The sequence below is a fragment of the Malania oleifera genome, chromosome 9 (assembly GCF_029873635.1).
Source record: "Malania oleifera isolate guangnan ecotype guangnan chromosome 9, ASM2987363v1, whole genome shotgun sequence".
NCBI lineage: Eukaryota > Viridiplantae > Streptophyta > Magnoliopsida > Santalales > Ximeniaceae > Malania > Malania oleifera.
In genome coordinates, this window is record NC_080425.1 from 1,019,769 (window position 1) to 1,090,000 (window position 70,232).

Genomic DNA, 70,232 nt, shown 5'->3' on the forward strand with positions numbered 1-70,232 from the left:
ATGAAAAAGGATCAGGTAGTGAATTTTGAGGACGAAATTCTTTTAAGGAGGGGAGAATGTAGTAACTGGGAAAAAAATATTAATTATTTATTAATAATTAATTAATTAATTAGTATTAAATTAATTAATAAATAAACAAATAAAAGGAATAGTGTGGAAAAAAATTGAAATAAAGATATGTATATTAAGTTATATATGTAAGGTTAGTATATAATATAAGTTAAAGTATTATATATATATATAATATTAATATAATAATAGTAGTGGATATTTAGATCTATATAAATATATATATAATGTTGATATGTTAAAGCTTAGACATTAAGCTTTCAGGAATTGTCTTCCGAAGAAACAGACAGAGACCCGCCCCCCACGCTTTTTATGTTTCCAATTCTCTTCTCCGTTTTTCTTTTCTTTTTCCTCAATTTCTTGGCGGATATGCGGCTGATCGGGAAACAAAAGGTACCGTTAGATTCCTAATTCTACCACCGTCATTTCTACCAGAGCTAATTTGTTGTGGGAGCGGCGTAGGCATCATTCATAGGGTAAGATAATTTTTTTTTTCTATTTTCTCAATTTCTCCTTAAATCTGCCGCTAAATCGACGATCGGGCACCACCATAGGGTCCTAGTCGCAATCGTCGTCATTTTAGTTGGAGTAAATTTTTAATTTGGGTTTCTTAGGCACCACTCCAAAATGAGAGTGAGATTTGGGAAATTAAGTAAATTGGTTATATTTGGAAGTTTAAATGTTTATTGGGAATTTATGATCTTAGGAAATGTTAAAATAGTATTTTATTTAGGATTGATTTGATTAAATTATGGTTATTGAATTCAGGGTTCAGGTGAGCGCCGCGGGTATAATTTTAGGATCCCTGCAGGCGTAGTTCAGGAAACCAAGTAAGGGTGTTAATTGGGTATTTTTAGATTGATTATTAATTTATTGAAGGTATAAGCTTAGATATGAATGTATTTCTCAAGTTAAATTGAGAAATTGAGATTTTATACAATTCAGGGTTGGTATATACACGGCAAGCAGACTAGGTTTTTAGTGGGTGTTCCCATAAATTCAGGTAAGATAATGAATAGTTTATAATTCAGGAAATGTGAGTATGAGATTATTCTAGGAATTCAGTTATTTGACAGGTATATATATATATATATATATATATATATATATATATATATATGTGTGTGTGTGTGTGTGTGTGTGTGTGTGTGTGTGTGTGTGTGTGTGATATTTTCAGGGAAATTGAAATATGAAAGTCAAGGGCGTGAGTTAGAATCGGTAGACTAGTTCAGTTAGCCAATGTAAGGGAAATATGTTATGCTAGGAATTTCAGAAATTTCATCAGTAGTATATATGTGTTTTGGGGTGAATTTTACAGAGTATAAATTATTTTTATTATCAGAAAATATAGATTTTATTACAGAAATTTCATCATTAGTATATATGTATTTTGGGGTGAATTTTACAGGGTATAAATTATTTTTATTATCAGAAAATATAGATTTTATTATAGCAATTTTTGTTTATTTAATTGTGTGGCATGAGTTAATATTAGATTAGTTTAGGATTTATACAGTTTTTCAGAATATCATGAATTACAGTGTTTTTGCATAGAAACATATTTTACTAGATTTTACAGAATTATGAATTACAGTGTATATATAGATAGATATTATACAGACATATATTGTACAAACAGATATTTATCAAACATATATTTTATAGATATTATACAAACAGATGTTTTACAGTATTTATAGAATGCTATGATTTCCAAAACCATAACACTTAGACATTACATATTATTCAGCCAGATATTACAGTCAGATATTACAATTATTTTAGTCATATAATTCAGTATTTCAAATGAGATTTATAGTGTTATGATTATTTTGGAATTATGATGAAACAACAAGATAATTATATATATTAGTATTATATAGTATCATATTCCTAATGAATTATTTTAGACAGATTCAGTCACCAGAGCACGGTACCATTACTATTTTCATATCAAAGTACAACCACATATTTCAGATAGTGTGTGGATTCCGTCAACCGTGCCTATGGAGAGATTGCAGTTTCCTCAGTATTCTGGGTTAAGGAGGCCAATTCAACGAGGTAGATACCAGTACCGTGCCTTTGGAGAGATTGCAGTAAAGGCCAGACTGAGGATTGGTAGAGTATTCAGGTGGCTAATCTTGGTAGGCCAACCAGAGTTAAGTCCAGCCTACGGGCCGCGTAACCTTGTCATAAGGGGTTAAATCATGACATATAGATTTCTAGGGATATTTCTCAGTTATTTATATACATATAGATTTACAGAGGAACAACAAATATATTATATTCTTATCAGTATGGATAAATAGAAAACTCAGATAATATAATTGTATTTTAAGTCATGTAGGTGTGAGTTGCACAATATTTACATGATATCTTAGTTCAGTTATTTATCAGTAAATTATTTATATAGACTCAATTACCAAACACTAGTAATAGCATATTTCTTATTATTGAGCGTTGTCTAATCCCAGTAAATTAATACTTTTTAGGTGATCCAACTAGACGAGCGAATCGGGCTCCTAGTTAGAGAGGTCGTCTATACTACCCTGTCTGAAGGGTAAGTGTTATTAGGGGATTGTATTTTTAGTAGTATTCAAGAGTGTTGGGTAGAAGGTACTGGAATGATGTATAATTATGTATGTATGCTTTGGGTTAATACTGGATTCTGGTATTGTACTTATGGATGTATGACTTTAAGCTTTCTGTTGCATAGGTGATTTCAGGGGTATTAGAGTAAAATAATTATCAGTATATTTTATATACTATTTGGGAAAAAAATTATATATTACTTATAAAAAAATGGAATGAAATTTGAGGTTGTTACACATACCACCCCTGGTATCTGAACATTTCTAGCACATTATTGAAGTAGGTCTACATAAACTGAATGTCCAGAACCTTACCTAGTATAGGCTCCTTGAGCCGGAAGACCTTCTCATACTTAATCTGTCTTTCAGGCGTACAGAACCATTGTTCAAGAGCAATGCCTGACTCCGCACGTCTTTGATCTCTGGACATGATTAGGAGAGGATTTTTCTAAGAAAGACTTGGCTAGGAATGAAAATGGGAAGGCTGGAAGAGAAAAATTCTGAAGAGGCTCTCAACAACAGAGAAAAAATGAGGTTATTCACACAGGTAAAAATATATATAGACCATGGTTCGGTGGCCTAAGCAAGCCTTCGGTTGACTGAACCGTAATAATTGTCCCAAGGCTCTGAGTTTGTTCAGTTGAGCAAACATAGGGTCAGTTGGTTAAATTTCAACAGTCTTCTTGTGTTCCAACGCTCGGTAGCCCAAACCAAAATAGGTCATTTCGGTTCGATTGGTTAAATCAAGATTCGGTTGCCCGAATATTAGTTTGGTTACCCAATCCATATTTGGGTGCCCAAACAGGTTTTCAACTGAAACGTTCAACCGCTCGAATGTGGTCAACATGCCGGTCAAACTTCAAGTTCGATCGCCCGAATGGTCTAAGCTAAAATGGTTCAGTCGACCGAACCAAGTTAACTTTCCTTCCTTGGACTTTTTCTTATATAAAATGACCTCCTATGATTTAAGCTAATGACCTAAGGATTATGGAGTCCCCCTATTCTAATCTATTGATACTTGGAACATTTTTAGGGACGAAGAGCGATGAATTAGGTCAAGGAGAGATAGATTCGGGATTTTCTTTCACTCTCCACACCTGTTTCATTTTGACCACTTTCCGTTTGAATGGATAATCAAACTTGGTGTGTCCCTTCTTTTTACATGAAGCACAATAGGTATGAGTATAAGGACTAGAGGAGGTATTGACATAATGAACGAACTCTCTCACAAAGTACCCCAAGTACCGATATTTCCTCTTTCTATTTCTAACTCCATTATATCCTATATCTCCTTTGTCTAAGGTCATCTTTTGTGAACCTAACAACTTATTAAAGTTGTCCTTACCTCTAGTGAAGGTATAGATGATCTTAGCTTGATCTTCTACTTTCTTTTCCAAATCTTGCATTTTTAATTTCTTAAGACCTTTGCAAACATCTTGTAATTTAACAAACTCTTTAGTCATGTTGTTTGCTTTACATTCAAGTTCTGCAATAAGATGATCTTTATTATTGTCATTTGAAGATTAAGATCTTACTGCATTCAATTCTTTTTCTAATTTTTCATTCTTGTTTACTAACTGTTTGATTTTTAAATCATTTTCCCTTTCAAGAAGAACTTTTGATTCACATTTTTTCACATATGCCTCAAACTTGTTTTTCAAAGCATTATGTCTTTTATTAGCTTTAATAAGTGACTTATGAATTCTAACATATTCAATTTACAATTCTTCATAAGTAGGCATGCTCTCACTGTTAGAATTATCACATGATTCAGTATTAGATGCATCATTCAAATCATCACATGAATCATTACCAGGGTTATCGAATAAAGTAGGAGGAGACGAGTTTACCTCATCTTCGCTTAGAACTATGAAGCACTGTTTACCTCCTTCAAGATCTGTAGAGCTTATGTCATAAGGAGTGATCACCTTTTCGTGCATAGTTGCTCCATATCTCCTTTCAAGTTCCTCCCATATCTCCTTAGCACTGTTACATGCCATAACCTCACAGAGAACATTAGAATCTAAAGCATGCAGTAAGGTGTTCATGACATCAAAATTTATTTGCATTAAGTTCCTATCATTATCATTCAGCTCAAATTCAGATGTAGGAACATCAACACAATCAATTACTTTCATAGGTATATTATCTCCCTAGGCAATGACTTTCCAAAACCTCCAATTTAAGGTTTTTACAAATATAGTCATTCTAAATTTCCATACGGCGAAATTTTCACCGCAAAACACTGGAGGGTTCATAACTAACCTTCCCTCACATGAAGGGGATGCACCAACACGAGCCATCATGATCTTTTTACTAACTAACTATTAAATCTAAGTAATAGGGCTCTGATACCACTCATTAGCTTTGGTGCAATCCCAAGAGGGGGGTGAATTGGATATGTTAGATTTGGTGCAACCCCTACAGGGGGGTGAATTGGGTATTTAAAATTTAACGCCTAGGTTAACTAGTTTTGTAAATAGTACAATCCAACCTAGGATTAGTCTACACAATCAACAAATAAACATACACGTGCAATAAAGATAAAGTGCGGAAATGTAAAGAACATGCACGATATGTTATTGGGGTTTGGCTAACTGTGCCTACGTCCCCGCCTTGGCCACACCAGCACGAGGATTACCATTATAATACTCACTTAAATGGGTGGAGCAGCACCTAATACAATCAGGTCAATTCAAGGGGTTGACCTTAACCGACACGCCTTAATAGGATGGCGCACCTAACTTTCCTAACCGTGTCTAAGCCAATCCGGGACTATTCCACAGGGCTAGTCTCTCTCTTCAGGCCCGTGCCTGGAATACAACCAATGTGTATAAAATGTGTACATGAAAATTTACTTTTAGGCAAACAGATGTGTGCACCAATATAGCTCAATCAATAATGCAAGAACGAATGATATGTACATATGCTCAGTGCTCTAATGTGTGCTAAACACTCAATCACGTATAGATTTTCAGTTCAAATCTAGAGTGTATATTTACGCAATATTTGAAACACGCTATGTGAATAATACAATATCAGATTATGGTTTCAAAATATGCTAAGCATGTTCAAACAAACAAACTCAAGAATGTATTCTAATATTCAAGGCACGGTGGAGTTGTTTGAAGTACTAGCTTGTGGAAAGGATTTTTGCACACAAAATCTTGGTTTTGGTAACTTGCAACAACAATGCAAGAACCACAACCCTAAAAGTTTTTCCACTCTATATTTATCAAATGAGATCGGTGGAAGAACTTTAATGCTAAACTCTCTCAGAAAAAATCGATCAAACAATAATGTAAATGAGAGTTCTAGCAATTATGATTAAACACACTTAGCCTTAGAAAATACTCACAATGCTTGGAGAAATCAAGAATGAGGAGTATGTGAGTGTTTGGAAGTATTGTTTGGCTAATATAGGGTTTTGAAAGTTGAAAGAATTTTGCCCTAATTAAGTTTTCTAATCATTGCTAATTAAGACAAGTGAATAAGTATATATAGACAAGGAGGAATTTTTGACCGTTGGGGACATAGTGGGTATAATTAAATTTTTTTAAAAGATCATTAAGAATATTAACCCTTTTTACCCCATTTAAAACTTTGGTAAAAAACATTTTAACCCTCGAGGTTCGAGTGCCTAGCCAGAAGTTCGGGTGCCCAAACAGACATAGTCAAAAATTCATCTTTTGGAGGTTCGGGTGCCTAAAGGGTGAGTCAGTCGACTGAAGCAAAGTCAGTAGCAATTTGTTCGATAGTTTGGGTGCCCTTATCACAGTTCGGTTAACCGAACTAGGCAATTCAGTCGCCCGACCCCTTTTTTAAACCTAAACAGTCGGTCTCCTGAGTAGTTGAAAAGTGATCTGGCAAGCTTTCGGGGTGCCCGAGGAAGATACGTTCAAAATAGGTTCGGGTGCCTAAAGACCAAGTCAACATGTTGACTTGTTCGGTTGCCTGAGCCGCTTTACACAGCATAGGTTCTGTCGCCCGAACCCTCTCATCTTTTCCCATTAAGTTCATTTAAGCCTTATTTTGATTCCCCTGATTATGATAAGTGATGTAGGGGACTTGTGTTTTTAGTTTAGGTACCTAAGGTCCAACTATGGTCGTTTTGAGCATAACTACCTATCATGCATGATGTAAATTATTACAAGCCACACAAGTGCACAGTTCATAATAAATTATATCCCAGAATGAAGAAATAGGCAAATGAATACAAAATACAACACATAGATCTTCATTCTTTGACACGAACACCGCACGCCTTCATGATATGTCTTTTAGTCCTGAAACGCAGTCAAGGTAAACCTGCATGCAATTCTCAATACAACCATTAGTACCAAGAGTATTTATCATAATCAAAACTGGGTGTGACCTATAAGGTCAACAAGATATTTAAAATTCTTTCCTAGGTCAAACAGTCTAACAACAGTATACCGCAACCTAGGGTCTGTCTATGTAATTATAAATCCAATCATTCAAAATAAAGCATACAAGTGCGATAAATAAATTGCAGAAAAAAGTAAATTGCATACATGATATGTTATCGAGGTTCGGCCAAAGTGCCTACATTCTCACCTTGGCTCACCAGCACAAGGATTCCACTATAAGCTCACTTCATGGGTGGAGCAGCACCGTATATAACCAGGTCAATTAACGGGGCTGACCTCAACCTACAATTACACCTTATTAGGATGGTGCACCTAACTTTCCTAATCGGGTCTAAGTCAATCTGAGACTATTCAACAGGGCTAGTTTCCCTCTTCAGGCCCACGTCTAGAATATAACAAATGTTCAATATAAATTTTGCGTACACAGAAATATGCTTCTCAGCAAGTAGAAATGTGCCACAATACAGTTCATATAATACTACAAGCACAGATGATAGTAAATATGCTCAGTGCTTAATAATGTGTGTTAAACACTCAATCTAATGTAAATATACAGTCAAGATCTAGAGTGTATTTCTGAGCAAACTTTGTAACAGATAATTAAAGTAAATCAATCACCACAAGTTTCAAAGTATTTCAATAAGAATATTCAAAATATTTCAAACAAAAATTTTCTCAAAATAATAGCTCAAGAGATATTTGAAAAATATAAGCTTTTGAAAAATATTTTTGCAAGTCAAAAACACACAAGCTTGATGAGTCTTGCAACCAAGATGCAAAGACTCACTAGCTACAAGGATTTTCCCACACAAAGATTTAATGATTAAATCGGGGGAAAAATCCTAGTAAAAACTTTTTATAAAAATACTCAATCAATCTAGAATAATGAGAGTTTAAGCAACAAGAACCACTCTAGAACACTTTTAGGAAGTTGGATTTATCAAAGGAATGACAAACAGAGAGTGTATGGGCTTAGTAGTATGAAAAATATGATCTTGAAAATATAGAGGATTTTTGGCTTATTTATATGCTAATCTCTCTTAATTTTTGCAAATGAACCCATATATATAGAGAGAGAGTAAAAATTATGAATGTTAGGGACACATAGAAAATTATTAAAAATGTTTTAAATGAGTTAAAGAAATTAACCTTGATTTGCCCTAATTAACTGAGGTAAAAATAAAACAACCCGATAGTTTCGGGTGCATGTCCCTTGGTTCGATCACCCGAACAGACACAATAGAAAAAGTGATTTTTGAAGTTCGGGTGCCTGAATTTAGGCTTGGTTTGCTTACCAAAGGCGATTTCCATTCTGTTCGAGGTTCGGTCATCTGAACCATAAGTCAGCTTATCGAACTGCCAAGTTCGGTTGCCCGAGGGTAAAATGAACTGTAAGTTCAGGTGTTCGGGGACGATGGAAAAGTACAAGGTACAAGTTCGGTCAACCGTGGACACTCAAGTCATTTTGAGCTCGGTTGCCCGAATCTTGGTCAACTTTTTGACCGATCCATGGTTCGGTCGATTGAGGCAATTTGACTTGCCAGGTTCGGTCGCCCGAAGCCTCATGATTTTAACTTAATGTCCATTCTTTGATTTTAATTTGACCCTTGATAACATATAAAGTATAGTGGGGCTTTGTACACTAAGTATGGGAACCTAAGGTCTATCTAAGGCCATTCTGAGCATATTTTCCTACCATGCATGATGCAAATTATTACAGGTCATATAGTGTTACAATCCATAATTAATAACAACCCAAAATGAAGAATATAAAAAATACAATTACAAATAAGATACAATATTCTTCAGTCTTCTGTAATATCACCATATGCCATCATGATATATCATTATTTTCAATTCCATGGGTAGAGTGAACCTACATACAAGCCTTAGCGCAAACATCAGTACTAAGTGTATTTGTCATTATCAAAACGGGATATGACCAACTAGGTCAACAGTAATTGCAGACACGCTCTCAGTAAACGAGTAAGGGAATAGGTTATGTCATGTATTTTTTTTTTGGAATATTATATAAATGCTTTTTTGATTATCTAAGCATGTGGGAAATGATATTTTTGAAAAATCTATATTTTCTTGGCTGGATATATTATTATAATTTATCAAACAAAAATTGTGTGGCATGAGGATAATGTTTTTAAGGATTGAATAAATATGATGATTTTACCAGTTACAATATGATGGCAATAATGCCATTTATGATATGTAATTTATACTGAAACTGAGAATGATAATTTTATACCGAAATGCGTTTTAACGGATTATTGATTTATACTGAAATTGAGAATGGTGGTTTAATACTAAGATATGTTTTACTGGTTGCTGATTTATATTGGAATTGAGAATGATGAATTTTATACAAGATGACTGTTTATTGATTTATGAAAAATGGGATTTTGATACTATTGTTGTGAAAACCATAATGTAACGTTGGCAGGATATGAGGAGTTCATTATATTGTTGGGTATGAAAATGGCAATATAACATTGGCAGGGAATAAGGAGTTTGTTATATTGTTTGATTTTGTGAATATTATGGAAAACTACAATATAACGTTGGCAGGATATGAGGAATTCGTTATATTGTATGTTTATGATTTTTATGGGAACCACAAATATAACGTTGGCAGGATATGAGGAGTTCTTTATATTGTTGGTTGAATATAACGTTAGTAGGATATGAGGAGTTCGTTATATTCATCGTTATATATATACCAATATAACGTTGGCAGGATATGAAGAGTTCGTTATATTAATATTATATAACACTGTGTAAATGGCAACATATATGAATTAAGAATCCCTGGTGGACGATTGATGTGAGGAGCATGGTATCGTAGCTATAGTATTAAAGGAGTGAACCACACTAACCTGGGATGGTAGTGTAGGTGTTGACAGTCGATTGGGTCAGCGTAGAGTTGTTGACCGCCCTAGGTTCGAACCAATTGCAGTGGGCCAATCGTACTACAGACATATATGGAAGTTGACTTAACCTGGTAGTGGTCATCCTCGATTAAGTCCAGCCTTCAGGCTGCACAACCCTGTCATAGGGGGAAGCATGACGTTAGCCAGTGATACCCTACGGGGAAGATTTTTAATGGAGTATGTGTTGTTTATTTACATGGAGACATTTTTTGAACTTGTACATGTTTTGAGAAAAGACTATTTTATTAATTATATATATATATATGAGTACAGTATCAGTTGAATTATCGATTAAATAAATGCATTTATTATATTAAAACTCATGTTGCCACACACTGATAATAACCTATCTCATCTTACTGAGAGGTGTCTCACCCCGATATTTATTCTAACATTTCAAGACCTCGGGAGGATCGTGCCTAGTGCTCCAAGGTGGGGCATAGATAGTTTTGAAAGTAAGTACTGGTGAGGGTTATTTTTGTAGGTAGAGATGTTCTATACACCTCAATTTGTAGTAATATTTTGGACAACGAATTATGTATATATGGTAGCACTATAACTCTAGTATTGTATTTCGGCTTGGATGTTATGTTTCTGCTGCATATGTGTATTATATGATTGTGAGGTTCTGGTATATAAAAAAAATGATAGAAATATGGGGGCGTTACAAAAGCCCACTATAATCCAAAATAACCCATCACTTTTAAATAGAGTCTTTCCTTATTAGACAGTCCACAACACATAATTGTTTCATATATATGCCCATAATTGAATTTTGATCCAACAATCTCCCACTTCGGCTATATGTGTAACCTCATAAATTTGTATTGCAAAATAACCAAATGATCTCAACTTTGCTACCGTACCGAAATGTATCTATAACCAATCCGGTCCATCAATTATACTAACATAGGATCAAAGCAACCTTTATTACAATATAACTGAATGACATAGATTATGATGTGGATGTGTAGCATGGAAATTTCATGCAATGTGATCTTAACATGCCTATTTCCAATTGGCCCACCTTAAACCTTAGTGAGATCAAACTATAACATAAATCAGAGCGTGAAAACCAAACTTTATTCCTGCAGAAAATAACCTCAAAATAATCCATAAGCTGGAATAACTAAAAAACATGTCTATATCGAAAAAAACATCCATAAATTACGAACTCCCACTAAAACTGAACATCATCTAGAAATATGACACCCATCTGAGTAGTGTCCTCATGAAACTGTCTGGGTGGCACTCCCTTAGTAAGCAGATCCGCAACTAGGGAGTTTGTACCAATGTGCTCTATAGACAACTGACCACTCTGAACTCTTTCTTTAACAACTAGGAACTTGATGTCTATATGCTTCGACTTCATCGAGTTCCTATTTTTGTTGGAATATAAAATTGCAGATTTATTGTTATAAAATAAATTAAGTGGTCTATCAATACTATCCACTATGCGTAGCCCTATGACAAAATTCCGCAGCCATACTCTGTGATTAGACGCCTCATAACACGCTACATACTCTGCTGCCATGGTGGAAGAGACTATAAGAGACTGCTTAGCACTCTTCTAGGAGATGACACCTCCAGCAAGCAGAAAAATATAGCCCGATGTAGATCTCATACTATCTCGGCATCCCGCAAAATTAGAGTCAGTATACCCAATGATCTCAAGCTGATCTGACTTTCGATACGTGAGCATGCATTCTTTTGTTCTCTATAAGTGCCATAAGACCCGTTTAGCTGCTTTCCAATGGTCTACTCCTAGATCACTTAAATACCTGCCCAACATCCCAGTAATGTACGCAATATCCGGACGCGTACAAACCTGAGCATACATTAGACTATCTATAGCCGAAGCATAGGGAATATTTTGCATTTCCTTTACCTCAAAATCATTCTTAGGGCACTAGTTGAAACTAAATTTGTCTCCTTTAGCCACAGGGGTATCACCTGGTTTACAATCTTGCATGCCATATCTTTTAAGAACCTTTTCAATATAGCTCTTTTGTGATAGTCCTAAAGTACCCTGAGAACGATCCCGGTGTATTTGTATACCTAACACAAAAGAGGCTTCACCAAGATCTTTCATCTCAAAATTCTTAGCTAAAAATCTTTTGGTTTCGTGCAATAAGCCTATATTGTTGCTGTCAAGCAAGACGTCATCAATGTACAAAACCAGAAAAAATATCCTTGCTCCCACTGACTTATGATATACACAGTCATCAACTGAATTCATCTCAAAACCAAATAAGATAATTACTTGATGAAACTTAATATACCATTGCTGAGATGCCTATTTGAGTCCGTAGATGGATTTCTTTAGTTTCTAAACTATATTCTTTGAGTCTCCTGACACAAATTTTTCTAGCTGCACCATATAGATTGTCTCATCAATGTTACCATTGAGAAATGCTATCTTTACATCCATTTGATGTAACTCAAGATTGAAATGTGCCACTAATGCCATTATAATCCTAAAAGAATCTTTCAAAGAAACCGGAGAGAAAGTATCGTTATAATCAATGCATCCTTTCTGTGTAAAGCCCTTCACAACAAGAAGAGCCTTGTACCTTTCCACATTGCCTTTTGAATGCCTTTTAGTCTTAAATATCCATTTAGAACCAATGGGTTTCGTACCTTCTGGCAATGGGACAAGATCCCACATGTCATTGTCCTTTATGGACTTAATCTGCTCATTCATGGCATCAATCCACTTCTGAAAATTAGAACTTTCCATGGCTTGACAGAAGTTAACAGGATCATCTACCATCACTCCAATGTCTACCTCATGTTCTTGTAGAAATACAATGTAATCATCTGGCACTACACTTCTTCTCTCTCTAGTGGATCTTCTTAATGGCATAGGTTTTTGAGGTGTAAGAGTTTGTTCTCCTGGAATAATTTCTTGGGTGGGAGGTTCTACGATATTGTCTTGAATTAATGTGTCTTGAACAGGGTTAGGAATAAAATCCTGATCAATGCCAACAACACCTGTGGGAATATCTATATATTCCTCTTCAAAGACAAAGTCCCTAATTGTATCCCCCCCGTAAACTCGACATCCTCAAAAACCGACTTAGTTATGAGATCATAAAATTTGTACCCCCTGGATCTTTTAGAGTACCCAATAAAATAACAAATCCCTATCATTGAATCCAGTTTCTTTTCATTAGACCTATAAGGTCTTGCCTCAACTGGACATCCCCAAATATGAAAGTGGTTTAGACTACGTTTTTTACCCGTCCAAAGTTCATAAGGGGTTTTGGCAGTCGCTTTAGTTGGGACTCTGTTAAGTATATATGCTGCAGTCTTAAGTGCTTCTCCCTAGAGTGATTCTGGCAAGGTGGAATGACTAATCATACTCCTCACCATATCCTTAAGCGTCCTATTTCGTCTCTCAGCAACCCCACTCATAGTGGGTGAACCCGACATAGTGTACTGAGGGACAATACCGCATTCCTCTAGGAATTTAGCAAACAGCCTTGGATGTTGTTCACCTAAACCATCATATCTACCATAGTATTCACCACCACGGTCAGATCTGATGGCTTTCATCCTTTTGTTGAGTTGATTTTCAATTTTAGTTTTAAAATTTTTGAACACTTCTAGTGACTGTGACTTTTCATGAATGAGATATATATAGCTATATCTGGTAAAATCATTTATTAACGTTATAAAATATTGTTGACCATTCTAAGCAACCGTAGGGAATGGCCCACAAATATCTGTATGTATAAGTTTGAAGACGCCCAAGGTCCTATTGGCTTCAAATCTCCTTTTATTGGTTTGTTTTCTCTTAATACAATTTACACAAACATTAAAATCTGTGCAATCTAAGGGGTCTAGAATTTCGTATGACACAAGTCTCTCTATTCTCTGTTTGGAGATATGACCTAATCTCTTGTGTCATAACGTTGTTGAATTCTCACCGGTTAATTTTCTCTTGGTACTATGTGTACTTAATTGTAGGGATTCATTAAATAAAGCAATTGTATTTATCATATAAAGATTATCATAACCATATAAAGAACCAGAACCAACCAATTTTGAATCATGAAACAAACTAAATTTTCCATTCCCAAATGAACAACAATAACCAGACTTGTCCAGAGCAGAAATAGAAATCAAGTTCCGTCTAAAAGACGGTACAATAAATGTTTCAACAAGATCCAAATAAAATCCAGTTTTTAACAATAATCTAAATAGTCCTATTGCCTCAACTTGAACTGTCTTGCCATATCCCACATAGATGTATCTTTCAACATCATTTGGCTTTCCGCAATTCAGGCAACCCTGCATAGACACACTGATGTGAGTGGTTGCACCCGAATCTATCCACCAAGTGTGTTCACGTACTGAAATTGAATTAGCCTCAAAACAAACCAAATTAAGGAGCATACCTTTCTTAGCACGCCAGGCATGATAGTTGATGCATTGCTTCTTCCTATGCCCTTCAGCTTCACAGAAGAAACAACTTGTACCGTCCTGTTCGGTAGGTTTCTTTTGCTATTTCTTTTGAGGTGTTATATCTGCAGAAGTCTTATCCTTCTTCCTCTTCTTCCCTTTTTCCTTGAAGGTCGAGGCTAGGCGAGCACACTCTGCCTTATCTTGCTTAAGTCTTTCCTTTTCCTGTACAAAGTGTAAGATGAGCTCATTCAGAGACCAGGTCTCTTTCTGACAATTATAGCTCACCTTAAACTGGCTAAACTGTGCCGGAAGGGATAATAATACCAAATACACTAACAAGTCCTCAGAGAGTTCAAGCTTAAGTGTTTTCAACTTAGAAACAAGATGAGATAGCTCTAAATGTACTTCCTAATGTTACCCTTGTAATACTCCAACCCCGAGGGGATTGGGATATTAACTTTTTACTACTGATTTACAGCGAAAGCCAATAAACTCAATTTTTATTACACCAGAGCGCTAATTATCCATATTACAATCATTTATTTCAAAAGAAGAAAAATTACACAAGCATAAATATCTGACATCATACTAATATTTCTAAAAAAATCTTTATTTTTCTATCCCCACCTGCATGCTTGCTAAGCCTGATTTCCAACATACTCTTCAGAGTTATCTGAAATAAAAATATGATTGGAGTGAGACGACGCTCAGTAAGTAAATAAGATTATTATTAATATGTGGCCAAAATGAGTTTTTTAAAAATTTCGTAAAACAATATTTAATACTATAACTTCAAATTTTCTTTTAGAATAAATATAAATTTAAAAATTTCTATATAAAACTTTTGTCATCAATTACAACAGTAAAATTTTATAATTATATACTATAATTGTTGAATTAAACTTTTAACTTTAAAACTGTAAAAATATTTAATGATAAATATACATATACTTTTTCTTATACGATTTCCTAAGATCATCATTTAAGCATCAAAATGATCATTTTCACGTAAACTTACATTTTTCCTTCAAATCATCAGTAACTTTGTACACGTAATTAAATATGTATAAATACATATTATAAAAACCACCCTTAGACCTGTTTGCCGTAAGTCATGTTTATCCCCATGACTGGGTTGTGCGGTCCGAAGACTGGACTTAGCTGGCTGGCCGACCAAACTAAATCAACGTACGTAAACTTTAAGTGAGATTTTCCTTATTAAGTCCTGGTCCGGAACCAGGTGTGCACTCAGGAGAAATTTACTAACATAAATAACCACTCTGTAAACAGTGTGTGTGCACTCTGATCCGTGTAAACTTTAAGCTGCGGTACCGAACATCAGTAACTTTAAACTTTCGTTGTCATAAGGGGTTTTAAAATCATCTTATTATAATTTATGCAATTTAAAACAATATCGTAAAAATCTCATCTTTACTCATATTTTCATAAAAAATGCAACGTAAAAATAAACTCATGCCACACAATTTTTGTATTAAAAATATATATAATTTTATTTTTGAATAGAAAGAAATGCTGAAAATTTACTCGAGGGGATTAGAACATTTCTTAATCCAAAAATAGATGCAAGTATATTAAAGATAGAACTGGTATAATTAAATATGCGTAAAAATAAACTCATGGAAATTTTGTGGAACTAAATAACATAATTGAAATTTACTTATAAAATAAATTCCAGTATAAATTTTAAATAAAAAAAAAACTAACATAATCAAAATTTACTTACCTTCTTCTTTTACCGTGTGCCACGAATACAATAACTATATTTAAGAAATGAGATCGGAAAGAGTGGGTGAGTGAGAACTTACTAAAAATTCTATCTCCACTACAAATTCTTTCACTCACTAATCCTTCTCTTCCTTGGAAAATTGTTGTGAAAAATGAAGGTTGAGAGCTCCCTATTTATAGGAAAATTATGGGGAAGAAATGAAATTTATAAAAGTGTAGGGAGATGGGTAAAATTATAATTTTTTTTAAAATTAAAGAATGGGCAAGGTATGGGTTGAGTATGAGATGGGGATGGAGGCCATGTGGGAGTGCTTGCCACCATTCCCATTAAATAAATTTTTAATTAACTACTTACCTAAATAATTAATCAATTAGTTAATTAATTATTTTATTATTTTATTATTTTTCTTAATCATTATTATCATTATTATTATCATTGTTATTACTTTTAAACTATTTTTAGTATTTATTTATTTTATTATTTATTTTTGAACAAGAATTAAATTTAAATTTTGAAAACTCATGTGGGCCCCACATGGTCTTGTGAGTCCCACACAATTTCGAGACCCGAATGGATCTTACGTAACTTAAATAACTCTTATACGATTTTATGCATCCTACATAGTTTTGAAACTTGTGTAAACCTCCATACGGCTTCGGGACTCATGTGGGCCCCACACAGTCTTGCGGGCCCTGCATAGGATACCTATATTATTATTATTTTATCATATATTTCTACAAATTATATCAGTCAAAATATTATTTTATATACTTATTTACGTATATAAACAGTGTCTTATGGCTCCGGGACTCATGTGGACCCCACATAGTCTTGTGGGTCCCACATATGATACCTATATTATTATCATCTTATTATGTATTTCTACAAATTATGTCTGTCAAAATACTATTTTATGTATATATACTTATTTACGTGTACAAAGAGTGTCTATCCTATTTATCCTATGAAATTCTATTTTGACCAGGCCGACCTCCAAGGAGCGACTGAGCCGAAATGGTCTCTGAGCGCTCGCTTAGACAAAGTCTTTCTTAGGCATCAAACATGGAATCAATGATCCTACAGAAAAACACTTCTGTGTTGATATTAACTCAATGACTATTTTTATTATTTTATTATTATCGTGCTTTAATCATATATATATATATTTTTTTTTGGGTCATCACAACCCTTACCCTTATACCTCATTGAAATTAGGCTTGTCAAGAGTGCACTAATTTCAGACTTTTCATTTTTGACAAACCTCTTTTCAATATTGGCAAGGAAATCCTTAGCTGTAGTTATTTTATCTGACATAGTGCCCCTAAATGCTTCTGGAATGGCTCTCTTCATGATCATTTTACACATGCGATTTGATTTCTCCCACCTGTCAAAGTCCTTTTTCTCATTAGAGGTAGTTTTGTCCGTAATAAGAGGGGAAGAATCAACTCTTAACGCAAGGTCGAGATCCATGACTTCGAGAACAATTAAAAGGTTCTTTTCCCATGACTTAAAGTTCAAGCCATTTAGCATAGGAATATAATTGATATTGGATGTAATATTAGTAGGAGTCATAACTGAATAGAGAATAACAAACAACCATAAAAATTAAAACAAACTTACATAAATCCTGAACCAAAATTAAATTAGAAAAACAGGTAATTCCCATCTCAAGATATCATCTACTCCGTTAATATTTTATCTTTGGACAAATATATTAATTTGTAAGTGATATCTTGGTGCAGTAATAAAATGCCGATAATAAGAATATGTCGAATAATAAATCTTCTTTTGAGCTGAATTATTATTCACATGTTAAATAGATAGAAAAATTATCATGCATTTATTACCACAGGTGCGCGTGCAATTCTGTCAAAAATTTATCTTCTTTTGGGTTGATCAATTTTTACATATGTTAAAATTGATTGTCACAAGAGTAGTCATTTTGGCGTCTGCTGTTTTAATCAACTTCGTTTCAAAACATATATATATGTCCTTAAAAATACCCATATTTGAATTTATTTTATAACTTCTTAACCATCCTCCCTTTAAAAAATTGTTGGGCCACAATTTTAAATTGATTCGAATTTACTAAAAAATAAAATAAAAATTCAAACCAAATCTTTATCTCAAAAAATATCATAACTAAATTTAAACTGCAACTAAATATCTCACGGTCCCCGCAAAGAATAAAATTTCCCAAAATGTTATTATTATTATTATTATTATTATTGGATCCGAATTTTTAGATTAAAAAGAACAAAGATTTATTCAAATCAACCCAAAATTGAGAAATTATTTCCCAATGATTCAACATGAAACCGCTCTGATACCACTTGTAAGAACTTAAAGAGTATTTTTTTAATTGATGAGAACCATCGTCATGCCAGAATCAATCATATCAAATCATCAAGAACATTAAACTGAATCCATAGCGTTCCAAGATGTGTCGATCCGTGTGAATGACCTTTCAGATCAACACGTAATGTCCTGAGATTTCTTTTTACGTTCTCTGTATTCTCTTTGGGCGATGGGATGACAAAAGAGAAATTATAAAACTGTCCGTATGATCCGAGAACCATAACCACTATATATATAACCGTTGGCTATATATGTGTATTTCTATTTTCGCTCATCATAATAAATGGAAATAACAATTAAAGTATCTACACATTAAAGAACCACAACCATTTCGAATACATTAAAGACCATTATAATCCAAAATAACCGATTACTTTTAAATAGAGTCTTTCCTTATTAGACAGTCCACAACACATAATTGTTTCATATATATGCCCATAATTGAATTTTGATCCAACAAATGAACCCAACATAATATGAAGATAAATATTTAAAAGTCCGACAACTTTATAAATTTAAAATACTCATAACATAAGGTCTAAAAATTGAGCTAAATAGAAAAATAAAGCAAAATGGGTTGACAAAGGACTTGCTTCACTGATTGCTAAAATGCCTAGAAAGGCTTCACACATGAAGACCAAGTCATCGACACCATAATCAACTTGGCAAAATCAAAGTACACCCATTGGGGTTGGTATAGTCTTTCCAACAATTTAGAAAGGAAAATAAAAGAAGAGGGAAGAAAAGTTATTTCTTTCGCTCAAGGCAAAAAGTTTACCTCAACCTTAAAGTTGGGCTCATTTTGAGGTAAAATATTTTCTTCATTTATCTCATGACATTCAAAATTATGATATAGTAGGTAGGGTTGTTCATATCCGAACTGAAATTTCAATTAATTGATTTCTTCGATTCAGTTTGATTTTGTTATTTTTTAATTCTCAATTATTGATTTAGTTTCGATTTTTGTGCTCATGATCTGATAGTTACCCAAACCGAACCTATATATACGTTATTACAATATGTATAAATTATATATTATGTATATGATATATCTTAAAGTTACAAAATAGAAAGTGCAAATATTATTTGGGTGATTAATTTATATAAATAAAGTAATCAAGTAAAATATCTCATTTTTCTTTTAAAAAATGTATAATAATTTGAAAATCTGTTCGGATCAAATAACCAAACCAAACCATTACTTAACCGGACTATCAGTTAATCGAAAGGTTCTAATTAGTTTCAGTTCATAAAAATATTGAACTGAAACTTTAGGAGCCATTTAGTGTCACTGTCAAAAATTAGAAAAATAAAATTAGAAACAAAAGCTAAAAATTAGAAACAAAAAATTAAAAACTATAAACCACAAATTTGTTTTGTTAACATTTATAGAACTAATACAAATTAAAAACCTTATTAAAAAATTCTCATTTTCATATTTAAATCAAAATATCATAAAAATATGATTAAAATAATAAAATTACAAATAATACATATTTAAAGATCACTATAATAAAAATAAAATTTATTATAATTATTTTACTTAAGTGTTCTACTTTCAAATTTTACTTTACAATAAAAATTTTATTGGACACAACAATTAAAAAATAGTAAAATTATTTTGCAATTGGCTCTACTATTTTTTTTTTTAATTTATGTATATTTTTATTTTAATTATATTTGAATTCAACTGATCATTTAATTTTGATTTAATTTAAAAGTGTATAAAATGAAAACTTTAATCCAAAAAACTATTTTTTAATGTTAAAATTTCTAACATCAAGTTATCAAAACAACTGAAAATCATAAAATTTAGATTTTAGTTTTTAGTTTTTAGTAAATAGCTAAAAACTGGCAATAGAATGAGAAAACTAACAATAAAAACAAATGTGTTTTCATGATCTATTTTCTCACTGTGGAGAAATAGAAACAAAAAATAGAAAACAACAATAATATTAAATAAGCCCTTATGTTCTTCTAGTTCATAGATGTTTGGTTTAGATGATAGAACCCTAAGCATTTGAATGATTGAAAACCATTAAATTTGATTTTCAATTTTTTTTTTATAGATAATCAAAATTGACAACAAAAATAAAAAGTAAATAATTATCTAATTAAACAAATGCAAATTCAACCAATCAAAGTGGACCTTAAAAATTATAAAAAATAAGTAAATAAATAAACATTCAAGGTTCTAAAGTTGACTCATACTAATTATGTAATCATTAAAGTTAGAAGTTTTAATATTCAGAATATTCAAAGTCCTCGTGATTTTATATTGAATTTTTTTTTATACAAAATCGATTTTTCTAAATAATAAAATCAAATTTACTAAATTCATTTTTATTGTAATAAAATAGTAAGATTATTTACACAAATAGAGGCATAACAAAAATTCAATTTCATGTTAGTATTATATTTTAATAAATATTATAAAAATATGATAAAATGATTCTTCTTGATAAAAGTATAATATTTTGATAAAACTCCTCAATGAAACTCCAATACCATAGAATAGAAAAAAATAACATACCCCCGCAGGCATGACGCGGTAGAAAGGTATCAGCAAGTAAGAAGGAGTATTAGGGTTCAATTCTAGGTAAATACACTCACGGAACCAGTGGTACCTGTGGATGGTAAGAGTTTAATCTGTGAGTTAGCGAGGACCATGGATTAGGGGTGTACAAAAATTATTGAAAAATCGAAAATCGGACTGAAACCATAAATGGTTCGATTTTTCAATTTTCGGTTTCAATTGCGGTTTTCAAAAATAAAAAGTTTGGTTTCGGTTTCGATTTCGGTTTTATGTTGAAACCGAACCGAAAAAAACCGAAAAACCGATTTATATAAGATATATATATATATATATATAATATGGCTAGTAAAAATATAGCATGCAATATAGTCATATAGCCACTATAGAAAAAAAAAAATCTTTTATAAATTTTTAAGAACTTTATGAAAAATAAAGGTTATTTTTGTTAAAAGTGTCCAACATATTTTATTTTGTTAAAATTATGAGTCCCTATAAATAATTAAAATGCTCAATAAATTTTCAACAACTTTATGAAAAATAAAGGTTTTTTTTGTAAAAAAAAACCGAAAAACTGCAACCAAATCGCCAAATTTTCGGTTTTCAATTAAAGCACAATTTCGGTTCGGAAATCTCAAAACTGAAAATTTTGATTCGATTTTTGGTTATGGCCAAAACCGAACCGAACCGAACCATGTACACTCTTACCATGGATGGTGAGAGTTCTCAATGAGCCAGCGGGGATTGTTGATGGTAATGAAGATGTGTCTTGAGAGTCAGGTTGACCGAACGTCCAACTGATGCATAGAAGTTGTGTCCGCATTCTAGACTTTACCTTGATCAACGAGACTTGGGGGCAGAGGATACTGATCTGTAAGTTTGGTGCCGCACCAGGGGATCCGAAGGGTTCGTTGATGGCGAAGTTTCTATGTAATAAAAAAAAAAAAAGGGGAAAAAGAGAAAAAATAACACACTACTAATAAATTTTAAGGAAAACACTAACTATATACACTCCATGAAAGTGCACCTAAAGAAATTTTCTTCTTCTTCTTCTCGCCGCCCCACGGCGGTTCTCTCCGCTGCTGCTTCCAGCTTGCCCTTCCGTTCTCTCAGTTGTCTCTATTCTACAGTTTTGACATCACTTCGTATGTATTTTATTATATTTTATTTTCATTCATCTGCAGTTGCGCAGAATCAGGTAGCAAACTACACATAATTTCTACAGATGGAGGTGGAGGCGGGCGAGGAACTGAATTTGTAGGTGGCACTGACGACACCCATTCCTGGGTATGTCTCGCTTATGGGTTCGAGCGCTTTCAGCCGGAAGGAGGCGTTCTGATTTTGTCTTTGCCCTTCCTGGCGGGTGTACTCCTCCGCCCTACCACAATCTCAGTTACCCAATTCCAAATTTCTCTAGTCTGAGAATCTCCTTGAATTCCCTTTTATGCTCTTCTGCCCCGGGTGATGTTTTGCTCTATCTCCTCTCTACTTTCAGAACTACTTATTTGAATTCCACGGGATTATGACATATGTTGTTCCTCAGGTTCTTTGTCCAACAGCGCCACCTTCACAAGTGGCGTCGAGAGAGCACCGACTGGATTAAAGTATCACCTGTTAGTGTCATGCTTGCGTCCTCCATCCATTTGTCAAGGCAGCGGTGGGTTTTGCACAGTAGCCAGATCAACAGAAGATATATTATCGGACTCCGCTCAATGCAATCATGAAATTGTTAATTTGCGAAATTCGGACGCTGATTGTGCTAGGGATAGGGCTGTTGATGGGCTGAAGAGGAAGGATAAGCATCCAAAAGGTGTGGACTTCACCAAAATTGATGCTAACCTACTTCCAACTGTGATTCTTGTGGGGCGCCCAAATGTGGGCAAGTCGGCTTTGTTTAACCGGTAAATCTGACAGTTCGTGCAAAAAAAAAAAAAAAAAGGAGTTTCTTCTTCCTCTTCTTAATTCCCAGTGCAGGTTATGTTGGTGGCTTGGTGTTTCAGATGTCTTGCCTGCTTTATTTTCCTTTGTTTTGTTTTGCGCTGTAGCTTGATTCGGAGGAGGGAGGCTCTGGTGTATAATACTCCTGACGATCATGTTACTCGGGACATACGAGAAGGCATTGCCAAATTGGGAGACTTGCGATTTAGGATATTGGACTCCGCTGGCTTAGAAATGGCAGCATCTTCGGGTTCTATTCTTGACCGAACTGCAGAAATGACTGCAAATGTCATCGCGAGGTCTCAATTTGCCGTCTTTCTGATAGATGTGAGGTTAGTTTTGTTGGTGAGATTGGGTTGTATTGTGGACTTTATTATGTTCAATACATATTGTAACACACTTGAAAGATTGTGGTTGGAAGAAACAGTTAGTGTTGGAACGGCAAAACATGACTGTATGTTGCTCTAGTGGGTGTGCATTTGAAACAATTTGTGAGACTTGCACAGGATACCGTCCACTATTGGGTGTTTGTAATCTGTCATTTTATGTAATTTCTCTTTGTTTAGAATTCCTGTGAAAGGCTGATAACGGATTTCCCATGGTTGTGGGTGTGTTAGAATAAGGACTGTCTTGTTAATTGGGAGAAGGTTTTTAAGCCTTAGAACATTGGTGTTTGAGAGGCTTGGAGTCTCAAAACATTTCTTTGGTGGGTAACTAGTCAGAATTTGAGTCCTTTGGGAATAAAGTGATCCAAAGTAAACATGGTGCTCCTTCAAATGGTTGGGATGATTTAATTGGGGTTAATGCAACTTACACGAGTCCCTCCTTCAAAAAATATTTCTTAGGTTAACTATTTTTTCATTCCTTGGCTAAATCTGAATCTAGGTGATTGGAGGAGATTTTAGTTGTGGAAGGATCATTGATTAAGTAGTGCTTTGTTTTCCAATTTGTTTCCTCACTCATATTGTCTTTTCAATTGCCACAATGCTTTTGTGTATAACGTACTTTGTTGGTTTTGATGGGAGGCGTTGGAATTTCTTCTTCAAGAGAAACTGGAATGAGGGAGAGAGAGAGAGAATTGATTTTATTCAATTGTTGAATGTTCCAGACTCTGTTTTTTCTCAAGAATATGGATAGTTGGGTTTGCACCTTGGCTTTGAGTGCTCTTTCTTGTGAATCCCCTTTTTGTTCACTTAACCATGAATTTGGTGTTGTTCCTTTCTATTTTGTGCTTCTTTATTTTTAAAACTAAGATCCCTTGGAAAAGCAGGGCCTTTACTTGGTCTTTGATTCTTAATCGGATTAATGCTAGTGATTTGTTGCAGCTAAGAAGACCTAAATAAAGTCTGGAGTTTGTGTCCTATGCTTTCAAATTGGACACATGCCCCCAAATACACATAATCCTAAACTAAACACACAGTTATCTACTAACTAAAAACCAGGTTCTATTGCTGCATTTGGTGAATTTTCAAGGTCAATTTGTTTCATTTCAACATGATACTCTAGATTTTAGGTGAATTGAAGATAGTTCTTGAACATTGGGAGTCTAGTTTATGGTTTTGCATGATTAGATTGAGTATTTTGGGAATGTGTAATATATAGTTGTAGTGTGTGTGTGTGTGTGACACAGTGTGTGTGTGTGTGTGTCTATATATATAAATCCAACAATATGGAGACAAATTATTGGAAAAATGAATGCCATTTATCATGCCTTGGGCAGATTTTCAAGCTTTTCTACTCCTTTCTCAAGTGTGGAGGTCTGGAGGACATGTTTGCAAAATTATCATTGATGGACAATGCCCTGTAAATATGGTTTCTACAAATGGGGTCACTTGTATGCAACTTCATCCATAACCTCATCCAGGGCCTTATGAGATGTCTTGGATTGATAACACTACCTTACATGTTTATGAAGATGTTTGGTTCCTATCCAAATGGGTGCTTACTTTGATAATATTTGGTGTAATATGATACCTATGAAGATTGACCATGTACTCCTTGGTTGGATGATTTGGATGTGACTCAAGGACATGACAACACATGTCTTCCACCATAATGGGAAGAAAATCATTTTGAAGTCCGTTCTACCAATCAACCAAGAGAAAGAATTAGTCACAATTACTCAACTTGAAGACAATATAAGGATGGAAATGAATGTGCTTGAAGTCGCCCAAAGTCCTTGAAACATTCCAATTGTTGAGTTTGTCATTCCTGATGTGCTTATTGATGCTAACTCTCAATTCAAGTTTGTGATGCTGCCAAAGGATCGTGGTTTCTTGTATCACTCAAGCATTGGCTTTCAAAGAATCCAAGTTTGCTTCTTATCTTGATCCTCCAACATTTCAAAATTTGAGGCCAAATTTTTTCTAACTAGGAGAGAGTTGATGTAGGACAAGAAGTAAGACTTTGAGAAGATCCATGTTGGATAATAAGAATTGGGACAAAGGATTGTTGTGTTCGGTTACTAGCTAATGCGCTTAGTTAAGGGTTATGTGTATTTGAGGGTGTGTTTGTAATATTTCAGTATTCTAGGGGTATGTTTGTAATGAAATTAGTTTTAGGGTTTTATATGTAATTTTGAGTGAAGAGGCTTCCTTGTAAATAGTGTGTGAAAGCCATGATGTAAGCAGTTGTCGTTGAATTTGGATTGGATTTGAACTTGAGTTTCCCCTTGGTATTTGCTCTCTCCTCTTTTCCCCTTCCTTCCTCTCTTCTATTTCCTGTAAAATTTTCCATGGCTGCAGAACCTTGATGCTGCCTCTGCATCACTAATGCTCATATTTGCCTGCATTGTTTGTTTGCTCAGTAGGTATGAGGTAGGTTGTTTGATATTCTTGAGGAAAGTTGAGTAGGTGCAAGGTGAGGAAGTTTCTTTGGAAGTGTGTTTTTTTGGCATTTATTTGGTGTATTTAGAAGGAGCAGGGAGTGCTGGGCTTTGTAAGGGACAGGAACATTCCCTTACTTGCTTTGGTGTAGATTTAATTTTCTTGCTTCACTTTGGTGCGCATCTTTTGGTGATTTTCATGGAGTGCCTTAGTTAGATGTGCAGAGAGACTAGAGGGCTTTGCTTCATTGTTGTTCTTTGTTTATATTTTTTTTGGTTAGAGTTTTTGTTTTTGTTTTTGGCGTCCTTGTATTTTCTTCCTTCTTAATTCGAAGCTTCCCCCTCCCCACTCTTCCAAAAAGGGGAAAGAAACAAACACCCTGTCCATTATTTTTAGGATTTATGTGGTCAAGAAGTTGATTATAATGTGGCATTTTTGAATTTTGTACTATACCAGTGGATTGCAATAGAAAAGTAGAATACTACTCTGGATCATCCAGTCATATTGTTGCTTTATGCTCCTTTTAGGTGCTGATTCTAATTGTTTTATTGATCCCACACTGTTAACTAGAGAAGGACTACATCCCATGGATCTGGAGGTCGGAAAGTGGTTGCGCAGGCATGCTCCAGGAATCCGTACTATCCTAGTTATGAATAAATCTGAATCACTTGATGGTTCTGGCTTTCTTGCTGCAGCTGCTGGTGAAGCCTATGCCTTAGGATTTGGGGATCCTATTGCCATTTCTGCTGAGACTGGACTAGGGATGGCTGAACTTTATGAAGCCCTTCAACCTTTGCTTGAGGACTATGTGCTTCAAATTGCAGATGGTAACAAACCTTTTCCTTGCAGGTTTTCTCTGCCATAATGAATGCTCTATTCATTTCCAATAATTCTGTTTCAAACTGAATGAATATGTGGTATATACCCGTAATGTTTCATGTTGATTAGGCAATTGATTTCTTCTTTTAGATTCACATTTAATGTATTTTGTCTTGGACTCTAGTATCATATGATTGGCAATTATGTTTTAATATAACCTTCCTACTTAAAATTGTTATATGGAATATCTGCTGTTTTGCGAGGTGTGATTTGTGTAATAGTTTTCTGACACTCTGTGTATGAGTCTTTGACCTTGGTATCATCTGAAGATTTCCTATGATTGGATGTGACACATTTGATTTATGTTTTTAGTTAGTCTCAAGACTGAGTTTTTTCTGACACATGTGTATGATTCTGGTATCATCTGAAAATTTCCTATAATTGGATGTGATACAATTGATTTATGTTTTTAGTTGGTCTCAAGACTGAGATTTTTCATGTCTGTGTAGTTGACCCTCTAATGATTAGTAAATGATAATCTATTAATTTCTAATACATAATACATTTTGAGGACAAATTAGTTTCATGGTAGATTGCTAGTAGCCCTATTATGCAATAGTGAGAACTTTTTTTTTTTTTTTAATAAAACTTCCATATGAAAATTATTGGAAGAAAATAATTTAATGAATAATTCGCATTGCTAGCTATCTTCCAACTTTAGGCATGATAATCAATTAAAATTTGTCAGTCACTCATCACTTCTCATCACTTTTTCTTTTCTGCTGGCAATTCTCTGATGATTCTACATCCTTCATTCTATTATAATGAATTGTTGGCCCTAAAATTGAAAGTGGAAGTCACAAGAATGGCACTTGAGCCAATTGTTTTTGACAATTTTAGGGGTAAAATAGTTGTTCTCACAGATTTAATTCTGTGAAATTGATATAAATTCTATGGAGGACTTAGAATTATGCATTTCTGCTGAAAAGACCAGAAAGATGTCTACAAGGACTTCCTTTAAATCTTTGTATTTCTGTGTGTTTTTAAGAAAATTTCTATATGGATGAAAGTCATGAGGAAAAATTTATATTTAATTAACTAATAAATTTTGTCTCTCCTGTGATTATTTAATACTAATGTTTTGCTCACACACTCTATGGGAATATTAGAAGGGAAAAAATTCATATTTTGATTCTTTTAATGAAAATGTATAATACAACATTAATTGGTAAAAATAAGAAAATTCATTAAGAAAGAGAGAGATTACAAAAAGAGGATAATTGCTTGAACATAAAGAAAACAAAGGAACATGAAAAAATGTAAAGCTGAAATTGAAAACTAAGGTGTAGTCCCAAGAGGGGGGGTGAATTGGATTTAAAAATTTTCTTTTAATTCTTTTCAAGAATCCTGAACTTCTTTTTCTTCTTTTAATGAATTCTTTACTTCTTGTTGATTTATTCAAACAATAAATACTTAAAAACAAAATTCAATCTACAACCAACAAAGTACTTAACCAATCAATTTTCCAATCATCCACAATATGCAAACTAAGATAGAAGATTCAGCTTGTGTTTGTTTGCAGCCCTGTTGTTAATGAATTTGCTTTCTTAAAATGAGGTGCAATATAAAATCCAATACTCTTTCCAAAAGTTTATGCGTTAAATAAACTTTTAGTTTAAAGAGTCTTTGAGTGTTTCACCAATTAACGTACTCCCTTACGGTTTCTGCAAAGAATGGATCAACCAACTTACTCCCTTTCAGTTTCCGCAATCTCAAAAACAAATTAAGTTTAAGTTTACTTAATATCAAATCCACGTAGTGTTTATGATTAAGGAATTAAAAACTTCCACGCAGTTCGTATATGCTGTAAGTAAAAAGAGTAAGGGAAAGAGAGAGTGAGACCATGGTTTTTACAAGGTTCGGCTTATACCCAGCTTACGTCATCGCCTTTGGCAAACCACCAAAGGATTCACCAAAACCAGTTCCTTTACTGGGTGGAACAACACCGTTTACACAACACTTCTTCGATTAGGCTAAAGTCCGCCTCTCCAAACGATACACCCTCGTTCGGTCACTCCTTCAATTAGGCTAGAGCAGCACCTCTCTAAGCGATATCCCCTTGCTTAGCCAACGATCCAAACACCTCGAATCGTCCAAGAACTACAAAAGATATGAAGTAATCTCTGCGTACAATAGCACTCTCAAAACAGAATAGATTAGTACAATTTCAGCTCTAGGTACTTTAACAATTTAAATACCAATAAGAAATAGAATTGAAGCTCAAAGGTAGAATTCACCAAGTGTTCCTTTGTGATTTGAGAAAACTCAGTATGAGAACTTTAGGTTGGTGTTTTAGCAGCAATTCAGATGATTTCCCTCCAGCAAGAGTATGAGCAATATGAAACTTTTAAGAGAGATTGAAAGATTTGATGCAAGTATGCTGTGTGATTGCTTGTGCATAAATTTCTTGGGATTAAGGTAGTATTTATAGGTTTCTTAGAATTAGTTTCCTTGTTCCCCAAGTTTACTTGGAGTGTCTTCCAAGTTTTTATAACGTTCATAATTGAAAAATCAATTTTTGAAATTTTCCCATTGGAGTTAAAAAAATCAAATCCCGTGGAGTCAGTAGGTTGACCAGGCGACTGGATAGTATATTTCCATAGGGTCAGTCGGTTGGATAGGCGGCTGACACCTTTCTGTTTGTCAAAAATTAAAATCAGGAAATTGTCAGTCAGTTGGCTCGACACAATTCAAAATGGGTCAGTCGATTGGGCACTGTCAGTCGGCTGGGTGATTTCAGTTCATTGAGTCAGTCGGTTGGGTAGTTAATTTTGCTGTTGTTTTTCTGTTAGTCGGCTGAGTATACCCAGAGTATTTCTGGTCAGTCGGCTGACCAGTCCTTTTTTTGATTTTTCATTTTTGATCAAATTTAGTTTTGCTCTCCTGTTTTGATCTTTCATAAAACATTTTCTGGAGTTTTAAAATAGGTCTCTGAGTCCATGCTTTCCCCTGAAGAGCTTCAACAATATTTCAAAAGATAGTTAAATATTAAAGCACTTACATAAAGACTTCTAAGCCATTTGTCATTCTTAAAAACTTAAGTCTTCATGCTTTGGTCTTCTTCTCGTCTTCAAGCTTTAAGATACTTTGAGCTTTTCATCAAATTCTCTTTAATATCCATGCTCTCATTATCTTCAAGCTTTAGTTTTTTGATACTTAACTACTCGGAGAAGCTTTCACTTGACTTGTCTTTGATTTTCAGCCAAGGTCTTAAATTTCGATTTCGACTCAAATTTCGAAGCTCCAAAAGTACGGAAATTTCGATTTTGATGTCAATTTCGATTTCGATTTGAAAAAATAACGAAAACTAGTAGTAAAGAATGGAATTCTTTGTGAGACTTTAGAAATGGATAACAAACATAAAAATATAAGTTTTAAGACTAATATATTACAAATTAAATACATCTATGTCTTGTATGAGGTGGAAAAGTTGTAAAATAGTACGTGTATTAAACATGTTTGTAAGATTATGTACATTAAACATATTTAGTTAATGCAAACGAAATTCATAAATCATTTAAATCTTATTTATTATACAAATATTGATAATTTAGACATGAATGGTTAAATAAAATATTATAAGTTTATTTTTTTCATATAATTTCAAAAGCACTTGTGATAACCTTTTGTTTCAATAAAATAAATAAAATAAATTAAAAGAGAAATTTCACTTCACTCTTGAGGTTTCAATATATTTCGACAAATTTCGCTAAAATTTTGAGGTTTCGATAAATTTCGGATGATTCGTTGAGATTTCGATGGAAATTATGCTAGACGGAAATCGACAGCTATTTCGTTTCGAGGGTGACGGAAATCGGAAATTTCGATAGTTTCGTGGAAATTTAAGACCATGTTTTCAGCTTGCTTTTATGACAAACATAAGTGTAGAGTTATGTTATCCTGAAACAAAGTCACTCAACAACACATCTTAAAACATCTTCATTTGTTATCATCAAAACAAAGATTGAAAAGCCTAGTTAGGCCAACAGAAATAAATTAAAATTGAAAAAAAATTAAAACAGTGACATCTTCCTGTTTTTTCTGAAACTCATCCTTAAAAATTCCAGTGTTTTCCCCATCAAGTTTACCAAATTGTTTTAATCAAAGCACATGTCTAGAGATTCTCTCCGGAAAACCTGGAGTAAGGGAAAAGCAAATTCTCTAATTTTTGTGGACAAATCCTCAGCTTATTAAATGTGTAATAAACACTATCCACTAAATATGATAGGAGAATAAAAAAAATTCAAAAAAAATTGCTCCTTTTTGATATTAAGGAAGCAAACCTAGATAACTTAGATAAGTAGATTATTGACATGGAAAACAATTGAAGCCAAAGAAACCCCCAAAATATAGAGATTTAGTACATACTACTGCTTGCTTCTCAAATCGTTTGGTTCACCATGTTGCAAAAATGACATGCAAAGATGAATATTTAATTACATATACATATTTTTTTGTGGGGGTTAAGTGTATAATTACATAAACATCAAATGGTTAGTGAAAGGCAGCTGTTTTTCAGTTCAAAGTTTAACCTTGAAAATTTTTCTAATCTATTAAACATGCTAGTTCTCTACTTGGCTGTTTTAATGGCTTGCATATTTTGAACATTGATAGTCTTAGATTTTGTACTTGGGTGGCATCTGGCATCCCTTTAATGAACTCTCTCTTTGCCAATCATCAAATAAGATGTTTGTTCTCATTTGAGCTGGGATTTTGAGGTAGACAATAAGCTATTAAATGTTTTTTAAAATGCCTTTTTACCTAAACACTTGATTATGAGTCAACAAGCCCAAAAAAATACAAGTACTGGACCAAGCTAAAATATAGCTGTTTTAGATTTGGTAAAGAATTTCTTGGGGGCTAGATGGACTGATTTTTTTATTTTTAGAAATAATGATTGCTCATTCATTGAATAGAGTATGATTCTCTTGAGTAACACAATTTGTTGTTGTTGCTGCTCTGCTGCAAACTCTTTGGCTATAAAATATTGTGATGTAGTGGCAGCTATACCATTATAAGATGGACTTTCTGTTGAAACTTATTCTACTATTCCTGATCATTTTACATAGGAGGTTTTTACAACCAAACAACTTGTAATTTTAGATTTGAACTACAGAACATGAAAGCTATAATTGCGAGCAAAATTTCAATAATCACACCTCTAAAGAAGCTCTAAAAACCAGTCACAAAGAACACTTAGAATAAAAAAAAAAAAAAAAAAAAAAAAAACTGCACATATAAACACCAAAGATTCAAACAAAGAAAGCAAAGGTGATGTTTTAATGTTTTATTCCCTTTTCTGTGTGATCTGGGTGTGTAGGGATCCTGCTTTGTTCCAAAATTGTGGACTCCACAAAACAACTTCATGACTTCGTGGATCATTCTCATGTCGTGGAACTATCTGCTGCATAAGCACTTTTATTGTTATGATGTAAAATGTTTAAAAAGTTGGGTTAGGTATTGTTCATTTTTCTTTTTTGTTGTTTTTCTTTGTGTGCGCACATGTTTTTTTTTTCTTTTTCTTATTGTGAGGACTTCTGGTTATTTGCTCCCTTATAATTTCTTTCTATCTCTTAATATATTACTGTAGATATCTAAAAAGAGCACTTCAATATTGTTGGGTGGAAGTCATGGAATGTTGTCTGCAACTATTTGTCCTCCTGATAAAACAGAGCTCCCAACTCAACTAAAAGAGAAAGATGCTGGACACTAAGAGAAAACAGTCGGCAAATAAGGAGGAAATTAAAAGAGAGTAAAAATAAAGATAAACCCAGTTAGGATTCCAATCTCAGTTTCCTCCAAATTGTGCATAACTGAGCCTTTATGTAGGCTTTTATCATATAGAATAAAAAATAATTTGGGAAATAATGACAAATCACCAAATAAGGAAACATAAATTGGGAAATAATAGAAAATCCTCAATTAATGAAACATAATAGCAAACCCTAAATGCTGAAAAATGTATAACTAAATCCAATTATGTTCACAACCTTTTTTTTGCCTGCCATAATGGATAGCTGTAAGCCTATTTTGTCCATTATTTGTTGGGGTTTTAATTCTTCTCATTGTCCTTCATCACATAAGAGATGGGTGGTCAAAATACCATCCTTATCCTGCTCATCTGATCACCCTCAAAGAGGGGAATGCTCGCTAGACTTTCAAGCAGAGTGGTGCCACATATAAAATATCACCCATTTTCGCCTGCCATGTTGGATAGCCATAAGCCTATCTTGTCCATTATTTGTTGAGGTTCTAATTCTTCCCATTGTCCTTCATCACATAAGAGATGGGTGGTCAAAATACCATCCTTAGCCTGCTCATCTGATCTCCCTCAAAGAGGGGAATGCCTACTAGACTTTCAAGCGGAGTGGTGCCACATATAAAATATCACCCATTAAACCAGATGAATCTGATAAAATTGATATTTTGGGATGATAAAATTGGCCGTTATTGGAAATCAGAGTGTTGTGTGGATCAATGGAGAGATAATTTTGGAGAGAAGAAGAGGAGGGCTGGGTTATATGCATAAACAGGGAGAGGAGAAATCACAAACATGGGTTGGGAGATCAATGAGACAGAGAAGGAGACAGAGATTTACAGCAAAAACAAAAGAGGGCCAGGGGAGGAGTTTGTGAGGAAGATGTAACAAGCTAGCAACGTCTGCATGAAAAAGATGGTGGAGAGGGGAAAAAAATTAGGGAATTGAAGGAGGTGTAGCAGGAAAAGGAAGAATGAAAAATGCAGCTGTAACATGGAAAGGAGGCCATGCTTCTGCTTATATAGAGAATACATGCATATATATATATATATATATATATATACATATATATTGTAAGATTAGAATTGGCTGGACAAGGCATGAGGTGTGCTTGCAGTCTAATCTATTTTTTTTACTGTAGCATCATGACTATCAAATTGCTTTGTTTAAACTGATTTATGTTACAATATGTCATTTTAAATATCTGTTTTGCATTTTGATGTTTCTAGATGAAGGTAATCAGAAGAGTAGTTCATCTGAGGTTGAGGAGTCTAAGTTGCCATTGCAGTTGGCGATAGTAGGACGGCCCAATGTTGGGAAGTCGACATTGCTTAATGCTTTATTACAACAAGATCGTGTTCTGGTGGGGCCGGAATCTGGTCTGACAAGAGACTCAGTTAGAGTCCAATTTCAATTTCAAGGGCGAACTGTATACTTGGTAGATATTTGTTCCTTTTTCCATGCTTTGTACTCTAATTAATTTTAAATAAACACATTGTTGGTCAATTTTTTTGAAATAAACAAGAATATTTGCACCAATTCAGTATAGGAAGGAACAGTTCCAAATCTCGAAATGTTTCAATTCATTTTTTTGGTTATCCTTTTTCTATCTTATTTTCGGCATGAGCATGACACACTTTTAATATATTTAGAGATCTATTCATTTTTTTGGGGTTTAAGTTCTTTTCCATGTTGCTTTCTTGTGTTTTGACTTTTGAGGCCCATTTTTTTTTTTTTTTTTTATAATATTTAGAACTGTATCGTGCCAATCAGGGTGTTCTGAGTTTTGATGTCTATTTCAATGGATAAATTTCTTTCTTGTCAATCAGGGAACATATGCATAATCCTATTCTATTTTTATTGAAGCTAATTCCTTCTCTTATTGTATTTCCCTTGCTCTACAGTGTTATCAGCATCTATGTCTATGCCTTCTCTTAAGCCAATCTTCCTTGTTCTGTTTCTGCTGGAATACCTTGATTTGTTCTCTCACGTTTCTTTATTTCTAGCACATTAATTGTATTTGTTACGGAATGGGAGATGCTAGGGTCTCTTTAGGGTTGTTTGCCTCTTTTATGTTGTATTTCTCTTTCTTCTCTTAATGTATCTTCTTTTAATTATAAAAAAAAAGTGAGATGCTATGATACCCGACTACAGATCTAAAATTGTATGATAGTCAGATTGGGACTCTAGATTCATTTTATCCTTGTCTTGATGGTATTCAATAACATGTAATATGGTTTGTCTCTACATGTTAGATTGATTTGATGTGTTTTTTCCCCCTTGCTGTGCATTGTATAACATAGTTAGGTTTGGTTATTCAGGTTGACACTGCAGGTTGGTTGCAAAGGACAAAGCAGGAGAAAGGCCCAGCTTCCTTGAGTATTATGCAGTCAAGAAAAAGCCTTATGAGGGCTCATGTAGTTGCTTTGGTCCTTGATGCAGAAGAGGTGATTCATGCATCATGCTGTTCTTTATTTTTGTTTTGAACCTATATATTTCTTTATTTTATTCAAATATCATGTTGTTTTTTTCTTCATTGTTATTGGTACTCTGATGGCACTAACACTTGGAGGACATTGCCCTTCTAAACTCCATGGGCATACCCTTTTTTTTCCAGATAAACCAAGCAACCTGTTCCATAAACTCCAAGCAGATGAGTGGTGCTAAAAAAGATGGGGGTGATCCTGTCGACACTCTGTTAAGGACTGCTAACCAAATAAATGCCTTGACCATGGAGAGAACTTTAGCCTTTCCGATACAGTTAGCAAAAGGAAAAGACAAAGAAGAGGGACCAGAGAAAGATTTGTAGGAGAAAATCCCAGAACCATCCAATGTCCAGATCATATAATCCTTCCTAGAAAAAGGTTGAAAAGCATCAAAAAAAAAAAAAAGCAAAGAGCAGAGTGCCTCCTGATCATACGATTCATGTGAAAACTAAAATTCTAGGAAAGAGATTCCTCACAACAATGCTGAATCGCTGATAGAAGAAATCGGAGAATTGTGTAATGTTGAGAGCTGAAAAAATGAGGGAAAATGATAGAGAGAAGTATCTCCCATGCACACATCCTCCCCGAGTGGATAGTAGAACCATGGCCCACTTTCAATTGAATGGGAGGAAAATATGAAGAAAAAACTTGTGAAATGGACTTCCAAGAATTTTAAGCAGCTTTAGTACAAATATTAGCACCTTACCCATTCTCTTGCAAGAAAGTTTACTTTTATTTATCTCTTGATAAAGAAAATGAACCTCCAAGGGGAACTGCCTTTTCAAAACCCATCAGAGCAATGTTTTTAGACTGCAAATCGCCAAGATCCAGAACCTCCCTTAATCTTAGGCCTTCAATCAACCTCCCAATGAACTAAGTGATGCCTCCTCTTTCCCCCTTCTGGTCAAAGAAAATCTGTCATGATGCTCTTTACCACACTGGCTGCCGGGTTGAGATTCTAAACAAAGACAAATAAGAAAGAGGATTAGAATAAAGGCAAGACTGAATCAAGCTGACATATACCCTCAGAAAACAGACCACCATTCAACGGTTCTTCCTAGGACGCTTGGACACTTGGGCAACTACTCCCAGAAGGCCACTGATTGATGATTTCCGAACCCTAAATAAGTCACAGGCCAACGCAAAACACTATAAACAACTAAAGAAGCAACCTCTCAGGTCCTAGTCGAACACAAATTAATAGCTGCAATACCACTCTTTCCCATATTAATATTTAGTCTAGGAACCCTCTTCAAAAGTCCAACGAAGATATTAATAAAGGAATCCCAGAAAAAAATGATATCATTAGCAAACTGTGAATGAGATACAGCAACGTCCCCACCCCAACGGAAACCCCTCCGCAAAACCTTTACCCACAACCCTATTTTGCTCATGAGTCATGTCCATACCGAGAACAAATTGAAAAGAGGATGAAGGGTCACAATCCCTAACTCTCCTTGAGGCTATAAACTTGGTCTTAGGTCTCCATTAATAATGACTGAGAAGGAAGCAATAGTACTTGACATGCAACTCCTCGTCCAACAACCCTAGCTATAAGCCTACACCCTAAATCTTTGTATCTGAGATATTTCTAAAAACTTCCAACTAGTTTTTTTGTAAGATTTGTCAAAATCCAGCTTAAAAATAACCCCCTTTCCATACCTTCTGTTCAGAAATTCACCAAAATTTGCCTACTACTAATTAAAGCTCTCTGAGAATAAGAAATAGTTTCCTCTAGAACTGCACTCAATTTATCAATAAGAACCTGGCAATAATTTTATGCATCTTAGTCACCAATCTAAGAGGCCTAAAATCCTTCCCTTAATATGAGGGATCTTCGTGGGCACAAAAGTAATTGAGGGCAAATCAATACCCTCATCAATAACCTACTAGCATTAACTCCCGAAAACTTTTATGAGCTCATTTCTCACCACCTCCCTGCAATCCTGAAAAAGTGCCACATTAACCCATCCAGTCAAGAGCCTTATCTCTTTGCAGCAAACACAACATTTCTAACCTCCTCCGTAGAAGGCCTTTCAATCCAAGACACCTGATCACCATAAATAGGACACCGATACAAATCCTCTGTCTTAGGCCTACAATCATCTTCCTCTGGATCAAGACTTTTGAAAAAAAAATAAAAAATAGTAATCTCCTTAACAATAGAACTAGAATTCCAAATAACATCACCCTCACTAGTTTCCAAATCATCAATCATACTTTTCCTCCCCTTCCCATTAGCGACCCATGAAAGAATCTGGAAAATGGAAATGTAATTGCCTTCCCGACCCAATTGAATTTTAATTTTTGTTTCCAACTCCATTCTTCCTTGAAAATCATATTATGTTGCTCATTTCTTAAGATGCGCATGTCTCATAGCCTCAACCGCAGACAACTTCCCTGAATCCTTCCTCCCTACCCAAACACTTTTGTCTTCAGAAAAATACTAGCCTTCATTATTTTGAGACCCCCAGGACCTCTGCATTCCACTTGTTCAAAACATCCTTTTGATGCTTCAACAACTAAATAAACTTGGAAACCTTCCCACACATAACTGGAAAGTTTTGCGAAGTTTCCTTAACCAAAGAATGGAAATCACATATTCTCAAAAGAAATAGGGCCCCATCTAATAACATAAGGGATACTTCAGTATATTGCAAAGTTAATACTTGATCTTATAACTTTGAATTTTTGATATCTGTTTTGGCTGCAAGTTTTTTTTTTTTTTTCCCCTTGGAAGTGACGCCATTTGTATTTGTATTATACCAAAATTGTGTAAATCTTAGAAGTGTGGTGGCAATTTAAGTTCAGGCTTGACTCTCCTAATTGTATGGTCTGTATCGCTTACTACACTGTCACTTTTTTATTTTTACCCGTGCATGCTTTTATTTTTAATCTTATTAACACTTACCTTTATACCTAGTGGTATGTGAAAATAACAAATAGATAGATTAAAGTGTGCTGATAGAATTTTTTTTGGGGTACACTGATTTTGTTATTCCTTGAAGAGATTTCTTTTCTGCATCTAATTGATTTATTTGCTCTATCTGTTATGTATATGAATGACTAGATTGCAAAAGCTAGAAGCAGCATGAAGCATGCTGAAGTAGTTATAGCAAGACGAGCTGTGGAAGAAGGGCGTGGATTGGTCGTGGTTGTGAACAAGATGGATCTTCTGAGAGGAAAACGCAACTCCAAGCTATATGAGCAGGTTATCAAAGCTGTCCCTGAAGAAATTCAGACAGTAATGCCCCAGGTTCGGAAGTTGTTCATTGCTCTATATGTCTATGATTAATTTTCTTTAACTCACAAGGAAATTTTCCACTTGGTAACCACTTTTATGCTTGTTATGTTCTGATAGTAGTTCATATGTGTATCTGTTTAAAATATAATCCTGTTTCACCTTATCCCTACTCTGATGCATAAATTCACACAATACGTGTGTGTGTGTGTGTGACTGTGAATACAGATATCGTGTATAACATTTTGTTCAAACAAAATATCTTGAGCACCCCCCCTATCATGCAATAGATAATATTATTATTATTTTGATGAAAAAGAGATTTCATTAAGAAAGAAAGAATCCACGAAGCGGTGTATAGAAAATCCTCTTTGAACAAAAATAAAAGATGCAGAGAAAAAGAAAAAGGTAAAAACAGTCGCATGAGCAAAGCCTGCCAATCCTCCTGGAAATCCCAAAAACATTCCCATTAAAAACATCTGATAGCAAAAACGATGAGGGATCCAAAACCTGCTCATTTCCCTAAGCAGTGATAATGTCAACCCCTGTTGAACTTTGAAATGCATGCAATCCTTTCAAAACAAATCCCTCTCACCACCCCCCCCACCCCCAAAACCCACCCACCAAAAAAAAAAAAAAGCAGAATGGAAAGTCCCCACGATCTGCTGGCATCTTTGCTCATACCAAAGCCTCTGAAAGAAGTAGACAAAAAAATTCTATTAATTCGAAACAAACTAAGCAATTGGGTCATTGTATAGTGCACAAATAGGTGGGAATTACTCTCAGAACTGTTAAAGCATGAAGTGGGCACATCCAGGGTTAAATGTCTTAAGAAGGCTTCTACTGTGCCAGAAATTTTTGGTTTTTAACTCAAGCTAGAACTACTAACCAAATGTATACCTTAATAAGGAGCTTTTGCATTCTAAATACTGCGATAAAGAGGAAAATATGTAGATGAGAAGATCAAATGTTCTAAAAGATTTACTAGAAAAGGTCCTTGGGGCACCCAAAACCCACACTGAAACATCCTTTCTGTCAGAAGGGTGACAAACCTCCAACAAAGAAAGCATTGAAGACTTCCCTGAGGCATCCAAAACCTGCACCTGAACATCAACAAAGAAAGCAATGAAGAGGTCCCTGAGGCATCCAAAACCCATGCCTGACCATCCCTCCTATTGGTAGGGCAACAAATCTCCAACAGAGAAAGTAATGAAGAGAAAGCAAGGAAGAGAGTTCCTTCAAACTCGGTATCATTTACAGGTCTACGAAAATGGAAATCCCAAGAAACAATACTACCCATCCCTTATTTGAAGATTGGAGATCAACCTCCAAATACTGGCACTGGATACACTGTCATGTCCTCTCCTTTTAACATACCTTACGAGAATAATCATGTACTATAGTTAGCACTGCTATTTATCATTTCATATGGATAATGTGATGGTTTCCAGATTGGTGCAATCTCACCGTGTCCCTTCTGTTTACGGTCTTTTCCTCTCTCTCTCTCTCTCTCTTCCTGGTTTCTCTTCTATCTGCACTAACAACTTGGTGAATTTTTTTTCTAGTCGTGGCATTTAATGCCGCTCATATTGTACTTATCTAGGAGTTATGTTTCCTTGCTCATTTTGTTGTCATTTAATAGGAACATTGTTAAGATAACAACACATCATAAAACTGCTGACATTTCAATTGTTTGCACATTTCTTTCTGTATCTAGGCATGCTATATGTTCAATTTTTGGGCAGCACTTATGGTAGTTTAAACTCAAACATGACTGTTGAAAAAGGCTCAGTAAAATGCAATTTAGTGAGGTTGCTTTTGGGCATCATTTGTTAGACATTAAAGAGTTATGTTTAGTTTCTGTTATTTTTCAAAAGACACTTTAAAATCCTTTTAATCTCTTTTCTCATATGTGTCTATGAAGCATGGATGCTGAAATGTGTAATAGGTAATGGACACAGTGATGAGTAGATATGTAAATGCCTGAAGAGTAGGATACAATGCTGTAAAAGTTATTATTTTTACACCAGGTGCAAAACTTACTATTTTTAGACAGCTATATAACTCTTTGTAGGATTAATATTCTATTTATGTAGATCATGCATGTGAAGCTTCAAATGACTTGGATGTCATTTGGTGGCAACAATTTTATCTACTGGTGGATAAATGATTGTTTTACAGTGTTCATATAGATGGAAACAGCCTTTCCAAATGTGGAGGTAAGCTTGTGTACAATATGCCCTCCCCAGACCCTTGATATGGCATTGGAAACTTGTGCACTGTATGTTGTATTTTTCATATGAATATCCAGTTGCCTTAAAATTTGGTATGCATAAAATCCATCAGTTAGCCTTACAAGAAACATATCACACAAAGAATTTTGGTTGATTTAAAGGATTTTCTTTCTTTTCTACACCGTGCCCTTGTATTGATTTCTTTAACTAGGCAAATTTGTTATTTTGTTCTGTACAAAAAGGATGGTGTGCTAGTATATCTGACTTACAAAGTGCACGTGCAAGAATGTCTGATGCATTTTGAAGTCTATATATAAATATATATGAATATATACCACTTCATGACTTGTATAAAAATAAAAGACTTGGCCATAATTTATGGAAATACATTAATTTATTTAATGCTACTGACTGTTTTAAGAAGGCTAATATGAACAGCAGTGTTTAGAGATGAAAAAGTGACATTTTTTTTTTGAAAAATTTATTTTTTGGGGTGGGGGTGGGCGGGGGGGAGGTATTTATTGTGCATAAAAAGCGATTACATCCCTTCCTGTGGTTTTCCTCCTACCTTGTACTAACGAAATCTGGGATGATGATGAGTTAGTAATAACATGAATTATCTTGGCAGGTGACAGGGATACCTGTTGTATTTGTTTCAGCCTTGGAGGGAAGAGGCCGGATATCTGTCATGCACCAGGTGATTGAGACTTATGAAAAATGGTGTTTAAGGCTGCCAACAGCTCAGCTTAATCGTTGGCTGCGCAAGGTTAGTATGCAAATGCCTTGTCATCTCCTCCTGTTTTCCCCTTCAGGGTGTGTAGTTTTTGGTTAATTCTGTCTCTCACTCTCTGTGGGATCAGGTTATGAGTAGGCATTCTTGGAAAGATCAGGCTGCTCAACCAAAGATCAAGTACTTCACCCAAGTGAAGGCCCGGCCACCCACCTTCATTGCATTTGTGTCGGGGAAGATGCAGCTCCCAGATACGGAGATCAGGTTCTTGACAAAGTCGTTGAAAGAGGACTTTGACATTGGTGGGATCCCCATCCGGATCATGCAGCGGTCTGTTCCGAGAAATGCTAGGGGCAGCAGCGGCAACAAGAGGGGACAATCTGGTGGAAAAAAGGTTGAGAGACTGTTATCAGACAAGAGGGGTGTATTGGCTTAAGAAGGCAGTACTCCCATCTGAACATTGATTACAAGGATGCGTCTACACGAGCTAGTCACCTGCTGAGATGAGCTCACCATCAGCATCGCACGCCATCATTTGGAGCATTGGCGCAGGTAGTCTGATGGGTCTGTGTCATGGCACAGACGTAGGGCGTGGGGATTCTGGGGAATGCATCATGCATGTGGCGGCAATCACGGCGCTTGCTCAATTCAAACACTTATTATAGATGGTCAATGGGTTCAGAATGTGGGTGACCCGTAGCCCAACTATAGAATAGAATATAATAGAATAGAATGAAGCTTTGACTGGGAGTTTGTGGTGAAACCAAATCCGTCAGTGATAGGCGCTGGGGGTTTCCATAATTGCCATTAGTGAGTTTATTACTATTTGTGTCTTTCTTTGTGGAGTGGCTGATTGCGTATCTGTTTGGAGTGAATCATTTTGACTCTACTGTTTGAAATCCGAATACTAATGCCAAATGGGATGCATCCTTTGAAATGTAAACTGCGTTTAACGTGTCTGAAACATTCTAGCAGTGATGAGAGAGAGAGAGAGAGAGAGAGAGAGAGAGAGTCTATACTCTAGGTTCATCCCTTATTTAATTCGCGTGAAGAAACACTATTATTATTTTAAGCAATATATAAATAACAGTTGGTAAATTGTAGTCCGAGGGATTTGTGTCTTATTTGCTTGGTTTGTTCATATTCTGTGATTGAGAAAAGCCTCCGTGGACTTACATTTTATTTAATGCAGCGGCCTCCTTAATTCTCCATTAAAGAGATTACAGCTAATACCCACACAAACCAATTTCAAATTCTAGAATGATAACGACTACTTTCCAATTATGGACCTCGTTTCATTTTTATTTTTATTATTATTTGTTTAGGCGTTAGGATATGTAGAGGTACCGCGTCATTAGCTATAGGATTTGCGCAGAACGGTGTTTGTGAGGTGAAAGATGTTCTATATATCAATCTACCTATTTATCTGATGTAGGTTAGGAGGCTTCAAAAGTCACTTAATCCAAATAAATGTGAGATCAAAGTGAGACAAATTCTTCCTATTTTCTTCATTGTCAGGCACTAGGTATATTTTTTGGGGTGGGGGGGAGTGTGTTGAATCAAATTTTTTGTAAGTTAGATGATTAATTTACTCGTGAAACTTGCGAAGAGTTAAATACACCTCAATATATGGAGGCAAACCACTGGTACTGAAGATTGAGTTTTGGGCAAATTTGGATGACCAATCCTTATTTAAGAAGAATTTGGACAATTGATGAGATTTAAGAATATGTATTTTTCTCCAAGTGATTCGGATAATAGATTAGTTTAGGAGGGATCCTTCAATCAATTTGATGTAGGGGATCTCCAACCTATTTCAGAGATAAAATCTTTTTTTGGGGGGTTTCCTAAAACTATATATAATCCAACAAGTTCATGAGTTATGGCTAAAGACCTGACATGAGTGTTCCATGCCTGGAACTTTTCCAAACTCGAAGGGTACCTGAGAACTTTTATATTAGCTATTTTTGCGGCCATCTGTTGGGAGATGCAAGAGGAAAGCAACGAGAGAATTTTCAAGGATAAGTGCTCTAGCTCGTCAGCAGTATCACATAGTTAGATGCATGCCTAATTTGTTCCACTGGAGTTGGACTGATAAAAATTTGAGTTCATTGTACTGGGAGGAGTTCTTGATTATTCTTTTGGATTTGGGGGGCTATGCTTTTCTTGCTTCTAGCTGGTTTATAGGCTAACTTGTAGTGGTTCAAAAAATATAAAAAATAAAAATAAATAAATAAATAATAATAATTATTAATTAAATAATATAATATATTAATATATTTATATAATATAGTGTAATATTATTATATATATATATACACACACACACACACACACACACACACATTCCTTCAAAAAGGAAATTCTTTTCCTGAAGTAGAAGAGACCCCCCTGCGCAGCGCTGTCTCTCTCTCTCTCTCTCTCTCTCCTCAATTTCTTCCCCGATTTTCGGTCGACTGAAGAATGGATAATACCGTTAGGTTCCATTCTCGGCCGCCAACATTTAACCGGAGTGGATTTGTGATTAGGGCGTCGTAGGCACTATTCCTGGGATAAGGTAAACTCTCTCTCTTTCTTTCCTCAAATTTTCCTCAAATTTTTAGTCAAATCGACGATCGGACACCAGCACGAGATTCTAACTTCGATTCTAGTTATTTTAATTGGAGCAAATTTTTAATTTGAGTTTCCTAGGCACCACTCCAATGTTGGGGTAAGGATAATGAAATTATATCATTTAATTATTTTTAAAGTTTAATTAGTTATTGAGAGTGTGTGGGCTTAGGAAATATTAAAATAATTGTAATTCTGGGGTTGAGTTGATTGAACTGGAGAAATGTAATTTCAGGGTTTTGAGCTCCAAAACGCCGCGGGCTTGAGTTTTAGGATCTTCACAGGAAGTCTCTTAGTAAGTAGGTAAGGGGAATAAATTATAACAGATATTTTTAGGAAATTAATTGATTGATTAAAGTATATGAAAATGAGAATATGGTATATAGTATTGGAAAATTATGATATGAATATTTTTCTTATGATTATTATATTGTGAATAACCGTTTAAAATTGTGTGGCATGAGGAATATGAAATAACAACTTTATATTGGGAGTGTGAATGATACTGAAATATATGATTTGTACTGAGAAATGTTGGTATACTGCTATATTCTATGCAGATATGGAAATACGAGGAATCCAGAAATATTTTTATACAAAAATAATGATATGAGAAACCTAACTATATTTTATATAGAAATGATGAAATGCGATATACAAATATGTTTTTACTGAGGATTGATGATATGTGAAATATACATATATGTATTATAGAGAAACGATGAATGAGATGAGAATTATACAGAAATGATGAGATGAGAAATACACAGATGTGTTTTATATTGAAATGATGATATGTGAAATACTTAAAGATGTTTTGTACATAAATTTTGAATGGAGAATTATATAGAAATATATATATATATAGATGTGATGAGAATTATAAAGACATAATGAAATATGAATATTGAAATGTGGAAATGAGAACCCTGATGGACCAGAGTTATTCTGAGAGTATGGTACCATTGCTAGCATTGTTTTAGTGCAACCACACGTCTGGTACAAAGCATGGCGAGATAGTCGATTGGGCCTGTGAAGGGTTGTGTTAACCCTGGGGTCTGGACTAGGATTGGGTAGGCCAATCATACTACAAACACAATTCCTGTTTTGATCTAACCGGGGTAGGCCAATCGCTGTTAGGTCCAGTGTTCGGGCTGTACAACTCGGTCATGTAGAGTGAATACATGACGAAGTGATTATCCTCAGGATGGTTTCTCATTACAGACACGATAATAAACAGTCATGAGCTACAGACGCGTAGTGTATTTTATACTGGTGGATGCTCATAAGCTAGAAAATGTTTATGAAAAGTGAAAAGTGAAATGAGTAACCATGAGTTATAGACGCGTAGTGTATTCTATACTGGTGGATACTCATGAGTTAGACTATGAAAATGAAAAAAAAAAAAGATATGAGAAATGAATAGCCATGGGTTATAGACGCGTTGTGCTATATGCTGGTGGATACCCATAGGCTAGAGTATGATTATGAATATGAGATATGATAGAGTATGTATGTGATATAAGAAATCAATGAGTATGTATATGGTTATGAAAATGATATGAAAGTTTATGACACTGTGTTTTATATATGATTATGAGTACATATCGGTATATTTTCTCAATTGTTACAATTATTTAAATGGATGTGTTAATATATTTAAACTCATGTGCCACACACTGTTAATAATTTATTCTGTCTTACTAAGAGGTGTCTCACCTAGAATCTAAACATTTCAAGAAACAAGGACAAACGAGCAGAGAGAGCCCCGAGGTAGAGGAGACTATAGTACCCTAGTATGAGATGTATTTTGTGTAACCCCTAGACTATTTTATAGATTTGTGGGGGTGTATATATGTATGTAAAGGTCTTAGCACTCTGGTATTGTATTGTATTTTGGATGGTATTATATTTTGGACCTAAACACAGTATGTATTTTGCTGCATGGATAGTATGTTTGGAGGGATTGACTACCCGATACCCGCCTTAGGGTTGAGTTATGTGTAATATATGGTATCAAAGTTAGTTGACAGATGATAATTAATTATTATTGTTTATTGTTGAAAAAAAATGGTAGAAAAATCAGGTCGTCATAGTTTGGTATCGGAGCCTAGGTTGCTAGGTTGTGCAAACTTTAGCGGAATACAAAACCAGAGTATTGGAATGGATCTTGATGAGAGTAGGAGATGGGTAGACTGAGATATGAGTTAGTCATTGTTGGAGGTTAAAGATTGAAATTTAGGATTCTATCTTGCAGTTTGGAGGCAGAAGATTCTGTGGTGGTTTCTGTGATTTTTCTAGGGGTGACAATTTTAGGAAAGTCATAGTAAACTATCTCCAGTTCTTGTTTCTAAGTTGTAAGATTGAATCTTAAATTGGGGAATGAGAATGTTAAGACGAATGGTTATAGGAGACCATCTTATGGGTCTTAGTTTGGTAAGTGTATTGGTTATTTTATGATGATGGAATTCTAAGATCATTTTGTCCCATTTTCAGAATGGACCCTGGAAGTTGCAATGCACATGCTGGAGGTGATGATGTAGGGCCTTCTTGTATGGGCGGCGGAGAACCAGATGCGGTGCTACGTAGTCTCACCCAACAAGTGATGGTAGAGATGACTAGGAGTTCTAAGGGACGGGGATGCACTATTGAGCAGTTTACACGTATGCATCCCCCGTTATTCTCCTGAGGGGCTGATCCATTTGTGGCTAAGAACTAGGTCCAGGAGATGAAGGTGATGTTGGCAGTTCTCCCGTGCACTAAGGAGCAGAAGGTATCCTTTGCTACATTTAAGTTGATAGGAGAAGCTAAACGCTGGTGGAGATCAGTGAGATTATTGGAGGAGCAGCGACCTGACCCTGTAGGTATGACATGGAGCTACTTCAGGGAGTTAGTTTTTGAGCAGTATTTCCCCGCTACTACCTGAAATGTTAAAGTGGTGAAATTCCTAAATCTGACTCAAGGACACATGACGGTACAACAGTATGCTGCCAAATTCATCGAGTTGTCCCGATTTTCCCCAAATATGGTGCCGGATGAGGAAAATAATGTAAGGAAATTCGAGGAGGGATTGAGATAGGGTTTATATGAGTAGGTTGTGGGTTTTTAGGTCTAGAATTTTTCAGAACTGGTAAATAAAGCCAAAGTTATAGAGACCAGCCTATAGAGAGGTGCTGGAGCACAGAGTCAGAGGAACAGACCCATGCCTCTCGATTTTTAGGCATGTACCAATCGAGGGCCTTGGAGAAGTTAGGGTGGTAGAGGAAGTTAGAGACAATAGATGGGAGACCAAACTGTATAGGGCAGACCATTGCACCTTCTCTGCCCTAGGTGCCATAGGAGACATCTAGTAGACTGCCGGGTTAGAGAGGTGATTTGTTATCGCTATAGTCAACCTGGTCACATAGTAAGAGACTACCAATTAAGCACCCCCAGTTAACCCACCTACTCCTAGACCATATTGAGGAGATAACCAGGCACCCCGAGGCGGTTAACAGAGGAACACTGCCCCAGCACGGGTCTATGCTTTAACACCAAGAGACGCTGAGGCGGCCGATGATGTAGTGACAGGTATTGTTTTAATTTTTTCCTATAAAGCTACTGCTTTATTTGATTCAAGGGTGACTCACTCCTTTATAGCCCGAAATTTTATCAAATTTTGTGGGATAGAAACTCAGCCATTAGATGTCAGTCTAGCAGTGACTACGTCGATCGGGACTGCAGTGTTGTGTAGAAAGGTGCTTAGAGATTGTCCAATCTATGTACAAGGGTGGTCCTTGCTAGATAATTTGGTAGTTGGAGGTGTGTTGAATCTTATCTTTGTTCAACTTGATATAACCACACCTTCTGAGTTATTCATAAGACGTATCCAATATGACCTATTCACCTCCATAACCCTAAAACAAATGGGTTATGAAAAGCACGATTAGGGTTGATTCTTGAAAGGAGGTAGACCTCAAAGAGCACCAGCAGCTCTTCCTCCTCCTCCTCCTCCTCCGGCTCAAGATCATGGATCTCCTGGTGATACGCCTTCTTGGTTCATTCCCTTTCATCATGAATTCTTCACCTTCAGCAGAGACATGAGATCAGGACTTCAATCTCTTCGAGAGGATATATCTTCACTTCATACTACCTGTTCCTCACTTGATTAGCGCCTCACTCGTATTGAGAAATATCAGACTAACTCATCCCGTGGTGTTGACCCTATGGACACTAGTTCTACTCCTCGGAGTGATGATGAAGAGTTAAAGGAAGGTAGTGAGGAAGGTGATGAAGAGGAAGGAGATGAAGAAGAAGCTGAAGAGAAAGATGATGATACTGATAATTGATTTAGTTTGTCATTTTGTGATGTATTAAAAACTCCTTATGTATTGGCCTTGTTTTATGTTGCTTTGTTTGTTTTTATTTTCAATTTGGCTTGTTCCCTCTCTTACTTGTGACCTTTTTATAATATGACTATGCTCTTAATATTCCTATGCTTTTATTGTGCTACACCACTTTGTGTCTATACCCCTCAATTATTTTTGAATGATGTCAAAGGGGGAGACAATTTTTGAGCAAACATGAGCAAACATGAATGAAAAATAAGAATATAGCGAATATATAAAACATATAAAATCTTGGCATATAGCAAGGAGGAGTAAAATCTATAATGAACATGAAAACTATAATGCAAATATGTACATGACATGACCTATAATGAAAATATGTACATGATATGAGCTATAATGAAATATACTCAATTGTGCCTTATTTTTGAACTTACTCATACTTGAAATCATCATTTATCATATTTATTTTATAAGCATGCTTATTGTAAGGGGGAGCTTTTTTCAAAATATCTCTCATTTTGCTCCTTATTCGTCATCATTAAAAATTGGGGAGATTGTTGGCCTAACATGGCTTTTGAATCTCGTTTTGATGATAACAAATGAAGGATGATGTAACATGTGTTGTTAAGTGATGATGTCTCAGGAATTCTTTCATGGCAAAGTTCAAAATATGAAAGGAAATGCAAGTTCAAGATCACCAAAGACCAAAAAGCTACACTCATTTTCAAAGTGATCCAAAGGAAGCTCAAGTGAACCAAAATGATCAAAAGCATGTGGAAACCTAAAGTTGACTTAAGCTCAAAGTCTAAAAGGATTCAAAGAAAAAGACTTATATGAAGACTTCAAAGCTTAGAGTGTTTAAGGTTTTAGGATGAATTTTTGTAAGTACTTCATGCTAAATATCATGTGAAATGTTTTGAAACTCACTAGGGTTTGTCTTGGACTTAGAGACCTTCTTTTAAAAACCCTGGAAAATGTTTTTATAAAGTAAAAAAGCATGAGAGCCAAGTGTTTTTGAAAAATAACATGAAAAATAGAAAAATTGTTTGTTCAGGCGACTAAAGTGTAAGCTCTGGCGCTTGAAGAATTTCCCCAAGCAACTAAAGAATAAGTTCAGGCACTTGAAGAATTTCTTGATGAATTTCTGAAGAGGCAGTGTATCCTCAGGCAACTGACCCTTGTCACCTTAGGCGCCTAACCCTGTTTTAAGTTTAAAAATTTCAGTTTTAAAGAACTTCAGGCGACTGACTCCAAGACTTCAGGCGCCTGAAACTGTTAACGACTATATTTTTTAAAAGTTTTAAAATTCAAAATTAAGTTTCTTATGCCCCAAATTTTGTAAAAACTTGGGAAATACTCCAAGTAAATTTGGGCAACATGAATTAACCTTTGTGAGCCTATAAATACATGTTTTCACAAATCAAACATACACCAAGCAATTGAAAATCTGCTTTTAAAGCTGAAAGCTCTCTTATTCTCTTAAAGCTCTTTCTTGCTCACTATTGCAAATTGAGGATTACTGAAATTCTGAAGTGCTGATCATTATTCTCTGAGCTCTACAATTTGAAATACTGATTTCTATCTAGAGAAGTATTCCAGTGATATTGTCCTTGAACTTCAACTCTATTTCATTTGATATTTGTTATTGAAGTATATAGCACTTTCAATTGTATTAATTAGCTCTATTTGAGAGCATTCTTTGTACAAAATAAGTTATTTTCTTGTTTCTTGTTTCTTAATTTGATTGGTTTAGGTATTTGGATCGTTGCAATTGAGCGTGGGGTATCACTTGTAGAGGGGGCTCCACCCTAAAGGAGGGTTGTAATCGGTTTATTCTACCCTGAAAGGAACGAGTTAGTGGAATTCTTAGGTGGTCTTGCCTAAGGCGAGGACGTAAGCTGGGGATAAGCCGAACCTCATAAAAAATCTCACTCTTACTCTCTCTACCCTTATCTATTTAAATTTCAGCATATACAAATTGCGTTTTCAAAATGCAAGTTTGCTGAAAAAAAAAACTAAGATTGAGAAGACCTTTTAATTTAATAAAGTACGTTTGGTTAATCTTTTGCGGAAACCTTAAAGGGAGTACGTTGATTAACCGCTTGTGGAAATCTTGATTAAAAAAGGAGCACTTAAAAATTAATTCATACAGGGCTACAAACTGAAATTTGGCAAAACGCTGAAATAAGAAAGTGTTGCAAGCTTTCATAATTTGGTTAAGTATTGTGATTGGCTGATTGATCATTGTTTGGTTTGTGATTGATATTTGACTTGTATTTGGATTGTGATTGATTTAAAATTAAGTCATTCTTGTGTGTTTGTTTAAGTCTACAAAAGGTTGAAAATTTGTAATAACACTTAAAAGAATTTTTATAAACCCAATTCACCCCTGTCTTGTGATAACACCTTGACTTTCAAAAGGACATTAATTGAAGTGGAAAATGCTACTACAAACATGATGAGGAGATTCAATGGTAATCAAGAGAGTTTTACAGCAAAATATTAAAAAAAAAAGAAGAAGATCACTTTAAGGCATGAATAAAGCAACCAATCAAATACAAGCATATGGACCTTACACATGTACTTATAATAACCATGAGATATAAGAAGAAAAGAAAAGACCAAAGAGCTTACTTCGAAAGTTGAAGAAAGGAGAACAATCAAAAAGGAAAGTGCTCGAGGCAAATCCATGTGGAGGAAAGTGCTAGTTACCCTAAGACATGTCTGAAGCAACAAGTTCATACAAGCATCTTGTGGACCTTGCACATAGTCACCAAAATATTTAAGAGAAAATTATTAGGTCAATTAAGTTGTCTAATCATATCACATTTTAAATTATAAATCAAATCCTCGAATTTGAAGTGATTGCTGGAGAGTTTGACGCAAAATAGTAGATAATGATCACTTAAAAATTGCTCAAAAATAAAGGATTTGGTTGATATTTTAAAATATGATATGGGTAGGAGTGTAACTTAACAATTTCTCAAGACAAGAAGAGGCATAGTAAATGCACATGACATTCAAGCTTATCAACAATGCCAATAGGTTGGCAATGAGAGTGGGTTGCAATTGATGATATGACAAAGTGAAGATTGACATGGTAGACCTAAATGAGCCGTCAACACAATTGGTTTGATCTTACTGAGCATGTACAGTGAGCTTAAAACAAACATAATGGACACGCTTATAAGCTATTTAGAGATTGTAGTGATGTTAGCAGTCTATTTTAGGAAAAACAATAAACAAAACTAAAAATTAAGCCTCTATCTAAAATGAAATAAGCAGGATCATTATGATTGCCAAATAACTAGCAAATTTTTACTGGCAAATTATATTCATGCCGATCAAAAAACAAACTGAAAAAACAAACATTGCCCATATCTATGTCTTTTCCCAAATCGAGAATCATATCCACATTGACCTGAGTACATAACAAGATTTTTCTATACATACCTAAGTATGAGACCCCAATTATTTTTGCTCACATCTTCCTCCATTTCATGTTGATTTAGAGAGTAGAGGACATATTGACCAGAGCCTCCTTCTTCAACTGGATTTATTGTCTCGTAGGTAGTAGTATTATGGGGGCATGGACTAAGCTACTGGTCTCTGTGGCTGCCTGGACCATCTTCCAAATTTCTGCATCAATAGTACCTGTCTCTGCATTTACTTTGTGGGCATATCGATCATAGGCCACAATCATTCCCATGGCATCAGTTCAGTCTGTGAGAATCTAGGGCTAACAGTAGAAGTACTAGTTCTACTACTTCGACAGTGTGTGTTTTGTGTGTGGGTGAGAGAGAACATCTTCCATGCTCCAGCTAATTCCTTAAATGAACAAAAATCCATCTCGAAAAGCAGTTCTACTGCACTGAAAAAAATAAAAAATAAAACTCCCTGGATAGATAAAATCAGTAATAAAGCTAATTAAACCCCATTAATTGAATTTGAAAAACCCTTAATTGGGTACATGCACCGCCTGTTTCTGCTAAATGCATCTCATACCATTAATTGAAGCTGAAAAGCAAATTAAAGGAAATTAAGTCTTGAATGTAGTACTAGTTAATTAAGCTGGAAATTAATTAACAAAGATTAAGAATTACAAGAAATCTGAAATTAGCACATTGATTATAAATTATGCTCGTCTGGTACATACCCCAAATCAATTAAAGACAAAGCCGGAAAATTTTTTGGGTTGAACAGATAGCACCCGCCAGTCTCTCCTTGATCTATGAAACAGCTAAGCTAGAAATATTCAGAAGTAGCTAGCTAGCTAGAGAGACATAATCTAAGGCAGCTTACTAATTAAATTAATTAGTAAATATAAGGCATGCATGATGTACATGCAGCTAGCTACAACTGAATTATTTCATTGATTACTTGAAGAATTAGGGAAGGTGGGAGCAGTAGTAGTGCTGGTATAATCTCTGTTCGGGTCGACTGGCGGCGCCACTGTGTTCCATTCCCAAAGTCTGTCGGAGAACGCAGCCGCAGCCGGCGGTGGGAATGAGGCAGCAGAGATCATCAACTGGGAGAAGGATGCTGGATGATTATAGCTATTATGACTCGTACCACCGCCACCGCCACCGCCACCACTACCACCACCAGCGGCACCACCACCAGTAGTCTGATAACTCATATGCTGTTGCTGATTCATGAAAGCACCAGCTCGCTGCTGGTAGTTTAGTAGCCTGTACTGAAGATCATCAATCCCTCCTCCTACTGCATTACTTGAAGAAGAACCAACCCCTAGGCCACCGCTGCCAGTTCCGCTGGGCGTACTGAAAAGGGTCGAGTTGGTGGCGGCGGGGAGTAGATAGAAATTTGGAGGAAATTGCTTGTTAAAGTAGTGCTGCTGCTGCTGTAGTTCCTGCTGATGCATGAGGACCAACCTACTGCTATCTTCTTCTAATGGAACTGGCGGAGATGACAGTTCGGCATTAATTGGGTCTAGAACTGCTGCTGGTGCTGCTGCTCCGCCTATTGCGGTGTTGTAGTTGTCAACAATATTGTGCTTGGAAAGACGGAGAGCGGTGGTGGTGACGTCAGTGCCGCTGCTTCCATCTCCTTCATCAGTTTCGGTCATCTGTTCCAACATTTGCTGGTGCTGGTGATGATGATGATGGGATTGCATTAGTACTGATCCACCAGCTGATCCCAAAGTAGAAGTACCAGTGTTGGTTTGGAAGCTGTCCACGTTAATAGGGTGGTGGTGAGACTGCAGATATTGTTTTTTGTGATGGGAAGAGGAGGAGGAGGAGGCGGGCCTGGAGGAGGAGGAAGACGATGATGGAAGCGAACGAGGGAGTACTGAATGGTGATCTTCCACTCCTGCTCTCTTGTACACTCGGCATAGTGAAATTTCTGCCTGCACTCATATATCCCCAAACACATATGCATATAGATATATATGAGATTAATTGCAGTAGTACTTATATATAGTGTAAAAGGGAATTCAGAATCAGACCTAGCTTATATTATATATTCAAAGTTTCAAACCAGTTAATTAGTGGTACTTGTCTTTTTGATAAATTAGTATATAATGAGTCACTGAATTTAAGGGTTCATGATTCCTGGACTGCTGCTTCCTCCATCTTAATTTCCGTGACATTAATTAAGAAATATATATATATATATATATATATATATATAATTGCAACAAAATTAATCAAACAAACTGTGTCTATCCGTGATGTTGTTCCTAATTGCATTGCTAGTCTCTCTCTTCACGAACGATCTGTTCTCTCTCTCTCTCTCTCTCTCTCTCTCTCTCTGCCAGAACCCACTCCTCTTTTCACCTTGGTCTGTATATATATTTGGTATCATAGAGTGCTCCAAAAATTTATGGTCAGTTCCCAGAAAAGATCTAGCTAGCCAGTGAACAAAAAGTTGCAAAAGCCCAGCTAGCCCCCAGAGAAAGAAAGAAAGAGCACTCTAAGCACTTAATTAATAGTGTAACAAATTAAAAACTAGGGTTTAGCTAGAATGAATTTAAGTGAAAGTTAGAAGGAAGTGAAAGCTAGAAGGATCAAATCAAGGTTATATGTGTTTATGTGTAATATATATTGTAACACCTTTTGGTGGCGCTGGGTTTCGTGTTGAGGCAACCGGTATTCATTCATGATCCAGCTGGTGCGGATGCCTTTCGGAGCTTTGCCGGAGTAGAAAACCAGGGTCTTCTTCAACCCAATTGACCTGAAGGTTTCCGTTCGGATCATTCTGTCAGCTCCAGTCGCCTTCCAATACCCTGAAGTCGTCACGCGGTTTGGCCGATCCCCGTTTCGATACTTGCGGTCTCTCGGGACATAGAAGTACCATTCCTTCTCCCCTATTGCTGCCAAAGCTGCACAAATCACATATACATATATAGATAAATCCATAATCCACAGCTAGCTAGCAGTACTACTATATCATGACGATGATCATCAGTACGCGTCTATATATATGAATATATGGACTAATTAATAATTAATCTATGAAAACCTAAGAAGGACAAATTAACAAAATATGGCCATTAATTGACTAATTTCTAATTGTTAAGTACTAGTTAAAATCAGTATGCATGTATACACCTAGCTAGCTATAATTAAGCAGCTAGGGTTAATTAATTAGATCAATATATATGTATATATATTGATCGAGACGAAAAGAGTTAAGAGAAAGGGAGAGAGGAGGGGAGAGCTAGCTAGAGAGAGAGAGAGAGAGAGAGAGAGAGAGAGAGAGAGAGAGAGAGAGAGAGAAAACTATATATTTATATGTGTGTGTGTTTATATATGCCTAAATGTAATAGGGAAAGAAAGCAAGAGGTTAAGATATATAGGTTAGGGGGAATTACAAACCAGGGAGCTCCCAGGGGTCATAGCGATAGAGATCCAAAAAGGTAATGAGTTCGACTTGGAAGCCCTTGCCCTCAACCTTACGGCGGAGGTAGAACTCCACTAGTTCCTCTTCGGTGGGGTGGAAACGAAACCCCGGCATCACCATGTCCTGCTGTTGGCTCATCATGCTCATCTGCTCTTCTTCTTCTTCTTCTTCTTCTTCAATATTAATATTATTCACATCCTTATTACTGCTGGTATTAATATTGTTGCAGGGGGATGACTTCATCATCTCTTCTTCTTGATCATGATCCCCTACTACGACTACTACCTGATGATCATCCTCCTGTGCCTGCTGCTGCTGCTGTTGCCTCATCCTAATTGCTCCAAATATTGCCATAAACCACTCTCTACCCCTATGTCAACTTCACTAATCAAGCAAGGTAGCTACCTCCCTAGCAGCTAGCTAAGCCAAGAAGCAATACTACTCATAACATTCAACCTATGTAATTAAGCTCCATATATATTTCCATCCATGGGTAGATCGATCACCATCTGATAACGCTCGATCTTTCTCTGATCTTTAATTAGCGCGGGCTTGCTAGCTAGCTTTGGTGATCCCTCCTCCTCCTACCCCTTATATAATTTATATATATGTAGGGGATGGATGATTATAAATTAGTGTATTGTAGAAGGGGGATTGGATCCGTGGTGCAAGTTGTACTGGCTGGCCGGTCGTATGTATGGTGGCTAGTGAGACCTTCTACAGGAGGTCGAATATCGACGAGATATATATATATATATATATATATATATATATATATATATATATATATATATATATATATATATAATTGGGGGTCAATTAAAATGTTATTACCACCCCAAGGTTAGACTTTCGTCTCTCACTCACTAAACTCTATGAATTGGAGAGTGGGCTTAAGCTTAGATGGGAAGAAGAAAGAAAGTGCAAGAAAAATGGAGAGAGAGAGAGAGAGAGAGAGAGCCCGAGGAGTTGATGGAAAGATCTACATAGCTTTCAGGCCCTACATGGAGGGGGTGGGGGGACGCGTAAAGGTGTTTAAGATGAGAAAAGGACGTTTCAAAAGAGAGGACAGGGTGGCCACAGCCCTCCCTTAGCTTAGCTTAGCTAGCAGCGGTGCCCTTAAATTGGACCTTTCTTATTTTCAACACATTATATATATGTATACACATATCTCTCCTCTAAAATCTTTTCTTCTACTTACCATTTTAATTTCTTCTTCTCCCCACCCATTATATATACTTGGTCTAATTTTATCTCTCTTTTCCTTCTTTTTTTTTTCTTAGAGGAACACGTGAATGATGACCCATATATGCATTAATGGACCATCTCTCTCTCTCTCTCTCTCTCTCTCTCTCTCTCTCTCTCAATATACCTTCACTTCCGGGTTTGGGTCGGGTTTATATTCAATACCTAAATTACATGCCTTTTTTCCACTCTACATTTTTCCTTCTATTTTACATCCAAATATACATGCTTTTCTTTTCTTGTTTTTGTTTTGTTACTTGTTTCTTCTAATTTCTTATATTCATAATTTTTTAATTCATGGGTTATAGAAATCATATATATTAGTATGAAATTAATATCATAATGCACAAAATTGGGTTTCTAGATTTATAGTACATCAATTGAACTAAATTTCAATTTAATTAGTGTAGTTAGTAGTGGGAACATTGTAGAACCTATCACTTGAATTAGTTGAGAATGATGAAAACCGCTACATTCGATACTCTAAGGTAAACTAAGCAGGCCAAAAGAATGTGTCAAAATAGGTCAAAATTATCCTAGACCTCATCAACTGGCTTAAGGTCATTTTTAAGGAAATGCTAATAGAGAGTAGCTTTTGTACAAGTGACATTAATCGTCACCATGATGAAAGTAACTATAAGATGTGAAATTCATGCATAACTCATCCTACAACAAGTAGAAGATTGATCAAAGGCATGTAACCCCAAGCTAGGTACTTAGGCATCAGATTGAGGGTCGAAACCTTTAAATTGTTTTGCAGGTTGCATTATGTTGTATAAATTGAATGCACAACGGAATTTGCAATCACACATACAAGCGCAACACTCAATGGTAAAATATACAGAAATAACAATCACACTGACTCTAAATGAAAGTAATAGAAACAATAACACAAGGAATTATGTGGTTTGGCAATGCGCCTACATCCATGCGAGCAAACGGTAGAAATTCATTATCTTCTTGTCCAAATTACATGAACAGTACATCAATCCTCTCAACCATTTACCAACCATCTCTCTATAAATACATTTAATATGACATATAAATAGAGTTTCCAGAGGTTTTCTGTAACGCCCCAAACCCCTAAACCCAGGTCCGGTGCATTATACCTGATAATACCCTGATAAATCATAATCCATAACATACACAACAGAAAATATAAACATAATCTCCATATAACATATACCATAATACCATAATACCAGAGTTTACTATGTTCTATCTATATTCCAAAAATTCCATCCATCACCTGCATTTCCATAAATACATACATCTCTAGAACATTTCAGTATTTTCACAACCATCCTTACTCAACAGTCATAAAACATAAAGACATAAAACATAAACATATACATCCCCAAAATATGCTCAACATATACCCTTTCTTATGTAGTTCTCAAAAATACTAAAATACCCTCAAGCTCCTAAGCCCGACCTCGAGGATGTCCTAAAAAAGAAACATTCATATTTGGGTGAGACACATCTCAGTAATTGAAGAAAATATACATATTAAAACAGCGTGTGGCTAACATGAGGTAAATAGATATCATTTTAATTACATTTGCAAATCATTAACATAAGTCTAAAATCATTTTCTGAATCAAATAAAACACAAGTAAAAATTTAGCCCACGAGATTACCCAAGGATAGGGGTGATTACCCGCCCATACAAGTAGCACCCCTCTGCTCTGATACTTAGGTAACATTGAGGTCACTACTAAAGCATACCAGGACACTCACCTTACTCAGTAAGCTCTCAAGTGTTAACTTGATCTTGTATTCACGCTTTCAACAATAGTTTACCAGCAAAGGCCCTAAGGATAGGGAAATCTATCCACCCATACAAATAGGTTCCCTCTACCTTAGTACGTTATGCAACTACTGCCACATCTGAAGTTATTAGTGCACTCGCCTTTCTTAGTAAGCCCTCAGGAGAAGAGTTTGCCTTGCCCAATCGTAACATGTTCAAACATATATAGATACTTCTAATATCATAATACTTTATTCCTTTCTGTCATTATTCATTCATACACATCTGTTCATGTTCATAACTTGAACTTTACATTTCATTTCACTTTAAGTGACTCTTTCCCTTTTACTTCGTTCACATTTGTCATTTCATTTCATGGTCATTCCATTGTCATTTCATTGCATAACATTTTCATTTCATTCATTCGTACTACAATTGGTTTTTAGCCATCATTTGTTAGTCCACATAGAAATGCGCTAGAATCGGCTAACATGGTTGTCTTTTAGCTGTCTTACATTTACATGGTTGCATTAACATACACAAGCAACATTGTCCATATCATATTTTATTTCCAATACTTTACTTGCTTAGCATAAATCTTATACATTTTACATATATTTGCATAGAGTCTCATGCCACACAATTTAACAGTAAAATTCATATACATTCCTTACAAAATAAGCCAACGCATAATTAACATTTATATGCTGAAAATACGTTTCATTTCTTACTTAATTTCTCAGAAAATTCCTTTCACTTTCATTCGTTTACTTTCACATATACATAGCTTTATAAACATTCCTTGGCTCAGAATACATGGTTTTACATGGTTGGCATTTTAAACTCACATAAAAACATATTTACATAAATAACATATAATCCATTTTAATTCATGAAAAACCTGATTTAATACATAAATTTTCCCCTTACCTGACTTTAAACTACGCTGGTAGGATCCTCGAACCGATACTCACAGCATTCAGCTGGACCCTGAATCCAAAATCCTAGTTTAATTAAAATAAATTCTAATTAAGTTAAATCTTAAGGAAAATACTTATTTACTACTTCCTAGGTTCCAAATAACAAGATTCCTTAAAAAAAATTCCAAAATAACTTACCCTGATTTTGGGATGTTTGCCAAACCCCTTAATCCAACGATCAGCTCCTACAGCCTTACAGAGAATGATCCTACGAATCCCGTGGTGGTTCCAGATCATCAAACTGGGTCAAATTTAGTCCAAAATCAAAGAGAGAAGGTGGGAAAACCGTTTAGACAGAGAGAGAGAGAGAGAGAGAGAGAGAGAGAGGAAAGTGAAATCCCGAGTTTTTTGCTGAAAATGAAGAAAAACTCTATTTATAGGCAAGGTTTCGTCGACGAGACACGTGGATTCGTCGACGAGGCACTATAGAGACTTTGTCGACGAGAAGATATCTTTGTCGACGAAATTCAGAGTTTCAAAATAGATTCTCTTGGGATTCCTTCGTCGACGAGAAACTGAGGTCGTCAACGAGTTTTAGAAGGACACTCGTCGATAAAGACAGGACATTCATTAACGAGGCCTGCTTTTCTTTCTTAAATCCTTCCTTTATCCCCTTATTATTCATTAATCCATTTCATTCATTATATTTCCTAATTATTTTAAATTTTTGTGTCATTACATTTTCCCTCCAAACCCCAACCATATTAACGTCCCCCTTTCAAAATTTGAAATCTGCGCGGGTTGTCTCGAGCCAAACCGTTAATGATTGGGCCAAACTGTCGACGGTTTCAAAATAAGAATAAAATTATCTGAAATACTGCTCCAAACTGTCGATGGTTAGAGCCAATCCGTTGATGATTTCCTTGCTGCTCCTCAGCACTCCATGTTTTCTTCCTTTGTACATGCATCCCATTCAGTATATGAGTCACATATCACAACAATATCCACCTTTGTGAATATACGCCCCTTAGGAGAAACCAAAAGCATAGCCCATTTCTCCATATTGACCTTGGGATGTTAGGTTGGGACTGCTTCCCATCTAACAACTAGAGACAAACGCTAAGTCCAAGCAAGGCTTGAACTTGCCTGTGGTAGTTTCAGCTTCTACCAAAAACCCCGATTCAGTTGTAGATGTAACAACTTAAAATTGCGCCCTAGGCTTCCAACAAAATCTTCCCACAACAGTAAACGTAAACCTTACTGTAAGCCTTCTATCACCAAAACCCCTTGTGTAGTCTTCAACAAATCTCACAATTGGCAGAACACTTTGTTGCCTGTCGAAACACCCCATTGCACCAGCATGAGGGACCATTGACATATCCCGAACATCATCGTTTGTCCTTGGGTACTGAGTCTCCACAAACCCCCGCTAAGACGACAAACAAAGTCTCCCCATAGTTTTGTCCACAAAGCCACCATGAGATAACACCAATCTCCCTGCAGCTTTGTCCATAAAGCCACCCTAAGATAAAACTAATCTCTTTATAGCTCTGTTCATGCGAATCATCAAACCAATACCCTTCTTGTACGTACCCAAAATCTTCATGTCAAAACCTTTCAACGGAGTTCCCAACTAATTAGCCTCAGCTAAAGCCTTTTTAGCCAATAACATGTCATTCACAAACAACAGATACATCACCCCTTTGCATCCTGTTACCCTCTTCCTCATTGCGAAAGCCACCATGAGATAACACTTATCCATCTATTTTTTCCTTTGTTGTGCACTGCAACTTGAAAAATAGTAGGAACCTTGCTGTTGGTAGTAATGAATGCATAAAACACTAGAATGCCAAATTTATACCTGAGTGGTGGTCTGATAGTGCACCTGGTCCCACGTGATCTTGCTAGTCTCCTAAGCTGAAACTCCCTGCAATATGAACAATGTCATCTTTGCCCTAAGTTTGTAGCTCCACTAGCATCACATACCCATTTCTGCTATGATACTATTGATCCGAGATAGAACTCCTTGTATTTCTGCCCCGAGTATCTAACTCCACCTAAACAACATATTCATTGCTGCTGCCGCTGCTACAATTTTTTGGCATTAGTTTCTCTTCCTTTACCTGAGTTTCTCATCAAAAGCCATGTCTCCACTGATCACCACCTTATTTGCTACAGGATCACCCAACTTGAACCCACCTTTCTAATACCCCAAAAATATGTACTCTCCAGACATAATACCAAGCTTAGATCCAACATCACTAGAAACGTGCACCTGTGGACATCCTTTCAAACTCGAGTAGTCTACCACAAAACCTACCCATAATTCTCCTACAACTCTCCCATCTAGTAATACCTTTGGCAATTAGTTAAACGAGAAACGCGCCATACTTACTGACTTCACCAAGAAGTACCCTAGAAGCCCTTCATATAACCTGCCTTGCTCACAAAATTTCTTGAACAAAAGTACTCAGTCCTAATGTCTAACTTGAGGATCTCTCTCCTGGTTTGGTTCTCCACCTCAACCACAAGTTAACCTGGCAAACACCTTAGGCTTGTGCCACATGAGATACACCAATACCTTTTGTGATAAAACCACAAAATACATATGTTTGCCCCGTGATGCTATCCTCACCGATCCCTAAACATCTAAATACATTTAGTCACCCATATGCCCTAACCGCATATGCCATGAACATCCAACTCAGATTCTACAGTTGTAGCTCCATCTTGACCTAGGACGGGAATGGCCGACCTATATCTTACGATTCAACCCTCACACAAGCACATACACTTAAACACTTTAACTTAAGAATTTAATTATCCGAACATAAACCCAATAAATCATGCTTTATTTCACATGTTCAAGGATTTTGAAAAGGTGTATGACTTGTCCAGCAATTAAGTCCCAATTGGTTCTTTTACAAAGGAATCATGTTATATGATGAAACATTGTTATTTCAAAGATTCAAGAATTTAAGTTCTATGTTAGCAAACTAATATTCATATAATTGATTTTAACTAGAAAGTACCAATATTGCAATCTATGGATCAAATGGGTTATTCAAAGATGTGATTTTAATCTACTAGCAAGGGTTCACAAAATATAAAAAAGGATTCAAACACAAGTATTGAAGTTACCAAGATATTGGTTTGGATGACTTGATGTTGTTCCACACGTAGTTAAGTCACACAGTTGGTCCTTTGTACAAGCTTTGAATCACAAGATGAACGTAGCAATGAAGTGTAGATGATGATTGTTGTGTGGGTGTATGAAGGTGCTGGTCGTGTGGTGTTGATGGGGGCCGTGAGAGTATTAGATGGAGGAGGGGTTGATGGGGTCGTTGGATAGTTTAGTGGTCTCTGACCACTTGATCTCTAGAGAGAATGCCATAGCCTCACACTACTCACTCACAAAGAGAGGAACAAACTTTACAAGCTTAAGCAAAGAGATGCTTCTTCAATATTCAACTTCAACCTCATATCGTGTTCTTACAATAAAAAGGTTATTTATAGGCATAGCTTGGGAGACAAAACATTAAACACTCAACAACTCTCAACAACTTTCAACAACTATTAACCTAACACAATTAATACTTACTAAAAAACAAGGAACTTCAACTCATAAGCACACAAGTCAAGTTTAGTTGTCTTGCATTTTTACAATTCAAATTTGAAATTTAAATATATTCCAAAAGGAAGCCCAAAACCGCATGGGACCCATTGGAGCCATGTGGATCCCAGAAACTATATGGGGCCCAGGGTCCACATGGGTTTTGAGTTGGATTTTGCTTCAATACTTCACTTGGGTCTTCAAGCATGGTCTTCAAGAGCCTAATAATCTTGAAATAACATATCCACGAAAAATATAAATTAACACAATAACAAAGTCTTTACATAAAAAAAGTCTTCCATCAAAGAAGTAGAAGAACTTCAATAGATCCCATGTGTTTCTGGAAAATAGATATAAATAATAGTGAACATCTGGAGGTCGTCCATGTGTCACCATGTCAGCAAAGGAGTGGATATCGGGAGGTCGTCCATGTGTCATCATATCAGTAAAAGGGAAACATAAGGCATGTTGATCCGCACCATCCCTCTTGGGCCCAAAAGAATTCTTCTCTGAAGAATTAGAGGTGAAATACTAGGAGTAACATTTCGGGTTAAGATGAAGGAGGACTTCATTAAGATTCCAGCTCCTTCGGGAAGTGGCTTATCTCTCCACTTGACCATGAGCTTTCGATATGATCTTACTTGTGTGAACTTTAGCTTGTCATTCAAGATTATATCAAGGTTCTTGGGCATGGGTAAGGGTAGAGGCAAAGGCAATTCTGGGTTTTCAAGGTCAAGAGGAGTGGGAAATGGAGTGGGGTCATCTGCTAGGTTAGAATTTGAAGGTTCTATAAAATAAGATGTTACAAGAAAAAGGGTTAGATTTTCAACATAAAAAACATTGCTTATGCTAAAATCAATAGGAATATTAAGCATGTAAGCATCAGAACTAGTTTTCTTGAAAATTTTGAAATGATCCATGTTCTTAGCATGTGACTTCCTCACCTTTCCTATAGGAATCTGCTTAGGATGAATACGGACTACAACAATCACCCTTTGAAAATTCTTTCAACATGCAATGTATGTCAGCATTAGATTTATAATGTTCATGATTCAAATTAACCTTCATTCTTATTTCAGAGTGTAGATTGTGTATATGCTTTGCAAAAGCATAAGTTGGCTCACTCACTCTAGACTTAAGTGGTAATGGAATAAGATCTACAAACTTTCTAGGACTATATCTTGTAATAACTTGAAATGGGCTGAGTATTGCAGTCCTATCCACTGAACTACTGAATGCAAAATTGGCCACACGAAGGCATAAATCCCAAGATATGATGTTTTGAACTACCTTACATCTCAATAGGTCCCTAAGGCTCCTATTTACTAGTTCAATTTGACAATTAGTTTGGGGGTAGTAAGCACTAGAACATTTAAGTTTGGTGCCTAACATGGTCCTCAAGGCTTTCAAGAAGTAACTTATGAGTTGCACATCTTTATTTGAAACAATGGTTTTGAGAAACCTATGCTCGATGAGAATCTTGTTGGTTGCTCTATCATTTATGCATGTGCTCAAAGTGTTATCTTCCTTGGGATCAGGGAAAGTAGGACAGCCAAGTGGATCTAAACTCTTATGAACAAAGTCATGTTCATTCAATTCATTTACTTGTTTCAGCTCCTCATGTTCTATCGGGTTCACTTTATGATGTGGTAAATGAGGCAAAGATGAATAAGGAACAAGGTCAGTGATATGTTGATTGTCTCTCATGGGAGATGACTCACTAGACGACTCAAAGATGACATCCTTAAACTCAAAAGGTAGGGATGATACTTCTACGGGTGTTTCTTGATGAGAAAGGGGTGTTTCAGTTTCCTTAGGAACATCCATCGATACTTCCTGTATCTTGACTTTCTTGATCACACAGCTTTTTACTTATGGGGTTCAAGGATTCACCACTAATTTCTCTCTTTTCCTTCTCATTTTTCTCACCATCTTCCCTTTCATGTGCCAAGTCCATAGGTTCTTTTCCTTTGTCCATTGGTTATTGGACTGGGGAATTGCTTTCTCAGGAGGTGACTAGACTTGATTGCGCTGGTTGGGACTTTTCATAACTCTAAATTTGGTAAGAGTATGACTCATTGGAAGAGGTATCAAACCGTTTTCCCATGGGCTCTTTAGTTCTTTGCTCAAAGTAAGCTAAACTATAGGCATGTTCTAGGGACTTCATGTGATGTGGGAATAGTTTTCTCCTCAATTCAGGCTTTAGTCCTAGATAAAATCGGGAGGTCTGTTGACTATCAGTCTCATAGACACCACATCTTACAGTCAGCTTATCGAATTGATTCATATATTCTAGAACAGTCATGCTACCTTGACGCAAGTCGTAAAGCTGATCTATAAGGTGCTCTCTATATCTAAGGGGTGCATACTTCTCCCTTAATATATCCTTCATTAGATCCCAATGCTCAATGGGTCTATGGTTTAACCTCACTTCTTACCTCTCAACGTTTATCCAATGGAGTTTGGCTTGCTCGGTTAGTCTCATTTTTGCAAACTTCACTCGGTGTGAGTCATGCATCTTAGACCACTCAAAATAGGCATCCATTCCAGTCAACCAATCTTGGAAGACTTTAGGATCCTTTTGTCCATCAAAGGTGGGGGGTTCTATCCTCATTTCATTAGTGTAATCCCAAGAGGAGGGGGGGGGGGGGGGTTGAATTGGGTATTTTAAAAATATTTTAGATTATTTACTACTTAATCTTGATTTTTATATTTAACAAATTAAATGCAAGAATTTTAGGCTGATTTAAATTTATTTTATCAATGAATTCATTTTACCCAATTAAGTGCGTGTGAGGTTATACAAGCATACACACATGAAATACGAGTAATGAAATGCAGTGCGAAAAATAAAAAATAAGGAAAAAGAGAAGACAAATACGATTTTATGAGGTTCAGCCAACTCGGCCGTGATTACAATTATAATTTCAAATATGCAAAACAAATCAAGATTCGCTTCTAACAAAGCTAGTGAGTACAATTCGAAATTCCTAACATATATCCATGTGATGAAACTTGAAGCTCAATATGTATGAAACGATACAATCATTGAATGAATGATATGCTACAACACACAATTTTCCTTTTTATCAAATCTCCCAAAATAAAGATATATAATAAAAACTTTAGAGAAATTAGGGTTCTAGTTCAACTTACTCAATGCACGAATATCAAATGTGAACTTATCAAAAGCTTTGTCTTGGATAATATATCGATTAAAATAAAAAAGCTTTCTATCAAATATTCAATCACAATACGATCTTTGTAATATGCAAATCTATATACATATATATATAAAATATGATTTCCAAAGATCAAAAACTGAATATTCCAAAAATTATCCCTCAATAAAATAAATATTTATGAACACTATGGATATTTAATCAAGTGTTTTTAATATATCTAAAATATAGAGCTTTTAACTGAATACACACTTGAATCAAAACTATTTAACCAATGGCGAAAACCTTTCTCAAGTATTGATCTTATCAAAATAATCTATAAGTAAGTACACTCAAGATCAATCACTCAGCTTATATTCAATAATAAATTTTGAGATGAAAAGTTCTTTGAAAAACTGAATATCAACAAGTAAATCAGTTTATATGAAAAACTCTATGAGAATAAATATTAACGTGCAGATCGATTTACCAAACCTCAATACCAAAATGATTCCACAATGATATCTAGATTGCCTTTTGAAAAACGAGATAGCCTTAGCTCAGATTCGATGTAAGAACTTTGAAATCCCAGGCAAAGGTTTCAGCAGTGTGTTTAAAGTTGTGCTAAACATGCAATTTCTTCAATTGTATGCCAAAGGTTTGTTCTCTCCTCTTCTCCTTGGGGCACTAAGGTTTAGATGTTCATTATAGGTATCTTGCCCTTAGAATGAATCTTAGCCGTTGGATAAAAAATTAACTCGCGTGTTCTCTCATTAAAAATTAATTTTTTTAAACTTTCCTGCAGGTTCAGACGACTGAGGTTAAAGGCCCAAATGACTGAAGTTCCTTAGAGCTTCGAAAAATTAACCTAAACAAAGGGTTAGACGACTGAAGTTGGGGTTCACTCTTCTAAAGTGTCGGGTTCAGACGACTGAAGTCCGAGTTTAGTCTTCTTAGGTGCTTCTGCCAAGTTCTGTGTTTCACCATAAATTCTTCAGACGACTGAACTTGAAGTTTGGTCTTCTGAATTGAACCTTTCCTGATTTTTTCTTTTTAATTTCAAAAATCTGTTGTGGCTTTCTTTCTTGGCTCTTTTATAAAAATATTTTTCTGGGATTTTGAAAATATATCTAAGTCCATAGATATCCTCTAATGATGTTCATGAGATGCATGAGTCCTAAGGTCAATCTAGATTATGATTTGAGCCTCAAATTAAATCATATGAAAAATGTGAATACATTAGTTCTAAGTACCCATTCCCATGATGATCTTGAACTTGCTGCTTGCATCTTCATTCTTCAACTCTTTTAGTTCCATGGATTTTGCCAAGATATCTATGTTTTAATTTTCATGGCTTCCATGATTTGTTATCTTTCCGTGCATGCTAAATATTGTTCCTGTTCACAATCTCAATGCATAGATCAAATACTAAGTGATTTGTCATTATCAAAACCGGATTGGACTCATAGAGTCAACAGTAAGGATCACAACGGTCCCTATGTCAAGGTTTTCTAATATGAAGGTCATCAACGTCATAGTCCTCATCATCCCAATGTTAGGTATAGGGCTCATGACGTGGGGGTATGCTAGCAATGTCATCTTGGCGACTTACTCGCCTTTGTGGAGGGAGGTAAGGTCTTTCTCTAGGAGTTATAAGTGGCTGTCTCAACATAAATCCTATGACCTCTATAAGGATTCCTGACTTGAGTAAACATCCTAGGGGTTGGGAAAGGATTCAGAGAGCACTAGGGCAGCCGTTTGGAATGGTGTTTGGTTACACAAGATAAGGTCAAGTGTAAACGTAACATAATTAAGGTCCAAATACCCAAAATTCAGAGTATAGGTGGGCTGTTCTAGGCAAAACCGTCACCCATTTTTTTGGAAACCCGAGAGCTATTAAGGATTTTCAACTGCAAACACCTTTCGGTATTTGGAGCATAAATTTTGCTACGGAACTCCAAATAAGGCTATCTTGGTGTCAAAATAAATCTAAGAGAATTCCCCACAACTTTTGTGTTTAAGGTTTTTGAACATGGGAAGGTTTTGACAATGAAAATTGCACATCAATTTGGAAGACGAAAAATGAAGATGTTGGGACTTAGAGGGTTCGCCTAATTCGAACTAGGCTCTGATACCAAGATGATGTAGGACGAGAATGGTCGACCTATGTCCTACGATTCAACTCTCACACAAGCACATACACTTAAACACTTTAACTTAAGAATTTAATTATCCGAACATAAACACAATAAATCATACTTTATTTCACATGTTCAAGGATTTTGAAAAGGTGTATGACTTGTCTAGAAATTAAGTCTCAATTGGTTCTTTCACAAAAGAATCAAGTTATATGCTGAAAATTTGTTATTTCAAAGATTTAAGAATAAAAGTTCTATATTAGCAAACTAATATTCATACAATTAATTTTAACTAACAAGTACCAATATTGCAATCTATGGATCAAATGGATTATTCAAAGATGTGATTTTAATCTACTAGCAAGGGTTCACAAAATATAAAAAAGGATTCAAACACAAGTACTGAAGTTACCAATATATTGATTTGGATGACTTGACATTGTTCCACACGTAGTTAGGTCATACCGTTGGTCCTTCGTACAAGCTTTGAATCATAAGATGAATGCAGCAATGAAGTGTAGATGATGATCGTCGTGTGGGTGTATGAAGGTGTTGGCTGTGTGGTGTTGATGGAGGTAGTGAGAGTATTAGATGGAGGAGGGGTTGATGGAGTCGTTGGATAGTTTAGTAGTCTCTCACCACTTGATCTTCGGAGAGAACACCGTAGCCTCACACTACTCACTCACAAGGAGAGGAACAAGCTTTACAAGTTCAAGCAAAGAGATGCTTCTTCAATATTCAACTTCAATTTCATATCTTGTTCTTACAATAAGAAGGCTATTTATAGGCATAACCTGGGAGACAAAGCATTAAACACTTAACAACTCTCAACAATTTTTAACAACAACTCTCAACAACTTTCAACAACTATTAACCTAACACAGTTAATACTTACTAAAAAAAATAAAGAACTCCAACTTATAAGCACACAGGTCAAGCTTAGTTGTCTTGCATTATTACAATTCAAATTTGAAATTTAAACATATTCCAAAAGGAAGGCCAAGACCGTGTGGGACCCATTGGAGCCATGTGGGGCCCATAAGCTATATGGGGCCCACATGGGTTTTGAGTTGGACTTTCCTTCAATACTTCACTTGGGTCTTCAAGCATGGTCTTCAAACACCTAATAATCTTGAAATAGCATATCCACAAAAAAATATAAATTAATACAATAACAAAGTCTTCACATAAAAAAGTTTTCCATCAAAGAAGTAGAAGATCTTCAATTGATCCCATGTGTTCCTACAAAACAGATATAAACAATAGTGGACATCTGGAGGTCATCCACGTGTTACCATGTCAGCAAAGGAGTGGACATCGGGAGGTCGTCCATGTGTCATCATATTAGTAAAAGGGATACATAAGGCATATTGATCTCCATCACACCTACAACTATAATACCTTGTAGTGCATAGATATTTTCCGCTACTTTTTGTCCTTTCATCACCATCAAGTCGCCTTCACACACTTTCATTTCCTCACTTTCAGACTTTTAACTATTTCCGTTACAATCTAAAGTGCCCAATGAAACTACATTCCTCCTTAGATATGGTACATGCCTTACACCATATAAGGTTCTCAACACACCATCATACATTTTGATTTTGACATTTCCAATAATTATTATGCATGAAATATCATTTCCCATTAAAACTAAACTAGTATTAACTGACCTGTAGGCGTTGAACCATTTTCAATTTGCTGTCATGTGATAACATCATTCGGTGTCTAGGATCCAAGAATCCATGAGGCACTTGGACTCGATGAAACACATAGAATATCACCATCACTGCCCCCAGAGTCTGCTTCCACTACATTTGCAGATTTTTATGGATCCTGCTGATTTTTAGCATTCCCTTTCTTCCAGTCCAGACATTCCGATCTTATGTGCCCAATTTTATCGTACCGAAAACATTTTTTGTCATTCCTTTTCCCAGACTGCAACCAAGATCTGCTTTGGGACTTACTTTTTTCATGTTCTTGATTACTTTTCACCACAAGCCCTTCACCATTTGAAGCTTCATCGCTGACCATTTTTCTTTTATGAAAACCGAGTAATGTGATTGTCACCTCTTCCAAATTCAGGCTTTCATTGCCCTATGTAAGAGTGGTAACCAAATTCTCATACGTGTGAGATGTAGGTAGGGAATTCAATAGCATCGACGCCTTGTCTTTCTCCTTTAACTTTACGTCAACACGCATCAAATCACTCACAAATCTGATTGAATACGTTGATATGTTGGAACAATTCCAAACCCTCCACCATCTTAAGCCAATACAATGTTTTCTTAAGAAATATTTTGTTCGATAAAGATTTAGACATATACCAGCTTTCCAGTTTCCTCCAAACTACTGTCAGAGAATCCTCATCCATGACGTGTATAACACATCGTCAGCCAAATATAGTCAGATGGTTGATACTGCCTTTGCCTCCGATTCATTTCAACTTGCTTCATCCATGCTTTCCA

General features: G+C 35.6%; 2 protein-coding genes across 2 annotated transcripts; one reads left to right on the forward strand and one right to left on the reverse strand.

Annotated features, from left to right (window-relative positions):
- Window positions 1–22,047: 22,047 nt before the first annotated feature.
- Window positions 22,048–42,238, forward strand: LOC131164544 (uncharacterized). Its single transcript, XM_058121816.1, has 10 exons — window positions 22,048–22,186; window positions 22,267–22,502; window positions 22,585–22,942; window positions 23,087–23,311; window positions 26,375–26,631; window positions 33,671–33,879; window positions 34,763–34,888; window positions 37,998–38,183; window positions 41,031–41,168; window positions 41,263–42,238. The coding sequence occupies exons 2-10, from the start codon at window positions 22,331–22,333 to the stop codon at window positions 41,566–41,568; spliced, it is 1,977 nt and encodes a 658-aa protein (XP_057977799.1). The 5' UTR covers window positions 22,048–22,186; window positions 22,267–22,330; the 3' UTR covers window positions 41,569–42,238.
- A 9,934-nt stretch (window positions 42,239–52,172) lies between these two features.
- On the reverse strand, window positions 52,173–55,676 carry LOC131164760 (protein CUP-SHAPED COTYLEDON 2). Its single transcript, XM_058122189.1, has 3 exons — window positions 54,913–55,676; window positions 54,148–54,416; window positions 52,173–53,441 (listed from the first exon to the last, which is right to left on the reverse strand). The coding sequence occupies exons 1-3, from the start codon at window positions 55,289–55,291 to the stop codon at window positions 52,443–52,445; spliced, it is 1,647 nt and encodes a 548-aa protein (XP_057978172.1). The 5' UTR covers window positions 55,292–55,676; the 3' UTR covers window positions 52,173–52,442.
- Between the last annotated feature and the right edge of the window lie 14,556 nt (window positions 55,677–70,232).

What these genes read in the sequence shown, in the direction of transcription:
- LOC131164544 (XM_058121816.1), top strand. Translation starts at nt 22,331, where the DNA reads ATGTCTCGCTTATGGGTTCGAGCGCTTTCAGCCGGAAGGAGGCGTTCT. An exon ending in AAGTCGGCTTTGTTTAACCG is followed by an intron (nt 22,943 to 23,086) that starts GTAAATCTGACA and finishes TTTGCGCTGTAG; the next exon opens with CTTGATTCGGAGGAGGGAGG. An exon ending in TTAATCGTTGGCTGCGCAAG is followed by an intron (nt 41,169 to 41,262) that starts GTTAGTATGCAA and finishes CTGTGGGATCAG; the next exon opens with GTTATGAGTAGGCATTCTTG.
- LOC131164760 (XM_058122189.1), bottom strand. Translation starts at nt 55,291, where the DNA reads ATGGCAATATTTGGAGCAATTAGGATGAGGCAACAGCAGCAGCAGCAG. An exon ending in TGACCCCTGGGAGCTCCCTG is followed by an intron (nt 54,417 to 54,912) that starts GTTTGTAATTCC and finishes TGATTTGTGCAG; the next exon opens with CTTTGGCAGCAATAGGGGAG. An exon ending in AAACCCAGCGCCACCAAAAG is followed by an intron (nt 53,442 to 54,147) that starts GTGTTACAATAT and finishes ATATGAGTGCAG; the next exon opens with GCAGAAATTTCACTATGCCG.